The sequence below is a fragment of the Protopterus annectens genome, chromosome 11.part0 (genome assembly GCF_019279795.1).
Source record: "Protopterus annectens isolate FY-2018-M chromosome 11.part0, PAN1.0, whole genome shotgun sequence".
Taxonomy (NCBI): domain Eukaryota; kingdom Metazoa; phylum Chordata; order Ceratodontiformes; family Protopteridae; genus Protopterus; species Protopterus annectens.
The window spans coordinates 1,030,086,050-1,030,158,138 of record NC_056745.1 but is presented as its reverse complement, the minus strand read 5'-3'; positions in this window follow the sequence as shown (position 1 = coordinate 1,030,158,138).

Below are 72,089 nucleotides of genomic sequence, written 5' to 3'. Positions count from 1 at the left end.
TTATTTGAAAAAATTGCAGATAAAGATTTACTTAAATTCACTTATACGTCCAGTTGATTGCAGGTAGGTCTTAGCCATCCAAAGCTCAGAGTTTAAGCAGAAAATAATCCAAAATGTACCACTTATATAAGGCAGAAACCGAATATCAATGAAGTGAAACTACCCCCACTTATCACTGGCTATGCAGGAATTCTAACAAGCACTAAACTGTAACAAGCATTAACTGAAAAAATAGAGCCACAACTTCCAGCTAGATAGTATTCAATGCAACACAAATCAATTTAAATGCTGTATTAATTGAAAAAAGTGCAGATAAAGATTTACTTAAATTCACTGTGTTACTATAGTAACTTTTCTGTGTTACTATAGACAATGGCCTAAAGTTTGATACTCACATAGCATTAACAATCAAAAAGTTCATATAAAACTTGGTGCTCTTTATCAGGATGAACCATATCTCACCAATCATGCCAGACTTAGCACAGCTAGGACTCATCTCCTATCTACATTACTTTACTGTTCTCAAATATTCACTAACCTTTGTAAATCAGACTTAAACAACCTTGAATCTTGCTATAATAAAATTGCTAAATTTGCGGCAAACCTCCTACATAGATCACGTCATTGTGCTGCTCTACAACATCTTGGCTAGATTGAACTCCCTCACTTACTCACTCTTAATCAGTTAATAGTTGCTCACTCTATGATCTATAAACCTGATCACTATCCATCCCTATCTGACCTTGTTCAACCCTATACTAATCTGACCTCACTTCAGTCAGCTGATAAATTACTGCTAGACATTAGCAAATCTCATAACTTTCATGGTGATTCACTATATAACCACTCAGTATCTAAAGCCTGGAATTCACTTCCTCAGGGTTTTCTATCCTGTCCTGATACTCATAACTTTAAACAGCACTTGCTAGAATACTACTATAACCACTGGTTATATTCTTGCAGTTCCTCTGGCTAAGTTATCTCCTCTCTGCTCTTCTGTCATTCTGCTATGTCTGTTATTTTTCTTTGCTCTTATGCTCAGTCTGAGCAGGCTATGAATGACATCTGTCAAGTCCTACATTAAAAAAAAAGTCTTATTATTTCTACCATGTCATTTGAACTACAATGACATGTACATTTTTGACTTGATTCTTATCTTGTCATATCTGTAACATGTTTATTTTATTCAATATTTTATTTTATTTATTTTATTTATTTGCAGTTGGTTTACCAGGATAGTCCATTGGGCCTAGAAGAACCCATTTTCAATGGGGTCCTGGGGAGAAAAGCTCCAAAAACAAAACAATAATTACAAACAAAAACAGTAATTACAAACAAAATTACAATCAAAGCTCTTGTTACAGTATGTACAAAAGTATTAGTAGAAACATTGCATTTAAACATACAGTTTCTAAAGCAAAAATGACAATGAAAGTTTTGGTTATACTAATTATAGACAAAATATTTCATTTAACAGAGACAATTTCTGCGATAAACAGTGTGATCATTGTAAATCTAGAGTAGTTGTTTATGCATGGATTGATTCCTGCCAAAACCATGTATGGTTAGTATGTTGATGTTCATGGATGCACTGCAACAACTTTCATATGTCTGATAAATGAGTACACAGAGTAGGTAGAAGTAGGATGGGAGATGAGCAGTTGAGATTCAGATCAGGATGTATCACAACTTACCCAATGTTTGCAGTTAGACAGATAGTTAAGAGGAATCTAGAGATGAGAAGAGTCCAAGTGACTGTTCTTATATTTGAAGAAATCTTATGACAAGGTTCCAAGGACATGATTTGGGCAGTCCTGTGGTGGTTTGAAGTCCAAAAAACAGAAGATAAGATTAGTGCAAACTATATACAGGGGACCCAAATACTGAAGTATGAACAGTGTTCAGTCTAAGTAAGGGGTTCCCTGTGGGATTGGGTGTGCTTCGTACTAGTGATGGGCTACATTAGCAAACCGGTTGATGGGGATAGATCAACAAAGTTGTTGTATTTATTTATTGACAAAAAGGGGGAGAATGGAAGTTTTTATCAATATTTGTAACCTTATTTATTTGTACATTGTGTATATTTTCATCTTAATTCTTGTAACCATTGTTTGGAAGCTTTTCTCCCTGGGTCTCTGCTGTAAACGGGGTACTTGCCCAGTTGGACACTACCTGGTCAACAAATATAAATAAAATAAATAAGATCCCACTTCTGGCAACATGTCAGTTGTCCCCCTGATTATGTATTGTTATTCCCATTTATTTTCATTGGTCAAGTCAGAATTGTCAGGATAAACTGTAAGTATAATGATACAGGTAACTTATATTCCTAACAACATATCAGAACAAATGAAAGGACCTTAACATTGAAGCATGTCACAGCCAAATGCCCACAGCATATAATCACAATGGATTCTGGACTGTGCACATTCTTAAAAGAGCTATACTGTAAATTAGTCTTAAAAGGGCAATGACTATCTTATATATGCAGAGTATATTCAGACACATCAGCAGCTTTATTCCACTTATCAGTATATCCCAAGCTACAAGGGAAACAACAGCCAGGCAAGGAGATGGATTTATGCATGTATGTATTGTGAAGATTGGGGAAAGATGGGCGAAGGCTGCCAGCCTAGTCGAATATAATTTAATACATAATTATATCATTTGTATATATAAATGTAAAATACAGACTTGTGTTCTTAAATGAAAGAAAACATTGTAAAATGTGAACTTCAAGATTGTTGCAACATTGCCATCTGCTGTAAGGAAAACCAAGCCAAAAATTTCAAATGTTCTTTGAAGTTACAATTATCTAAATGGTGGTGCCAAACCAGCTGGCTGAACACATTCTTTCTATTGTTTTAACTTAAGGAATGATTGCTAGAGTGTACATTGTAAAATGTCTTATTGTAGTTTCCTGAGCAGGTGTTAGCTTGTTAAATAATGCCATTTGTTGGCCTGGGAACTTCAGGCTAAGTGTCAAAATGATGTAATGTGTATACTGGGAAAACCTAAGTGTCAAAATGATGTAATCTGGAAGGGCCTTAGTAGAGCTGTTTGTTAGTAAGTTTAAAAATTATTGTTGAGAGAGACTGTAAGCATTTTGTCTTGAACCATCAACCCCAGCACTGCTTATGCGCTTTATGTATGTAACTAGGATTGTAGCACTGTTTTCTCTTAAGAATAGCTAAAGATTAGAAAGTTAGTGTGTTTCTTTTACATCAGACCTGTCTGACTGTATTGTTTTATGTTTGTGGGTGATCTCTGAACTCTTAGATATCTCTATGGTGTTGTAGTATTGTCTTGTGTTTTTAATTATTTATTATTAAATATTTTAAAACCTTTACCTGTGGCTGGTTTATGTAGAGATAAGTAGGCTGTAGAGTACATTGCATATTTATAGAGTTTATTGTAATACGCCACTCTAAAGCCTTAGACTGAATAGTCACATTATCAATTGGATAATAATATTGCATAGTAATAATTGGACACCCTTTTAAGGGCCTTTGGGTAGCTGATAATTATGAGCTAGTGGTGGCAGTAATTACTACCATATAGTCTGTGTAAAGGGGCACAGCTAGATACTATGTCAGCCTTTCCCAGGAGTGTCTGTGAAGTTGTATAAATACTTATCTCAAAGTGTGGGTGTGTGTCAGCTACCTTGGCAGGGACACAAATCACTGGTGGGACAGAGAGGGTACTAGAGGTTAACTTGCCAGGTAGGCTGAGATCTGGACCTTATAGCTGTGCCAGTGGGGAGTCTTATTGGGGACCTGGAGAGCAAGGGAGCAACCATCCCTAGACTGACTGTGTTCTTTGTGTGCACTTAAAGGACAACCGCACCCTCAGACTCAAAAAACATATTTATTTCATCATGGTTTGGTGTTTCCTACATTTTAACAGCGGTCTGGAACTATTTAGAGCTTTTTAGATATTTTTATATGCAATTTCTGACTCTGACCACATGGGGGCTGGCATTTTGAAATAATTCATACTGTTTACTCTGCCTCTAAGTATCCCAGAATGCATTGTTTGTCTCCAAAAAATTGCATCAGATCTGCCACGTTTTCCCTTAAGCTGCTGTCACTTCATTGACTTAACAGGCATTCACTGCTGTCTTAAAGTCCCATATTTTGGTTAAAATGTTATCCTTTTTCAATGCCTTCTTCAAACACAAGCAGTGCTAATGCTACAGAACAGAACTGAAAAGTGCATTTTATTACTGTTGCTTAGAAATGCTTTTGTGAAGGCTGAAATCTAGTTCTTCACACCTACCTTCCCTAGCTGCCAAAGAGCTAAGGGTAACTTGACCCATTATCTGCATGTGATTGACACTCACAGCAGGTGACAGAGTAATGTACTGTTTTCTTGTCAGCCTTTCCCTCCTTACAGTGGGACACCTGTCAAATTTAAAACCAAGCTACATAGCATTGGGAATAATCACCATTTTGCAAAGCATCAAACTCCCACTTATTTTTCCTTCCCATTTGATTAAATAGCTAACAAATGACACACTATAAACATGAAATATTTCACAGACTTGCATGACAGCACCAACAAGCTTTTTAAGACATAATTTAAAAATTACGGTCTTGTAATCTGATGTAGTGTTGTGACAGACATGAGGGTCAATGGGTGAGAGAGCGGTTGAGTGTGGGTGAGTGGTTGAGTGTGAGTGGTTGAGTGGTGTGTGTGGTGGTGTGGTGGGTGAGTGGTTGAAAACATGCAATTAATGTATACGCACGGTTATTTCAAATTTATGCTCTTAGTTTCTGCAGCTGTTATTGTGCTTCTGCCTCTACTTTGTCACATATTGGTAGGGCAATGTAAAGCAATATAACAATACAAAAACAAAGTTTACAAAATTTAGAAATTACATCCAAAATGAGACTCACCCACACCCTCACCACACCACACTCACACACTCACCTCACCACACTCACACACTCACTTCACCACACTCACCCACACTCAACTCACTCACTCACCCACCACACTCACTCACCACACTCACACTCAGACACTTCACTCACCACACTCACTCACGTTCATCCACACTCAACTCACTCATCCACACTCACCACCACCCAACACACTTCACTCACTCATCCACATTAACTCACTCATCCACACTCACCACCCACACTCACCCTCACCCAACACACTTCACTCACTCACCCACATTCACTCACCCACACTCACTCCCCACCCACCACCCTCACCATACTCACTCACCCACCCACACTCACCCACCACACTCACCCACACCAACTCACTCACTCCACCCACACCCTCACCCACACACTCACTCTCTCACCTCACACACCACCACACCACCCACACTCCACACTCTAGACCCCCACCCACACACTACACTCACCTACCACTACACTCACTCACCACCCACACACACGCACCACCCAACCACCCACCCACCACCCACACCCACCCACCACCCACCCACTCCCACCACTCACCACCACACCACACCCACACCGCCTCACCACACTCCACTCACCCACACACCACCCACACACACGCACACCACACACACACTCCACACCACACACACACACACACTACACACACACTCACTCACCACACACACACACACACACCTCACCACCCACATTCACCCACACACCACACTCACCCACCCACACACACACCCACCTCACCCACCCACACCACACACTCACCCACCCACACCACCACCACACACACACACCACACCACCCACACCACACTCACACCACCACTCACCACACACAAGTTTGTTTACACCAAGAATGACCCCAGGCCTTCGTCTGAGGAATGCTTGGCTGTGCAGACATCATAAACAGAAACACATGCCTACACAGATCTTACACATCAAGCCATTCAAATTGTATATGAAATGCACCCATTGAACAGTTTTCCACCTACAACATTATTAAAGTACTTTAATCCAACACTAGTGAGCCCTACTTTACACAACCCAGTAAACCTGTCCACAGATTCAGCTTCTACAACACAGTCCAATAAACTGTCTACTGTACATTAGTGTTAACACAGGAATTTCCAGTTCTTATCAGCATAACCATATACACAATCTTCCACCTCAGACCTTTCATGAAGGATGTTTTATTTTTAAACTTTCATCTTTCCCAGTTAAGGGGTCTTACATAAATCCCAGCGACAAGGAGACCTATAAATTGCAATCACCCGGATCCAAATCCATCCAAACATGGCTGCAAAACTAAAGGTGTTACGGTTTTGAGGGGAGGGTTAAGCAACCATGCCCACACCACCTGGGAACAATCAAATTCTTCCTGTCTTTATAACTACACAGTTCCACAACCACAGGGAAAAAAAAATTACCCAGCAAAGGCACCCAGTACCTAATGGAATTAAGTGACAATTCAACACTAAATCATAAATCACAAAACAGACTTTATCAATTCAGTATATGAAGAACATACCAGTATAGTGTATTTAAAGTTACATCTAACTACCAGATTGTGCTGGCACAGCTTTAGAGATAAAAGTGGTTTTGTAAAATTCAGCAGATACTGGCAGAGTGCCCTTTATCACACAAACGCACACACACTTGCCCTTTATCACACAGATGCACTTGCTCCTTATCACACAGACACAAAGTTTGTTTGGCAACAGCTAAAATGACCCAAGGGCTTCTTCCTTCTGATAGCAGTCTGTTAACTATAGGTTCATAGGTTGGTACTAGGCTATTGCCCCTAGGGCTTATACAAGCCTAGCCATAACAATTCCCTGGCTATTACTTCCACACTATTTTCTACCCTGGACCCCTGTCTAGCAGGGTGAGAGATTTAATCCCCAGGGTTAATTTCTTTCTCCCATCCAATCGTCAATGTTCTGTTTGAAAAGGGCCAAAGAGGTGGTCTGCTTGACAAGTATGGGCAGTCTATTCCAGAGTCTGGGCAGTCTCTGAGTCAGGAACCTATCCCTCCAGCATTTGTTTATTGTGATGACAAGGTTTAGATCCCTGGAGCGTGTAGCTCTGAGGGATTGGGATTTCTTTAAGTGTAGCATGTCCCAGAATGGGTACATGTTTTTTCCCAAAGGGGATAACTATACATTTCTTGGCACTGAGCTTGAGTCCATGGCTCTGGCACCAAGCATTTGTTTCTGTAAGGCCCTTTTCTAGAGTATCCACAACATTTGGGGATTCAATAATGGCTCTCAGTTTGCAGTCATCTGTGAACTTTGTTAGCCAGAATCCCTTAGTGTTGGCCTGTACTTCAGAGAAGTAGATGCCAAACAAGAGCGGTCCCAGGACTGACCCCTGAGGTACTCTGATTTGTCAGAAGCTGGATTTGGAGTGGGCTACTTTTACAGCATGGGTTCTGTCAGTAAGCCAGTTGGCAACCCATCCAGTGATGTAGGGATTAATGCCCAGCTTAGTAAGCATTCACACAAACACACACACACACACTTGCCCCTTGCTTGCATTCACACACACACACTTGCCCTTTGCTTGTATTCACACACACACGCACACACACACACACACACACACACACACACACACACACACACACACACACACTTGCCTTGTATTCACACACACACACACACACACACACACTACCCCTTATTTGCATTCTCATACACACACATACACACACACACACACACACACACACACACACACACACACACACACACACACACACACACACACACACACACACTCACTTGCTTGCATTCTCACACACACATACACACACACACACACACACACTTACCCCTTGCTTGCATTCACACACATCACTAATCATACTGCCTATGTTGATAAAGCAATTTCAATGTCCATAACTGAAAAATCTGGCACAGTACAATTAACACCACTAAAGCTACTGATGTGTTACAGTAAGACAATCTAGCAAACCTGAGCGAACAGTCAGTTCATACAAGACCAGTGTTATTGCAAAACATCAATGCTAATAATACATATAAGTGGAAACAAATGGGTGCCGCTGATGAAATTATATAGTATTCTCCATTCATAACGAATGCTCCTGCTACGCTGACTCAGCAGAAAGTACAGTTGTGTACCTACCATAAATGTAGATGTTTGAGTGTATTCACTGTTGCAGTCATTACTCTTGGGTTATCCTGCTGGCAGGCTACCCACAGTCGGCCTGAATTCCAAAGTCTTGGCCCAGCATCAGTTGCTGTCACCTCTTCCCTGACGTCAGTGCACCAGGGGTATAAAAGATGCAGCCGACGCCATTTTCTTCAGTTTTTTCTTGCTCCAGATGTCAGGTGCCCCCAAAAGGGTAGGCTAAAAATTATGCCAATAAACATGCATGCACTAAGGTAATCCTTTCCTTCATCTACAAGCAAATACACCACATAGGTTGTATATAATAGAGAAGTACAGATAAGACCCAGCAAAAGAAAGGGGGATGGTGGGAGGGTAACCTGGACTGCAACAGTGAATACACTCGAACATCTACATTTATGGTAGGTACACAACAGTACTATGTTCATCGTGCTTCACTGTTGCAGTTTGAATCCCAAAGCTGAGGATGGGTGGCTGGGGCTAAATAGGATTAGGAGAGGCTATGAGGCCCTGCAGAACTGCAGTGGCAAAGCCTACTCTGGATTTAGAGTAGAGAGGTAAGTGGTAGTGCTTTGTAAAGGTGTGCACCGAACTCCAAGTTCCAGCTTCTAAGATGTCTTTGGTTGGTACTCCTCTGAGGAAGGCTGCTGCTCTGGTTGAATGTAGCCTAATGTCCTTGGGCACTGATTTGCCATGTTGTGAATAGCAGAAACGGATACAATGGCCTATCCATTTTGAAATAGTCTGTTTTAAAATAGCCTTTCCTTGTGATCCTGCAGCATATGCCACTAAAAGTTGCTCAGTCTTTCGGAAAGCTTTAGTTCTGTCCAGGTAGAAGCGTAGCTGTCTGTGTATGTCCAAAGAATGCAGAAGTCCCTCACCCTTGTTCTGTGGGTTTGGATAAAAGGTAGGCAAGTGAATGGTTTGGTTAAGGGCCACACTGGACACCACCTTAGGCATAAATGTCGGGTTTGTCCTCAGAGAAACCCTGTCTGGATGGAAAATGATCAAAGGTTCCACAGCCATGAGTACCTGTAACTCCGAGACTCATCTTGCAGGGGTTATTGCTAGGAGCAGAGCTGTTTTCCAGGATAAGAATTTTATATCAGCTGTTGAGGCTGGCTGAAAAGGAGGCAGTGTGAGTTTTTCCAAGACATAATTGAGGTCCCATGCAGGTATTGGTGCTCTCCTTGGAGGTCTTATGTTTTTGGCCCCTCTGAGGTACTGCCTTATTAAAGAATGAGAAAACATAGGTGGTTCCATATTGTAATGGGCTGAAATGGCAGAGGCATGGATCTTAATTGATGAAAAGGATAGGCCTCTGTCCAGCATCTCAGTTAAGTATTGTAAAATCTGAGGAATGTTTGCAACAAACATGTCAATTCCTTGTGCCTGGTTTCCAAGTACAGAATCTCTTCCATTTTTCAGAATAAGATTTTCTGGTACTGGGCCTCCTGGCCTCCAAAATAACATCCATCACAGCTTTGGAGAGAAGAGTGTTCTGAATGGCTACATTATCCACCATGCTGCCAGATTTAAAGGTCCTGAGTTGGCTGTGCAGGATCTGATTGTTTTGTTGGGTCAGTAGGAGAGGAATTTGAGGCAATGTCCAGGCTGGACCTTGAGACAAGTTCTTTAGGATTGGGTACCAGTGCTGGCGTGGCCAGTATCATTTTTGGCTTCTCTTGTCTGACCTTTAGGAGTACCTCAGGGAGGAGAGGCAGTGGAGGAAAGGCATATACTGTTAGTTTTTTACAGCTGAAGGATAAGGCATCCACTTTCCATGCTTGCTTGTGATAAGTCCTTGTGCAGAATCTCTGTAGTTGTCAGCTGTGAGGGGAGGCAAACAGATCTATGTCTGGGCATCCCCATTTCCTTGTTATCATGTTGAAGACTTGTGGATCCAGTTTCCACTCGAGGGGATCCATGAGGTTTCTGCTTAGTTCATCTGCCAGAGTATTTATCTTTCCTGGCAGGAATGGTGCTTGCAGGTGAACTTGATAAGTCAATGCTGTGTCCCACAAAGTCATGGCTTGTCTGCAGAGCGGGTAGGAATGTGTGCCTCCTTGCTTGTTTATGTACCACATGACTGTAGTATTGTCCGTCTTTATCAGTAGTTGTCCTGGATGAAGTAGATCCTTGAAAGCTGTCAGGGCATTTTGAACAGCTAGCATCTCTTTTTGATTGATATGAAGATGCATCTGTCTTGCGGGCCATGTGCCTTGAATACATTTTTCTGCCATGTGGGCCCCCCAGGCATAATCTGATGCATCCGTTGTTAGTGTCTGCCTGGCTGTGGGTAAAGTGAATGGCTGTCCCTTGTTGTGGTAACAGGCCTGTGGCCACCATCGAAACTCCTGTTGCAGGCAGGGAATGAGGGTAATTAATGTTTCCAGGCTGTGGCAATGTTGAGTCCAAACACTTATTAGATACCACTGTAATTTCCTCATATGCAGTCTGGCATATGGAATTAGCAGGATGCAGGATGCCATGAAGCCCAAAGCCTGCAGAATTTTTCTTGCAGATAACTGGGTCTTTGTTGCCAACATTTTGAAGTAAGAAGTCAGTTGCCTTTGTTTGTCTGGCGTGAGATAAGCCATCTGGTCAGTTGTATTTAAGCTTGCACCCAGGAATATTATCTCTTGAAAGGGTACTAGTTTTGATTTATTTTTGTTTACTGTGTACCCTAGGCAAATTAGTAATCTTTTTACAAACGTCAGATGCTTTAGTAGAATGTCCTTGTTCTCTGCTTGAGTAAGGCAGTCGTCCAAGTAAGGATATATTTGAATTCCTCTTTGTCTGCAAAATGCAATTACTGGTGCCAGGCATTTTGTGAAGACACTGGGTGCAGTAGATAAGCCAAAGGGCAGTGCAGAGAATTGGTAGTGCATTGCACCAGCTATGAATCTGAGGTATCTTCTGCAAGATTTTGTTTGATTGGGACATGCAGGTATGCCTCTTTTAGGTCCAAAGTTACAAGCCAAGCCTTCTTGCCCAGCATGGGCAGAAGCTGCTGCAAAGTCAACATTTTGAACTTTGGAACGTCCAGAAATGTGTTTAGAATAGACAGGTCCAATATTGGTCTCCAGGCTTTGTCCTTTCTGGGTACCAAGAAAAGTCTCGAGTAAAATCCTTGTCCCTGCTCTTGCTGTGGCACTCGCTGAATGGCCCTCATGTCCATGAGGGATGAAACTTGCTTTTATGCCTCTACCCATTGATTGTATGGCAGGTCTGGCATACCTTTTGCCCTTGGCAGGGTGTGAAAGTGCAACCTGTAGCCCTGAGACACTATATTCAAGACCCATTTGTCCTGGGTGATCATGTGCCAATTTTGTGAAAAAGTGCTAGTTTTAAAAGATAACTGGCAGAGGAAAGTCATTGGGATTGTTTCCTGTATAGCTGTTATTTGTCTTCACCGCTTTTGTAGGTAGAAGCACCCCATTGTTTAGGCCTGTATGAGCCTTGGGGCTGGGATCTGCCTCTGGGGCATCTGTATCTGCCTCTTTGTGGCCTGTCTGACACTGGAAAGGACCAATTCTTTGTGGGCCAGTTCCTGCTAAATCTGGGTGGCTGCACCTGTAAGAAATCCTTAACTGTCTGCATAGACTTTGCTTTGTCCGCCATTTTCTTCAACACCTCCTCTGCTTTAACACCAAAGTATCATGCTGTTAATAATTTTGCTTCAACATGATCAGGCAGATTCTGTTCCTTTAACCAAGCATGCCTCCTAATGACAGAACCCGTAACAGTGGCCCTGCAAGAGGCCTCCAGAGAATCAAAACCACATTGCAAAGTATGCCTTCCCTCTTGTTCAGTTGCATGCAATAAATCCTGCATTTTCTTGTTTTCTGCGCATTCAGAATTTGTTAATATTTTCTGTTTAAGCAGTGACATTAAGTATTGCTGATATTTAAGCATATGAAATTGACAATTTAAAACCCTCTCAGCCAAGGTAGCAGAAGTGTAAACCTTTTTCCCCCCATCTGTCCAGTACCCTTGAATCCCTATCAATGGGGATAGGGTTTGTTGCAGGACCCTGAGAAATAGTTTCTGGGTCAGCAGCAGGGTTTTTATAAAGAAATTTATGTGAATCTGGAACCCTGTAGTATCTGTCTGGCTTAACAGGTGCAGGGGGTAAAGAGTCAGGAGACAGGCCGGACTCTGAAAATACATAATCTACAATGTCTAAAACAGGGGGGATAGCAAGAGGCCTGTGCTGAGGTAGTAAAGGAAAGACTCTGAGCCTTTTCTTAGATTCTGAGTAGTCTTGGCTCTTCCAGTGGAAGTGCAATAATCTTCAGGAGGAGAGGCTGAAGGGATAGATTCTTCAGCAGCAGAATCCTCATAGGGAGGAAGAGAGTATTCCTGTTCAGAAGAGAGTAATAAACTATATCAGGCAGCACAAAATAGGGCTAGAAGTGCATTCAAACAGGGGCTGTGTGTAGAATTACATTTTTAATTCACTAGGAAGACTTATCTTACCAATGAAGCAAAAAATGCAGACGAAAATGCAGGCAATCCAAACTTTGTAGTAGTCCCTCAAACAAAGATGAAAGGAGTTCCACACACCACATGGGTTTTATTAGGTTGAGTGGGCTGGGTAAGGCAGGTCTGACAACACAATGTGGGAGGAACACTGGCTCTTCTATACAGCATGCAAATCGGGCGGGGATTACATAACTTTGGGGGAGGAAACATCCCGATAGCTAGAGCAAGAGCAGATGGCAGATGTGACATCATAATTTCAGAGCCAGCTACAGGTTTTTCAAGTTGGTTTACAAAGTGAAACAAAAACAGTATAGAAAGCTAAGAAGCAGAACAGGGAACACAGTTGAGTGGGTTATTTTTTAAAGCTGCAAGGGTGATATTTTTATCAAAGAACAGGGAATGGAAGAGTCAGCAGGTTGGGGAATCTGCTTTAATATCCTGTTGTTTTCCTTTAAGGGAAATTGTATTTTACTGTGTGTATTAGTTATCCTTTCCTTTTCTATGAGACAACCTCCCTGGTGCTAGTGGTAAGTATTGAGGCTTCTTGATTGCTGGGCAAGGGCACGGTCATCACATATCTGGTGGCAGTGGTTGGATAAGATATCCTCACTTATCCGGTGGCAGTGGTTGGGATAAGATATTCTCACATATGTGTTTGGCAGCGGTGGGATATCCACACCACATATTAATTTGTTGGCAAATACTAATTGGCTTGTAGTGGTGTGGGTAGAGTGAATCCTGTAGCTTATGTACAGTGATCTCTGGAGGTGTTTTGTACTCTAAATCAGCCACACAGTGTATACTCAGAGTTCAGATCACAATTGTTTTATTTTTTTTTTGTTAGCTTAGCTAGTCAGGATGAGCAGGCAGCATGTCAGCACAGAAGTATGGAAAGCTGACAAGGAGCCAGCTGGTTGAGATGTGCCATGCTAGGGGACTGGTGCATGGAAACCTGACTAAGGCAGACCTGAATGCAGCCTTGGTTACAGCTGCATCAGAAAACAGCATCCAGGAGGACAATCAGACTGGCAGTGGAGATACAATATTCTCAGAGAATGGACAGCTCAACCTTTCTGCGAAGGACAATCAGACTGGCAGTGGAGATACAATATCCTCGGGGAATGGACAGCTCAACCTTTCTGCAGTGGACTTAAAATTCAGCTGGAGCTAAAGAGACTTGAGTTGGAGGCCAGGCATTTGGAGATAGAAACTAAAGAAAAAAGAGCATCAGAGGAAGCATGAGAAGGAAATGCTGACTCTTTGCCAGAGTCATGGAGGTAATGGAGAAGGGAGTAACTGGACCCCAGAAGCACAACAGGTCAGTAAATTTCTTTCACAATTTAAAGAGCGGGATAATTTTGATAGTTTCATTCACATGTTTGAAAGGGTATGCAAACAGTATAGTGTTGACCAAAGTCTCTGACTATGGTTCCTGACCCCCCCTTACTCCATGGGAAAGTTTAACTTGTATATCACAAATGCCTGACTCTGTCTGTTTTGATTATACTGCTGTAAAGAAATGTCTGTTAAAATGTTTTAAGCTAACACCTGAAATGTATAAAAAAAAGTTTCATGAGCATAGATGCAAGGCAGATGAAAATGTATGCGAATATGTTGTTGAACTGAGCACTTATTTTCAAAGCTGGGTGAGTGGATATCAGGTCACCACTTTTGAAAGGCTAGTAGACCTTTTGGTGAGGGAACAAGCCCTTAGCACTTTGCCTGAGGACACGGGGATCTGGTTAGCTCATAGACAATGTGCTATTTCAGATGAGTTGGGGAAGAAGGGAGACCTATACCTGGCCAGCAGGGCAGCCCTGCACAGAAAGGGGACCCCCCAGTACTCCTCATGGGTCTAAAGGAACCCATAGTGTGCAGCACAGGCTTCCCCAACAGAATCTGCCAGTAGCAGGGGAAGCCACTAGTCTAGGTACACATTCAGGAGCTAGGGTTAAATGTTTTTAATGCAACCAGTGGGGCCATGTGGCATACAGGTGTCCACGAAGGCAAGGTGGGGAACCAAAGGTGAGGGAGCCAGTATGTGGGAAGGGCAAAATGCCAACAGTAGGTTGTCTTGAGACAACAGGGGTATGGAACTACCATTCTGCAGATGTCCTGAAAGGGAAGAATTTGGATGAAGCAGTACCATGTACTTATGCAGTTATACGCAGTGATGCTAGGAGACAAGCATGTGGGTCTGGTAGCCTGGGGCAGACCCAGACAGACTGCATAATTACAGCCAGGACTGGTGAGGTGGTCACTTCAGGGAGGGAGCTATGCTGTAGCAATGAGACTGAATGTGAGCCACAGCTGCTTGTGGGTACTGATGTTCCCTTGGACAGGGTAACTGCAAAGCTAGAGGTGAGTAGTAGTACCCAGGCTGACAGTGAGGCACCACTGTCAGAGGATGCCAGACTTCAAGTGGAAGGGGAGCTGGGAAGGGTTAAAAGGAGGGAGTTGAGACAGGCTCATCTCTCAGACCCTACATTGCAAGGCCTGAGGCAGGTAGCTAGGGAGGCACCTGATTCTCAAGGGAAGGGGGAATCTGTATACTGGGACAAAGGGTTACTGTACAGAGAGTGGACCCCTCAGGGAGGGCTAGAAGGTGAGAGAGTACAGCAGTTGGTAGTGTCTAGAACTTACCATCTGGCACTTCTAGCCATAGCCCATGATATTCCCTTTGCAGGTCATATGGGCATAAAATGTACAAAGAGGCGTATTATGTAAAACTTCTATTGGCCTGGAATTTCCAGAGATGTAACGGGGTACTACAGGACCTGTGAGCAGTGCCAAAAGGTAAGCAAGGCAGGAGACAAGGTGAGAGCTCCTTTGATACCCTTGCCTGTGATTAAGAAGCCATTTCAGAGGGTAATTATGGATATTGTGGGTCATCTGAGTACCCCAAGTTCCACAGGGAAAAAGTATGTCCTAGTGGTAGTGGATTATACTACACAATACCCTGAGGCAGTGGCTTTGTCCTCCATTGAGGCAGAGAAGGTAGCACATGCTTTGTTAGAGATTTTCAGCAGAGTAGGTTTCCCAAAAGAAATACTGACCAAGGTGACAATTTCATGTCAGACCTGCTGGCATGTCTGTGGAAGTCCTGTGAGGTGAAGCACATGAAGACCACACCCCTACCATCCCCAGACTAATGGTCTTGTTGAGAGGTTAAACTCTACAATCAAGTCCATGCTACTGGCATTTACAGATCAGTTTAAGAGGGAGTGGGACAAATATTTGCCCCATCTGTTGTTTGCTTAAAGAGAGGTTCCCCAGGAATCCACAGGTTTTTCACCCTTTGATTTGCTGTATGGGCATAGGGTGAGGGGACCTCTAGATTTAATTTGTGATGAGTGGGAAGGTGAGTGTGAGTCTCACAATGAGTTTGTTGTGGCATACATCCTAAACGTCAGGACAAGGCTCAGGGAACTCATGGGCTTGGCCCAGGAGAACCTGGCAGAAGCCCAACAACAGAAAAAGGTGTGGTATGACAGGAATGCTTGTGCTAGGAAATATGCTGTGGGGCAGCAGGTAATGGTTCTCATTCCAGTCAGACACAACATGCTGCAAGCAGCTTGGGAGGGACCCTACAAGGTGATAAGAAAGGCACGTGATGTTAACTACATGGTGGAAGTGCTAGGCAGATGGTAGGGGCAACAATTGTACCATGTTAACATGATGAAACCTTACCATGATAGGGAGGCCCTTGTGCTGAGCATATGCAGTGGATTGCAGGAGGAGTCTGAGGAAGATCTGGAGACTGATCTCCTCAGTGAGGTTCAGGCTGACACCTCGGTGGAAGGGGTAGCAATGTCCCAGCAGCTATCTCCTACCCAGTTTTGAGAAATCCAAGCAGTGTTGCAGGAATTTGGGGACATGTTCACTGGGAAACCAGGGTGCACCACCAGGTGGATGCAGGACCCCAAAGGCCTATTAGGCAGGTCCCTTATAGGTTGCCTGAGAGTATCAGACAAACTCTGAGGGAAGAGGTACAGGAGATGTTGGAACGAGGGGTGATTCAAGAGTCCAACAGTCCCTGGGCTTCACCAGTGGTACTGGTGACAAAGAAGGATGGCAGCACCAGGTTCTGTGTGGATTACAGGAAATTAAACAGTCACACAGAGTCGGATGCTTACCCCAGGCCTAAGACAGATAAAGTCTAGAGCAGCTGGGTGGGGCTAAGTATCTTACAACCAGTGATCTTACCAAGGGTTACTGGCAGGTGCCCTTGACTCCCAGTGCTAGAGAGAATTCAGCCTGTGTAACTCCTTTTGGCTTGTATGAGTTCACAAAGATGCCCTTTGGGATGAAGAATGCCCCAGTGACTTTCCAGATGCTGGTGGATAATATCCTAGCAGGAGCAGGAGGGTTTGCCCTTGCTTACTTAGATAATCACCATCTACAGCCATTCCTGGCCAGAACACCTTCAGCATGTCAGGGAGGTGCTGGGCAGACTACAGAGGGCAGGGTTGACCATTAAGCTGAGCAAATGTCAGGTGGATATAGCAGAGGTCTTCTACCTAGGACATAGAGTAGAGAGTGATAAGATAAGGCCAGAACCTGCCAAAGTGGAAGCTATTCAGGCATGGCCTGCACCTGTTACTAAAAAGCAGGTGAGGGCATTCTTAGGGTCAGCAGGTTGCTACAGAGAGTTCTTCCCTAGATATAGTACCATCGCTGTTTCCCTCACAGACCTGACAAGGAAGGACAGGCCAGGTAAGGTTGTGTGGACCCCAATATGTGAGCAGGCATTTCAGAAGCTTAAAGAAGCTTTGGGAGGACCCCCGTGTTAGCCAGTCCAGATTATAGCATCAAATTTGTTGTGCAAGTGGATGCTTCGAACCATGGGGTGGGGCTGTACTTAGCCATATTTCTTCAGAGGAGAAAGAGCACCCAGTGGTTTATCTCAGTCATAGGCTCCAACCCAGGGAGGAATGCTATGCAGCTATAGAAAAGGAATGTCTAGATATAGTGTGGGCATTGCAGAAACTTCAATCTTATCTGAATGGAAGAAAATTCACTGTAATGACAGATCACAACCCTCTAACATGGTTAAACAGAGACAGTCAGCAAAATGCCAAATTGCTAAGATGGAGCCTGGGGATGCAAGCATATGATATGTCAGTGCAGCACTACAGTGAGAGTAGCAATGCCAATGCAGATGGGCTCTCAAGACAGGGAATGGGGTGAGGTACCCTCAGATAGACCTAACCCTCTCAAGCGGTGTTTCTCAAGGGCCACTTGAAAAACTAGCTTGAGTTCTCCAGGAGGGGAAGAGATGTGAAAATTGGGGAAATATGGGTGAAGGCTGCCAGCCTAGTCAAATAGAATTTGATACATAATTCTATCATTTATATATATATATATATATATATATATATATATATATATATATATATATATATATATATAAATGTAAAATACAGGCTTGTGTTCTTAAATGAAAGAAAACACTGTAAAATGTGAACTTCAAGATTGTTGCAACATTGTCATCTGCTGTAAGGAAAACCAAGCCAAGCATTACAAATGTTCTTTGAAGTTACAATTATCTAAATTGTGGTGCCACACCAGCTGGTTGAACACATTCTTTCTATTGTCTTAACTTAATGTATGATTGCTAGAATGTACATGTGAAATGTCTTTTATTGTTGTAGTTTCCTGAGCAGGTGTTAGCTTGCTAAATAATGCAGTTTGTTGGTCTGGGAACTCCACACTAAGTGCCAAAATGATGTAATGTGTATACTGGGAAAACCTAAGTGTCAAAATAATGTAATCTGGGAGGGCCTTAGCAGAGCTGTTTGTTAGTGAATTTAAAAACTATTGTTGAGAGCATGAGAGACTGTAAGCATTTTGTCTTGAACCATCAACCCCAGCACTGCTTATACTCTTTATGTATGTAAGTAGGATTGTAGCACTGTGTTTTCTCTTAAGAATAACTAAAGATTAGAAAGTTAGATTAAGTGTTTTTCTTTGACATCAGACCTGTCCTACTGTACCGTTTTAAGTTTCTGTGTGATCTTTGAACTCTTGGATAGCTCTGTGGTGTAGTAGTATTGTCTTGTGTTTTAAATTATTATTAAATATTTTAAAACCTTTACCTGTGGCAGGTTTGTGTAAGTTACGTAAGCTCTAGAGTACATTGCATATTTATAGAGTTTATTGTAATAAGCCACTCTAAAGCCTTAGACTGAATATTCACATTACCAATTGGATAATAATATTGCATAGTAATAATTGGACACCCTTTTAAGGGCCTTTGGGTCGCTGATAAATATAAGGTGGTGGTGGCAGTAATTACTACTGTATAGTGTGGGTAAAATGGCACAGCTAGAGAATCTGCATCGGCCTTTCCCAGGAGTGTCTGTGAAGTTGTATAAATACTTATCTCAAAGTGTGGGTGTGTGTCAGCTAGCTGAGCAGGGACAAGAAGCACTAGAGGGACAGAGAGGGCACTGGAGGTTAGCTTGCCAGTTAGGCTGAAATCGGGACCCTATAGCTGTGCCAGTGGGGAGTCTTATTGGGGACCTGGAGAGCAAGGGAGCAACCAGCCCCAGACTGACTGTGATCTCTGTGTGCACTTAAGGGAAATTGTATTTTACTGTGTGTATTAGTTATCCTTTCCTCTTCTATGAGACAACCTCCCTGGTGTTAGTGGTGAGGATTGAGACTCCTTGATTGCTGGGCCAGGGCACGGTCGTCACACATGTGTAGGATTCACTTCATAACATTGAAATATCAAAATACTGAAACTCAAACACTGAAACCAAAGACTGAAAAAGCAAAAATACTGAAATACGAAAAATACTGAAACCAAAAATTAACACACACATATTATAGCTAGTAAACACAAAACATCATAAAGCATAGCAATACCTTTTCTATCATTAATATTATTCCCACACCACACCCTATATGATACACCCACCAAGACATATCTTAATTTATGCACATGTGTATGTATGTATGTGTGTGTGTATTTATATATATGAAGTTTTGTCATATATATATATATATATATATATATATATATATATATATATATATATATATATATATATATATATATATATATATATATATATGTATATATATATATATATATATATATATATATATATATATATATATATGTGTGTGTATGTGTGTGTAGGAGAGAGAAAGAATTTAATGTAGCTGCTTAGCCGACAGTTTTTTTTTTTTTTTTTTTTTTTTTTTACAAAACCTCTGTAGCCAGAGAAAACTAAGACATACATAGGTAGAACATGCACTGCCTCACAGATTGTGAACAGAGGTGGACTCTGGACCCTGGGAGTTATGAGGCAAAAAAGCTCTCATCACTGAACAACCTTGGTGACTTTTTGTAAACTAATTATTATAGAAAAATTCTCCTTCCTCATGTAAAAGAAATAATGAAAAATGCAGGGATAATTTCCAGGGAGAGTTATATTCACAATAAAGAACAGACAAGTTGTCATTATCAGGTAAATATACATGAAAGAGAAATAGGAAAGTCATTTCACCCTATGTACTATCAAGATGGAGGACTTGTCTGAACACTTCGTAAAAGACAGCATGCAACTTTTTCTTACATAATTGTATTGTTATATAAAAAATAAAGCATTTTATGCAATGAATCTTCCACAACCAGGTAGTAACATTTCATGTATTCTTTTTTAATGATATGGTTAGGATATTAACCAATCCTAAGAATAACTAATCCTAGAGTAACATATAACATTGCATTTTCAGCTCAAAGGAGTTTATGTTCTGATTAGTACTAATGGGACTGAGTTTACCCATAGTTTGGATATATTCTACTCTTCAATCTGCAGAGTAAATTATTAAGATGTTAATCCCCTAAGATTTTCACATTTGTCTTCTTTAAAACTACCTCCAGATTCAGTTTTCTTGGTTTCTAAACTACTGCTCTAGATATACTGTAGAGCAGAAAATATGTAATGAAGTTTGAGTGGTGGGAGTTGACATTCTGAGGGAAATGTGAGAAGTCTGTACATTTTTTTTGAGTTACCTGGGATAGTCTCCCTGCCCACTTAAACCGATTTTCTGTAATTTATTAATAACAGTGTAGCATCCCTTAGAAAATTTTGTATTTGATATTCCCGTCCCAGACAATACTGCTTTGTCTTTCTCTAGCTCTGACAAAGCAGCCATGCTTGCTCCATACTGCAAAACTATCAAAGCATCACTCAAAACAGTTTGCTCAGGGAAGAAAGAAAAAGCTTTAGGAAATGCTATCTCATTAAGAGATGCATGCAAAGTGATGAGCAGAGGTTTCCACAGCAGCTCACATTCTGCAGAGCTTTCTAACCAGCTTTCTGTCATACTTCATTCAAAATTGCTAGTGTCCAAAGAGTTTAAACATTTCGTTAAAACTTTCAGTACTGAGCTGAGTATTATTTATTAATTTGTTTTTTACTGGCAACTTTATGTGCTCTTTAGTACTAGGTGGGCTATCTGTGAAACACTGTAACAAAAGGCAGTGAAATAAATTTGTCAGGATCTATGATTTAAGAACCTTTCCATGTGGTGATATTGAGGGTGAATGACTTGGGTGATTTATACACAAAGGATTGCACTTGTAGTAAATCATCTTCATCCAGCCTAACTTCCTGTGCAGGTCCTGCTAATGCCCTATATTTCCCTTTAAGTTATATACAGCTTCACCTAGTGTGGTAGTAAGTTATTTCACATTAGCTTGTGTCACTGTAGATGAATGTCAGATGTGTTGTTTGCTGCCTTTTCAAGAAGGGCAGTGATGTTAACCAGGGAGCATCTGATGTCTTGTTCTTTCATTTTGGAAGAAGGACACTGGTATAGAAACAGCTCACTTTTGAGTCTTTAAGTCATTACCAGTGTGTTGCTTTAGCTGCATGTTATTCAAGTTGCAGAGACCTTCACTCTCAGTGTACATGCTGCTAGAACATTTAACGTGCTTGTCGAGTGGCGTTCGAAAGACATGCATGAATGGATGTGCCTTCATTGAAGGTTGGGCATCGGGCTGGCACTTTGGCACCATAAAAATCAGCTGCCAATCATTAGCGGACTGGAGTTCCACTGTGGCGACCCCTAAGCGGGAAAAGCTGAAAGAAAAACAACAACAACATTAGGTAGACAAATGCATAAGCAGATTTTCTAATGAAGAGTTACATCCATTATAAGGCAATCCATCTGAAGTTATTATTAGTTAAACACATATCGGTATACTGCCAAATATCTAACTGAATTTGGCATCTTTCAGAAAAACTTGATTTCAAATGTCTACCATCACTGCTGTTGACAAGTGCCCCTCCCCTTTCCTGGGTAGCATAGTGGTTAATGTAAGGTGGTTCATTTAATGCTCAGTGAAACAGATCTCTTCATGTTAACAAGAGGAAATACTGAAATTTATGGAGATATTTTAATTGATTATTTTAATTGATTATTGGCTATTTCATGGGTAAGCCACAGTGGTACAGTGGTAGTGTTGTTGCCTCACAGCAAGAGGTTCTCCTGTTCAATTTTCGGCTGGAGTGCCTTCTGTGTGGAGTCTGCATGTCCTCCCTGTGGTCCAGTGGCCTCCGAAAGATATGCGTGAATGGGCGTGCCTTCACTGAAGGTTGGGCATCGGGCTGGCAACTCGGCACCATAAATAAAAATCTAATGCCTATCATTAGCTGACGGGAGTGCTGCTGTGGCGACCCCTAACTGGGAAAAGCCAAAAAGACAAACAACAACATTGGCTATTTCGTGGAGGCCACATTTCTCATTCACAGACACTAATATGGACATCTACTTCATTGCTCTTGTAAGTCAAATGGTTTCTCTAAAACAACAAAAAGTAATGTTAATAATTATATATTATACAATATTCCTAATCTAAGATACAGCAACTAACAATTCATGAACATCTTCATGCCCACCAGTTTGTGTTCTTCTAGAGACATGTGCCCTGCTGATCTGTTGGTTCTATGTTTTTGTACTGTTTGTTTTCTTGTGGATGACCACTAGTGCTTGTTTTCTTTTCTTTTATTTTCTTGTTTCGTCTTTGCCAGACAGACTAGAGAGAGACAGACCTCTGTGGCAGTTTTGGACTGAAAGTGAACTGTACATAAAATTGGTGATTCTTTAAGGCTCCAAACATTGATGTTTCTGTGAAGCACCTTCATGGTGGAATGATACTCTTTCTGACTCTCTTTCAATCTGACATTTTTTTTTAATAAGTTTTTCCAGATATCGTGAATGTGGAAGTCTGTAATAGTCTTCACAGCACTGACAGTCTACTTCTGGAAGTTGCCAGATGCCAGAATGCACATCACTGTGCACATTGTTATCTCCAGTGGAATAATTCATATTTAACCTAATACTATCTGTGGTGTTTACATGTCACAGATTTCACTCTAAGTGTACCTCTCAACCTTTTATTCATCTGGGATTCTCTGTTCAACAAGATTTTGGATGACAGCTTGCAGCCATATATGGTTTGCTGCTTGCTGACCTTATAGATGTTAATATTAATGATATGTTCCCTAAAAGAATGAAGCATGTAGTATTGCTTGGAAGAAAGGGTCTTTGATATTTTTTGTAGGGTTTCACTCACCATAGTAATATTACCTTCTGTAGTACACTTATGAATTCATTGTGATTCACTTATGCTGACAACCTTCTATTGCAGATCAGTAGTGAGCTCTAATTTATAAACTGTGAATTTCTGCCTGGAAGACCCATTATAGTATCACAAAATGACATTTGCTTACATGGAGTAGTAAGGTGTTTTCAAAGTCCTTTTTTTCCTACAGCAGAAGGATATCTTAGTGCTTTGCAACATAACATATGAATTTACCAGAATAAATACCATAACAAGTTCCTTTAATTAATATATGTTCTCAAACAGTGAAAGTTGGACACTGGGAGCTTATTCATATCAATTGTACAAGAACAAAATAGTGATAAGGGACTGAAATAAGGATAAGCAATTTCACAAAAGGCAACATGTTCATTGTAGATAAATTCAGGATCTGTTTTTGCTATATTTGGCTAAAATTTTACTGAAAGCATTGGAGTTATCTTACAATGCAATGAATAGGTGATTAACTAAGTCTTTGCATGTTTCATTGTCTTTTTACTCCATTACTCTAAGATGTATAGAGACAGAAATTCAGTAATTGTGCAGTGCAGCTGCTAGGCCGACACCACTAATGAATAGCACACACACTCAGAGCATGCTATTATTTTTCCTAATGGTTTTGTCAAGTATCATTGAACTGCCCATTTATGGCTGCAGATTAGTCAAGGCACATGCACCGACAGGATCACATTCACATTGACGTACGTACTGTTACATCTTGGTAATATGCCTTAGATGATGCAATGGTCCAGTCCTCAAAAATAAGTTTCAAGACCAGCATTTATTTATAAAAGACATATTTTTATCTGTGAAACCAGAGACCATATAGGATGTTCAGTGTAAATGATGGCAGAATAAATTAACAGAATGGAATATGCAAGCAAAACAACCTAGCTAAAATGTTATGTTCTAGTTTTTGTGCTTGAAACTCTTAGAAGGAGCAACATAACATTCAAAGCTTCCAAACAAGTTTGATATTTCTAAGAAATATGAATTAAGTATGACAAGAAAGAAGACAGTAACTGATTTGTGGGATTTATTTTAATTCCTTTATTAGCTTGATTGTCATGTAGACATCTCCTTTTTCTTTATATACAAATGCAGAGTCACACATGCACAGATGTATATACCTGCAGAAACACACACATACATACAAACCCACAAACATACTCATGCACCCACACACACATGCCTACACAAAGTGAAGGTTCTGTGCAAGTTGATTATTTTAGGAGTATGGGTGCAAGAGATCACTTACACTGATTTCAACATTTTTCTTGGTGTAGTTTGTTTTATTATTTCTATGCAAACTGCAGTTACAAAGGCAGCACCAAGAGAATCTGTCTATACCAGTTTGTATGTATATGCATAGCTAAGTGTGTGAGTATAAATATGTGAGTGTACTGTTATATTCCATAAGCTTAGGAGGCAAGAACAAGAGCCCTGGTCAAAATTCAGAAGCACACCACTAAAGAAGCATGTGTTTCAAGCATCAAAACGATATCCTCTGAGCCACTATTCTCATTGGTCTTCAACTAGACAATTGATGCAGCTTAGAGCTGGTGAACATGTTTTGAAGCAAAATTTCTCCCTCATGCTTATGTGATATATATACATATATATATATATATATATATATATATATATATATATATACACACATATATACATATACAGAAAAATCAACAAGTACCAATGTATATGTGTGTTTGTGTACATGCTATTTTTTAATATCTGAGCTTGATAAGTGAGTTGTCTCCCCAAACCTTTTTTTGCACACAACTCAGGTTCAATAAGGAGCAAATGCAAAATTTAGTGGACGTGTAACTTCTTCCCCAGCACAATATGTCAAGAAATCCGACAAATAACAAAAAGCATCGATGTCCACCATTACCAAAGGAAAACGCATTTGATGTCCGCACACTTTTTAAATGCTTTCATCTGGTATATCAATTAAAACTTCACCAGAATAAAAGGTTTTCAGAAAAAGAAACAATAAAACCATAATGTACAAGTATAAAAAACAATGTTTTAACATAAAATCGCAATAACTTTCATCAACTTTGAAAACGCATTCAAAATATATTCATAAATTAGAAGCCCTCATATTCTTAACAATTTTAATAAAGACATTGTGGTTAAGACCCACAGTAGCACAATCATTTAATCTAAATTTCTACAATAATTCTTTTTAGGCCAATGTGTTTCTAAACCAGCCACCTCTAGACGATTTGATGACCTTTTCTAAAATAAAAAAAATTACAATAATTATTGTAGCTCATTAAATGCTTATATAAGCATTGTTAGTATCTTTCTTTAAAAATATTATAAGAATAAGTCTTTGATGAAAACTGACAATAAATTATTTCATGGCCAGATACAGTAATAGTTTGAAACTTTCTCAGAAATATTCTGCATTCCTTCTTGAAATACTTCAAATTACTTAAAAATATTTGCAAACAAAAGGTAAAATATTGCAAACATTAATATTTTACTAGAACTCAATCTAATCCTCTGCCAGAAAATATCATGTTGTCCTATTCTTGCCTCATAAGAAAAATATTTCTCCTTTGCCAGTCCCTGATTATTTTCAGGAAATACAATTTAAGAATAACACTTTGAATTTCAGACATCAGTCTTACTTTTGGGCTAATTAAATTTCAACAACCAATGCAACAAAGTATGAAGTTAGAATGATTCTAAATTAAAAGAATGCTTCCTCTTGTCCAGTAGCAGCTGACACATTAACAGCATGTATTAGGCTTGCTTCAGTTATTCTTGGTTGTCCTGCAGCAGATGTCATCAATAGAAACTTCAAGGAAGACATCAAACTGTGTATATTATCCTTCCACTCATGAATGGCAGCTCCAATGTGCATTTTTCTGTTTGCCAGTCTTACAGTTTCCCACTCTCATCCTGTAATATTACAGAAACACTGGTATATAAATAAATGCTTTACTTGCTCACTGGTGATCATTATGTCTTCAGAATTCATAGGATCATAGGAGGTTACTAGGCTAATTGCCCTGAGGCCCTTACAAGCCTAGCCAAGAGTTTATCCCCAAAAAAGAAACCTCAGTCAGCACCTATCACCCCTGTCAGTAAGGGACAAAGGTGGAACCCCTGGGACAAATTTGTGGTTTCCCATCCACTCATTAAGGTTGCGCTTGAAGAGGGTCAGCAAGGTACTCTGTTTGACATCTATGGGAAGTCTATTCTAGAGATGGGGCAGCCTCTGGGAGATAAACCTGTCTCTCCAGCAGGTTTTGTTGATGTCGCATATTAGATTTAGGACTATTGAGTGGGTAATGCTTGAGGACTTACGGATATGGAACATCTCTAGTAGGGCAGGGTCTGATATTGCCTTGTAGGTGAGACACAGATCACCTCTAAGCAATCTGTATGATACCAAGTACAGAGAAAGTGATTTAAGCCTGTCCACATAGGACAGGTGCTGGAGGCCATGTATTCTCTTTATGAAGTATTTCTGTGGCCTTTCCAGTTGGTGGAGGTGTTTGGAAAGATACATACCAAATGGGGCATTATACTCAATTCTAGGTCTAATAAGGGAGGAGTACAGAGAGGTAATAACCTCCTTTTTTCTGGATGCAATTCATTTACTTATGAGATGAACCAAGTAAAAGGCTTTGCTGACCACCGCTGCCACATGATGGTTGAATTTGAGATTGTTGTTAACCTGAGTACCCAGATTTCTCATCACAGACTGTGTGCTTAGGGGGGGTCACCATTGATGTGGTAATCAGTAGGGGCTGTGCTTTGGCTGAATGGTATGATTATACATTTATTTGCATTTAGCTTAAGGCCATGACTTTGGCACTAGTTATCTGTAGCTGTAAGACCCTCTTGCAGTATGTTAACATCATTTGGGGAGTCAATGACAGCACCCAACTTACAGTCATTCGCAAACTTGGTCAGCCAAAGGCCCTTTGTCTTTGCCTTCAACTCTGAGAAGTAGATGATAAACAGTAGGGGTCCTAGGACAGATCCCTGGGGGACACCATTAGTGGCAGGTCTGCTGTCAGAAGTGGCAGTACCTATTTTGACTTTGTGGGTCCTATCTGTGAGCCAGATGGCCACCCATCTGACTAGATAGGGATTTACACCAAGTTTCAGCTTTTTGAAGATGCCAAAGTGGGGGATTGTGTCAAAGGCCTTGACCAGGTCAAGGTAAGCTGTATGTATTGACTTTCCCTCATCCAGAGCCTTGATAACAGTCTCAAAGAAGTCATCTAGATTCAGTAGGCAAGATCTGCCCCTGCTGAATCTGAATTGGGTGGGGTCAAGTGCTTGGAGAATGCCTATGTCCTGGTTTATGGGATCCATAATAATATGCTCCATGGCTTTACAGGTCAGACTTGTCAAGTTAATGGGGTGATAGTTTCCCGGGTCAGTAGTGGCACCACCTTTATGCAAGGGGTTGAGAATGGCAGTTCTCCACTCTGGAATGAAGCCTGTAATTAGGCTGTGGTTTAATAGGGTGCTCAAAGGCAAAGCTAGATCTTGCTGGAGATTGTGCAGAATACAGCCTGGGATACTATCTGGTCCCATGGAGGCTGTATTCTTTGCCTTGGATAGGGTCTTTAACACTTGATCTATGGAGATGTGAGGTATGGAACAAGTATTGGAGATGTCGACTGGGCCTTTGGGGGGTTATAAGGGGGTGAGGTTTGCGCTGAATCTATCAGCTAGCAGGTTGTCTAAGTCAGCAAGATCAGTGTAAGTGGTACCATTAAGTACTAGTTCAGACAAACTTTGGCTTTGCCATGGAGGTTCCTAATGTAACTGAAGAAGGACTTATGGTTCCATTTTTCTTTTGGAGGCTAGTTTCAACTCTTAATTGACTTTGGAGGTTTTCACTAGTGATCTAATTTGCTTGTTGAGGCAGAGGAGGGAGATTTTCCGATTTGGAATTTCTTCTTTTTTACCCTTGGATAACAGTTTCTTCCTTTTGTTGCAAAGCCTGTTGACAGATGATGTCAACCAGACAGGTTTGTGTTTCCTTGAGGAGCTGGTTTTAGTTCTGTTGGGTATGGTTGAGTCCATGCAATTGTACAGGTGCTTGTATACTGCACTGGCGTACTGTTCAGCATAGCTGTCTGCATCATCTGAGGGGGGCGGTGGTGTGAAACTGCTGATGCCTCTCTTAGGAGGTTGTAGTCAGCTTTTGAGAAGTTTTTTAGCTTGGTTATGGCTGGGGAGGGGATTGGGTGTGGAATAGAAACTTCGAAAGAGACAGACCAATGATCTGATCTATCCAGGGAAGAACATACTATGGGAGTGGTGCAGCAGTCACCCATGTTGGTGACAACCAAGTCCAATATGTTATCTCCCCTTATGAGGGATGAGACCAGCTGATCTAGTGCATTAGAATTGATGTCAAGGAATCATTGGGTGAGTGCATTAGTGCAGGAATAGTTCACCCAGTCTATGGTGGGGTTGTTGAAGTCATCAAGGATCAGGTTGTTAGGGAGTAGCTTGATGGAGTCAAGTAGGTCCAGGTAGGAGGAGTGAGTGTCCTGAGACATGGAGAGGGGTCTATAGCTGGCTATAACTTGGATGGGTGTCTTTCCGACTGTCAGTTTCACCTGGAGTAATTCCAGTGCATCATGCTGGTAAACCAGTCTGGAGATGTGTCTGTCCTTAATGAAGATAGAGACTCCACCAGCCTTAGTCTTTCTGACCTCATTTTGGGGTCAGAAAATGTGGAATGAGGTATAGCCTAGTAAGGCAGGGGTGCTCTCCGCACCCCTGAACCAAGTTTCTGTGGATGTATTTTGACAGAATTGGTCTCAATGTCACAGTGAGTTTACAGTCTGATGTAGATAGAGTGAAAATGGGTAGAACCATGCTTTTGGTCTTTACAGCTGTATTTGTTACTATCAATCAATCTGGACTTCATTGACATTGATAGTTATTCAGCCTTAACCGGTTTACTAACAGCCTACACTGCCACCATCAAAAGACTAAACTAGAATGGTCTGTATTGTCAACCAATTCATTTGCCTAGTGGTGCCTCATAGTTTTACTGCCTAACCAACTATAACGACTCATTATAGGAACATAAAGTGTTCAATCTGCAGATGACTTTGCACTTCTCTGTCCTATTAATCTATCTCTGGGGCAGAGTCTTTCCTCCACTGAGAGTGGCATCAGTGAGCTGCTTTCACTGAAATTTTTTTTTTTAAATCACGGGTGTCAAAACTGCATGCATGTGTGAGGTGGTGATGCTGCTGCTGTGGGGTGCTTAAATATTCATCACTGGTATGTGACTGTCAGAGGCACAGCTGGATCATCTAGCACCCAGTGCTGGTCCCTGATATAGTACCCCAAGGGCAAAAAAAAATAACAAAGGGGCTACTGTATAACTATAGCAATATTGATTGGCACATTTGTACCAATTGGCTTCCTACAGTTAGACACATGCCCCCTCAGAAATGCTGCTACAGAAAAAAAGAACTGAGGAAATACACTTCTCAATCACATTTCCTAACACTTTTCACCCAGAGTGGCTTCTCTCTTTGACCTACCCTTGGTATGCTTCTGGTGACCATAAAGTTGATATATATATATATATATATATATATATATATATATATATATATATATATATATATATATATATATATATATAGATCTACTTTGTTTCGTTGAATCTCATTTCACTGAATTTCATTTCACCCTGACTACTTTGCTGAAAACTCAAATTACTAAAAACTAATTTCACTGAATCTCATATCACTACACTGCAGTTAGGTTAGTATATATGGCACTGTGTAGAGTACTGTAAGGCAAGTAAAAGGTATATGCCCTTTTCCCCACTGTAATGCGATCCTGGAGTTAGTAAATATAGTTAGGGGGTATGGGAGGCTGTGGGTGGAGTAGCCCCCCCACTTAGTTTGAGTACATATTGTCTTCTGGAGACAGTCATTGGTGTTGCAACTATGCATGTCTATTGTTTAAAATGTATTGTTTTGAAGTTTTTGGTAAAATACAATATAAAACAAACAAGGTGGGGGGCTGTGTCCCCCACACCCCCTAACATACCTCTCAACTGTCCCGAATTACTTGGTTTTTACCGAATTTTGGGGTCCAAATAATGGGGTGCCATGATTCCTGAGTGGCACCCCTTAATTTCCAATGTTTTTTTCTTTATTTTTTTACTTTGTTTTTTATTTTTCGTGGTTTCGGAGCTGAAGTCATCACTCGCGATGATGTCAGCTCCGTCAGGGCTACCAGCTTGTTGGAATTGAGCTCACACATGTATTTGGTTCAAATATTGTGCGAGTGGGAGGGGAGAACAGAGAAGATATATTTAGAAGGCTCGTTGGCTGTATTATCGCTCCTGGATTTAGAAGGCCTCACTCTGCAAGTGAAACGGTGACCAGAAAGGATGTATCTTCGGCTTCTTCGCTCTGCAAGTGGAACGGAAAGGATTTATTTTTGCTCCTGCTGCCTGATTTTATTTTTAGAAGGCTCTGTAAGTGAAACGTAAGGAACCTAGCTAATGGTCCTGACTCCTGCTGCCTGGATTTATTTGTGGAAAGCTCTGAAAGTGAATGGTTTATGCGGAAAGAGTGTGTGTGTGTGTGTGTGTGTGTGTGTGTGTGTGTGTGTGTGTGTGTGTGTGTGTGTGTGTGTGTGTGTGTGCGTGTGCATACACCGCTGACAAAGGGAAGCAGTAAAAAGCGATTATGCTGAGCAGGTTAGCCAGTGACCCTGAAATTTAATGTGCATCTTAACAAAAAGGTCTAATGTTTCTCATACATAGTATACTACAGAATTAATAGTCAGATTTCTTTCTTCTTTAGTGCCTGTAGTAACGTCATTAAATGTGGTTTTAAAAAGAAAGTTCTGATTGTATGGAAGATGTACTGAGCTAGGGCAAGTATACAGTGCAAGGATCAGGAGCGGTCATCTATTTCATGTGTTGCAGATTGTCTTGTTTGTTGGTTTTGAGAACGTGCATGATGTCACGCGACCTTTGGTTTATCTTTGAACATGCATGATGTCACGTGGCCTTTGGCTCACATCAGATTGAACACCAGAGCATTTTCTGGCTGCGTTGTAAGGGTTCAAAAAAAAAAAAGATGGTCTTCAGTGAATTTTATTGATGTTGTCCCCTTTCACTTTCCACTTTCATGTGTTGTTTCTGTTTCTTGACATTTTGAAAATGGTAAGGAAATGGAAGCTATTTCATCCTATTCCATAAGTACTACTCTATGTTTTAAGACTGTAGACAGGGTTTAAGTACATGCAGAAGACAATGGGTTGCATCATCGACACTGACTGTTTGTGGCTTAACTCTGTTGCATTTATTGGTAGTGTCCTTTTCAGAAACGTGGTGTCATACTTGAAGGAAGCAAATCATTCATTTCTGCTTTTGCAGCTTGTTTTCCATTGTTCATGGCTTGGACCTTAGGCTTGTTTTGTAAATGGTTAAATTTGTTTTGTTGGCTCAAAATATTTCTACTCAGAAGGTCTGCAGTAGTAAACTGAAGTGTTTATGTGTGATTTGGTAAGTTTTCATTCCTCTGCATAAGGTTTATCTTTCCTGTAGTTCAGTAAACTCATTTTTTGTGACATTTAGGTAATTAAATCCACTGTTTTAAATTTCACATGTTAACCTTTATATGTATTTATTTTTTGTTGCCTGTCAGTCATCTGGATTGACAAAATAAAACAGGCTCTAGAAATGCAGATGCAGCAATCTCTTCATTAGTTACATATCTCTTTAACATGAAGTTATTTAGATGACTTTTACTTCAGAGGTTGTCATTGTGCGGATATTTACTTGTGGATTGTAGAAGTTTGAGTAGACTTTTATGATGAAAATGTTCTGAATTGGGCAGTTTTGTCATTTTTGGTTTATGCATTTTGTTTCATTATCATTGCTTACTGGAAAAATGTTCAAAACAATACATTTTAAACATGCGCTAACAAGTGTGCTGTATTATACAAGGAATATAATTTAATGCAGTCAGGAAGGTGCATCAAAGAACGCATGTATGTTTTGTGTGCAAGGGGCCTATGATTTGAAAACAGCCCAGAGGTTATCTTTATCCACCACTGGACAGGTGCATTTTCTTTGAATGTGGGTTTAAATGCGGTTTCAATGAATGTGAGTTTCAAGGGCAGAGAAGATTTAATGCTAAGTATATTTTCATTGTGAGACTGTATTGCTTTGCTTAGCAGATATCTTAGTGTTTTTCCTATAAAATGTAAAATAAAAGTGTTAAATTATATCCAGTCCAAATAATCATTGTAGAAGTAAAGCAGTATGCACATTGCAGTGATTATGGTAAATGGGGAGAAAATAGCCAAGTTATGGGACATTGGAATGACTGTGGGAGACTCTGGAACCATATTTTGGTTGTCTGTTCTTCAGGTTGCGTTTGAAAGTTGGTATCCCACAAATCCATTGGAGTGGGCAGGGTTACACAATTATGTATGTAAATTTTATGTTAATCAGTGTACAGATTTGTACCTATTTTTCATGGGCCTTGTCCAGATTTTTGATGCTTCCAGGTTGAGAGGTATGCCCCCTAACTATATAACTAAATGAGTTTTCAGTAATTTGTGTTTTCAGTGATGTGGTCAGGGAAAAATGAAATTCAGTGAAATGAAATTCAACGAAACAAAGTAGACCCATATATATATATATATATATATATATATATATATATATATATATATATATATATATATATATATATATATGCATACACACACACACACACACACACACACACACACACATATATATATATATATATATATATATATATGAAGTGAGTTTGGAATATTTTTAGGCATATTTTGAGTCACACTTCTTGATATAGTAAAAAAAGAAGATGAGTAACTCAGTTTTGGATTAATCGACTAAATATAGAAAAATCCAAGGAATTCAAGGGCTACAACAAACATAAAAATTTATAAGGGACAACCAGCCTACAGTAGTCTATAAATCTTGTTAGTTGGCTGCTCTGCCTTCAAACTCAGGGAAAACAAAAGGTTTCAGATTATATCAGCAGCTAGATCTGTTGCTGAAAAACTGAGGCTGATAAAGTATTCAGATGTATTACATAAAACTAAATAAAAGTGAATAAAAATTTGAAGGTCATATATTATATCTTTCATGAAAATGTCAGTACCTCAAATTCCTCTGGAGTGTCAGTTACTATTTACTTGATTCAAGGATTAACATCTTTAATGCTGTGCTGCTGCCAAAACTGCTATTAGATACTACAGTATTTATTAAATTATCTTCTTAACCTGGCACACTTGAAGCCATTTACCACTACTTTGTTAAGAATGTTACTAAGTTCTTCTGAATGGAGCACCTTTTCCACACCCTCAGCAAAGTGTGCTGTTATAAACCGAAAAATGTCTGCTTGATCTTTGGCCTTAAATTGCTCACTACATAGAGAACGATACATTTTCTATAAATTATGTAGGTATTAATCCAGTAAAAAATATCAGTGTGTACTGATATTCTGATGATTAATTGAAGTAGAAATAAATAAGGTGGTAAGCTGAATGCATTTCAATTCATAGAAGTCTATAACTCTTTATTAAAGGCAACCTGGTTGGAATACAAATGATTAGCTTTATTTCACAAATAGAAAAATGGACTGGATTTCAGAAAAGAGATTCTGTGGCCAAGTAAGGTGACTAGTGCAGGTAGGTAAATTTACACGGCTGCAGTAAAATGCAATTCAGAGATTTGTTTAGCCACAAGGAAGAACTCATTATTGTACAATTTGCATATCTTTGAATTGCTGTTAATTGCCATCAGTGTTAAAAGCACATTACAGTAGTCATTATCACTGATGTCCAAAGCATTGCATTGGTACGAGCACTCCCCATATCCTCTACACACACACATACACATGCCTGCGCATTCAGACATTCATGCTCACATACACACATTCAAAGACATGTACACACAGACATCCAAACAACACCCCCACTCAAATGGATTTTCAGATATACTTATACAATCATCTCACACACACACACACACACTCAAATCCATACTCTCATACTCTCAATCCCCTACCTAACCTCCCCACTTATGGTAATTCAAACAACAGAGTAAAAAGTGGCTAAAAAAAACAAAACAAAAAAAAATAACCAATAGAACAGCCACTCATGCGACCAGCAAGCCACAAAATCCAAACTAGCAGTCACTGACCAACAAATATATATATAATTCCAACAACTTTGTTAAATATCCAACAGCTTTATTGAATCTTAAGTGCTTTTATCCCTAAAAACAGCAAACAGAACTTCTTTAGTATATCCATACAATTCAAAACTCATTCAATTTATAATAATAAAAATAATTATCTAATTAAACCACCGTATTCTTTAAGGGGCATTCAAATTCATTCCCATTCATCCCCATTCATCCCTAGGACCACAAAAACAAAAAAACAAACATCTTAATACAATAAAATACAATAAAAAATATGTTAGAATATGTAAATATATAAAAACAGTTAAACTCTCTTGTAAAATAGCAATAGGAGAATTCCATAAAAAATTCCATCAAAAATACAAATGCAATAAAAATAAAAATATATATCAAATTTCTATCATACTAATGTTGCCTACCCATAAAATTAACCCTTTAAAATCCTATGAGCAATCATACAACACAAAATAAGCATACAAAAATGTATAAATAGTCTTACAATTCCAGTGCTCTCCTTTTTAAAAACAGGGAGCATAGATACATTTTTGTTAATGCCTGGAGAATTAATTGCATTTAATTTAATCTGCCACTGTAACTCTTTTAATTCTAATTCTAATACCCACCAACCCCCTCTTGGGTTAAGGGGTACAACCTCAAGTATAGCAAACTTAAATCTTGTAAAACCTTGACATTCTAAGGTATGTCTAAACAGGATGTTGTTCATATTCCCTTTATGTATGCCATATAGATGGTCATATATTCTCTTCCTTAAATGTCTCTCGGTTTTACCCACATAGTAATGACAACAGCTGTCACACACCGCAATATAAACCATTACCCTAGTATTGCAATTCTCCCTATTTAGTTTTATCACAAAAGGTATTCCTTGAAGGATAAGATTTTGTTCGTGCAAAATATAGTGACATTGCTTGTAAGAGCCACAACTAGTTATGCCCAATATTCTCATGTTGCTATGAAACTATGCTCAAAGAGAAACTTATAATTTCTACCAGTTTTGTAAATAAATTCTGGTTCCATACCAATTATGCCCATAATTTCAGGGTTCCCCCTAAAAATAACCCAATTCTTGGTTATAATATTCTTAATTTCTTAGCACCAGATCCATATGGAATCATCACTCCTCTATTAAACATCTATCATTTATCCTACCATCACCATTATTTAAGCTACTATTATCACCCAAGAGGGGCTTATACTTAACACCCTAACGAGTCCTAACATCATCACATATATCCTGCTAATTGTTTTGGATAACTCCTTTCCAAAAATATCCTAGTTTTTTTACAAATTTAAACTTTAAATTTTTCCAAATCAGAACACATCCTAGCATCTCTCAAGAGCTTCTCTTTAAGAATATTCTTTTTTGTGTATCTAGTATGATTACTTTGAAAATCTAAATAATTATTTGAAAACATTTCATCCTAAACTCTTTAGTTGCAAATGTTCCATTTACTTCATCCGTAAACAATGTTATATCTAAATAATAAAAAACCTTCTCCATAAATTTAGAAGTAAACTTAAAATATAATGTAACATTATTCAAATCATTTAAAAACAAGTCTATTTGCTCTGATTTGTCTTTCCATAAAATTTGTCTTTCCATAAAATAAATATGTCATCCAAAAATGGAAATACATGACCCAGTGCTTGGAGAATTCAGAATTGAAAACAAACTTAGATTCCCAGGTATATAAAACCAAATTAGCAAAGATGGGTGTACAGCTTGCACCAGTCACCATCCCCTTCATTTAAAATAGACTCCCTCAAATGTAAAATAATTATTATCCAATATTAACTCCATAGCAATCATAATAAAATTAATCAATGTCTTATTTGGATTTGTCAAACCTCTTACAGCTTCATAAAATAAACATAACCCAGCCTGATGGGGAATTTATATAAATAAATCTATAACATCTACAGTTGAGAAACAGCATTTGTCATTATAATAGCTTCTATCGATTTTTAATAAAAAAGTCCCATGAATGTTTTAATAAATAATTTATAGGGTGCAACTGAATTTTTAAGTATCCTATCTATAAAAAACCCTAATGAGTAAGTGGGTCCATTCTGCACCGATATAATTACCCTTAAAGGCAGTTGAGAAACACTTTAATGAACTTTAAGGATTTCAAATGCAACTGGAATACGTGGATGGTCTAGTTTTAAAAATGCATACCCTTAAAGGCAATTGAGCAACACTTTAATGAACTTTAAGGATTTCAAATGCAACTGGAATAAGTGGATGGTCTAGTTTTAAAAATTCATAAACTTCCTCAGATATAACTTCCTGAAAAAGTGCATCCTATAATAAGAGTTGAATTTTCCTGTGGGCCAAAAGTATTTAATTCTTTGACACCTCCTGATACTTATCTGTATCATAAAATATCAAATAGCTGGTTTACATAATCCATTTTACCAAACAAAACACCCCCACCCTTGTCCGGTTTCATTACTCTAATCTCATCATTACTTCTTAATTCCTCCATAAGTTTAAACTCACCCTTTGATAAGTTAAAAATATCTGTTCATCCTATTCACATTTATATATGAATATATATCGGTAGAACAAGCCCTTCCAAATGCTGACAAAACAGGATGAAGTGGGGGGGGGGGGTTAAAGCAACTCCCTTGCCTAAATAGATCCCTTGAACCAATCACCACATTATTTGACTGGCCCTTAAAAAAATAATTGTAAATTCAACCTCCTAGTAAAAACCTTAAGATCTGTAAGCACATCCACAACTCCCACTCTAAAAGAAGGTACAAACTTAAAACCTTTAGTGAGAATGGAAAAATATGCTTTATCAACTTTTAAATCAGTATAATTAAAAATATTAAACCCTTTATCTTACTACATTCCCCTTACAAATTAACCCTAAGTCATCTGACACATTACTTCTCGGTTGACTCAACTATTGTATTCTCTCATCATTTCCCTCCCTCTACCTCTTCCCCTTCTTGGGTTATGGGATTGGGGTAAAAAAATTCCTATGCCTATTCCTATTTTCTATCCTTTCAGAACTCCTTAAGGGTGGATAGTTAACATCATAATCTGCTGAATCCCTACCATGTATATTCCCAGAATGGGAACCTTGCTCAACATTATAACTCCTTCCATTCTGTTCCCAATTAGGTCTTGTACAGACTCATTTAAATTATTGTAATAAGAGTTTGGTAATGGGTAAGCAACCTTCTTAATATAATCATTATCATTCCTGGCCATTGTTTTCTTTTTTTCATTTAAGATTCAGTTCAACATAATTTTCAAACTTTTTAAAAATATTATTGTACCTTGAAGCATTAGTCTCAAATAACAAATCTTCCAAAATTTTATAATTGAGAATAGCTAGCTCATCCAAAAGATTATTAATATTTGCATTATTCAACTTGATAATAAAAGACATTAATTCAAACTCAAATCTATCAAACATATTGAACAATCCATCAATTTCAACCCCTCCAGCTTTTATCTCATTCGGGAACTTAAACAGTCTTAGACTTTTAGGAACCCTTTTGTGTTAATGCTCTCATTCAAGTACAAGCTGTCACATTGTAACCCTTGTACCTTGAAGAGCTTCGTTTCAAGGTCATTCATTTTCTTCATAAATGCTCTTGGTGTTTATCGGTTGAAGTTGTTCAAACCATTAGCAGAAAAACTAATTTCCATTCTAATCCAGTCATATAAATTAAACTTCTCATTATTAACTCATTCCAAATTACTTGCATGCTGATTAAATTCATTACTGGATCCATTCTGCACTGTCTGTACTGGAGTAACATCAGAAAAGTCCCCCTGATTGTCCAGTCTCTCAGAAGCATACAAATGATCCCATCTAATCTCATCCCCAATGCCTTGTGGGAATTGTAGTTTGTCAATCTTTGACTCCATCTTGACTACTTGCTGGGATAACACAGCTATTAACTGTGTTAATTCACTAATGCTGGTCTAAGTAGAATGATTTGATGCATCCTGAGGATTTTGAGAGGCTGAAACAGCCAAGTGTAAAGTGTGTGCATCTCTAGTTCATTCCATTTAAATTTAACTGCAATATTGCCAACACTGGACTTGCAGCTATAAAGGTCAACACTCACACAAGCACCAAATAATCCAACAAAAGCATAAACAGTGGCTAAAAAAGTAACCAATAGCACAGCCAATTCTGTGATCAACAAGCCACAAAATCCAAAATGGTAGTCACTGGCCACCAAATATATGTATATGTGTGTATATATATATATGTATATATATATATATATATATATATATATATATATATATATATATATATATATATATATATATATATATATATATATATATATATATATATATATATATATATATGCGTCTAGGACTATTCACTGAAAGCACATTTCACAGAAACACATTTAACTGTGCACAATTCACTGAAAGCTCAATTCACTGAAAACACAATTCACTGAAAATTATTATTCGCCTTTTCCCCACTATAGTGCGACCCTGGAGTTAGTATATATAGTAAGGGGGGTGGGGGGCACTATATACATGGATACTTGCAATTCCAGTAAATTACTCTTTTCTGAACATAATATATATCCAAACTTTGTAGGGGGCTAAGCTCCCCACACTCCTCTTACTATATATACTAACTCCATGGTCGCACTTCAGTAGGGAAAAGGCCATATATAACTTTCAGTGAAATGTGTTTCAGTGAATTGTGTTTTCAGTGAATTGAGCTTTCAGTGATGTGTGCACATCATTTGACTTTCAGTGAAATGTACTTTCAGTGAATAGTCCTAGACCCATATATATAATATATATATATATATATATATATATATATATATATATATATATATATATATCAATATATAATTCCAACAATTTGTTAAATATCCAACAACTTTTTATTGAAATGTCAAGCACTTTTGTCCCTAAAAACAGCAAACAGGACTTCTTCAGAACATCCATACAATTCAAAACTTTTTCAATTTATAATAATAAATCAATTATCTAATTAAAACACCATATTCCTAAAGGGGCATTCAAATTCATCCCCATTCATCCCTATGAACACAACAACAAAAAATATCTTAATACAATAAACATCTTAATACAATAAAATACAATAAAAATATATGTTAGAAGATGTAAATATATATAAAAATAACAGTTAAACTCTCTTGTAAAACGGCAATGGGACAATTCCATAAAAAGTTTCAAAACTACAAATGCAATAAAAATAAAAATATATGTCAAAATACTATTGGACTAATGTTGCCTACCCATTTAATTAATCCTTTGAAATCCTATGAAAAGTCATACAACTAAAAATAAATGTACAACATACAAAAATATATAAGAAGTCTTACAATTCCAGTGCTCTCCTTTTTAAAACAGGACGTATAGATGCATTTTCCTTAATGCCTGGAGAATTAACTGCATTTAATTTAACCTGCCACTGTAACTCTTTTAATTCTATTTATAATTCCCACCAACCCCCTCTTGGGTTAAGAGGTACAACCTCAAGTATAGCAAACTTAAATCTTGTAAAACCTTGACATTCTAGGGTATGTCTAAACAGTGTGGTGTTCATATTCCCTATATTATGTATAGCATATATATGTTCATATATTCTCTTCCTTAAATGTCTCTCGGTTTTACCCACTTAGTTATGACCACAGCTGTCACACACCAGAATATAAACAATATCCCTAGAATTGCAATTCCCTTTTTTTAGTTTAATCACAAATGGTATTTCTTGAAGGATAAGATTTTGTTCATGCAAAATATAGGGACATTGCTTGCCGGCTCCATAACTTGTTCTATCCACCAATGTAATAGGGGTTCTTATGAAACTATGCACAAAGAGAAACATACAATTTTTACCAGTTTTGTAAATAAATTGTGGTTACATACCAATAAAGTTCACAATTTCAGGGTTCCACTCTGTTATGAGTTGTATGTTAGTTGAAGATACTACATATACTGAATTGAGTAGATTTACTGTAAGAAATGTTATACAAATGGTTAAGAATTTTTATTTTGTATTTATTTTATTTTACATTTGTTTACCAAGAAAGTCCGACTGGAACAAGGTCCATTTACAGCGCAGGCCCTGTGAGAAAAGCTCCATAACATAGTAGTACAAATACAACAAATGACAAAAAAATTTCTATACAGAGGCATATATACAATCAGAGCTCCATGTCTTTATGTGACAACACATAATCCACGAATGACAGACAATTTCTATACAGTGGCATATATACAATCAAGGAGATTTTTTGTACCTTAGTTTGATTTGAGCAAGCTTGGTATATAGATAGCATAACTTTGAATTCCCTATTGGTAGTACAAAGTATAAAAATGAAGGAATGGAATCTGGAAAATAATGCTATTCGGGAGATATGTCATAGCGTGAGAAATAGTTTGTAGGATAATAGTTCCTGATAGGGAGTATTTGAGTAGTACAGAATAGCTGAGGTAAGCAGTGAGGAGATGAGGTGTGGCAAGTTAGGAGGAGAGCAGAAAAGATTTTATGTGATACAGAGACAGAGCCATGATTGCAAGAGGTGTGATTTTAGTGATGTCTTGAAAAGTGAGATGGATGGTTCAGAGGAGATACTTTGGGGGAGGTTATTCCAGTCACGAGCAATGATGTGGGAGAACAGACTTTTCCCTGCAGTGTTATTGGCTTTGGTTATGCAGAACAGGGTTTTCTTGGATGAGGGGAGGGGGAGATTGTGGTCCCATTTTTGAGGTGATATTGAAGGTAGGAGGTGTGGATTTGGATTTATTGGGGGTAAAAAGGAGTAATTTGGTCTTGTTGGGGTTTAGAATGAGTTGGATATCAGTAATCCATTGAGTCACAGAGCTGAAGTATTCTTGGGTAAGCTTTTGAAGAGTGGTTATAGATGGGGCTGAGCAGATTAGGGTGGAGTCGTCTGTGTATTGTACAAGTGATGCATGCAGGGTGGAAGTATGTAGTTTGTTAGTGAAAATGGTGAATAGTAGAGGACCCAGTATTGATCCTTGTGGGATGCTTACAGTAGTTGGTAATGGAGGTAATAATGGACTTTGCCATTTAACTGATTGTTTTCTGTCAGAGAGATAGCTTCTAAACCATGAAGTAGTAGAGGGGGCGAAGGATAAGGTTGACAGAGTTTCTAAGAGTAGGTTATGGGAGATCATATCAAACACTTTGGATAGACCTGGGAATATGGCTGAGAAAAATATGTTGTTTCTTAGACAGTTAATTTGATTGGTAAAGGAGAGTAAAGCAGTGGTTGTGCTATGGTTTGGGTGGAGACCATGCTGTGTGGGGGAGAGGAGGTTATGTGAGGATAAGAAGTGCATTACCTGGGTGTGAATACATTTCTCCAGAAGCTTGGAAAGGGGGGACAAGATAGCAATTGGCCGATAGTTTGATAGTTCATAGGAGTTTCCGCTTTTGTGAAGGGGAATTATATGTGACACTTTCCATAGATGGGGTACGTAGGTTTCTTGTATAGAGCAATTTATAAGAATTGAGACAGGGTAGGCTAGTGATTCTGCATTTAATTTTTGAAAATTTGTGGGTAAACCATCTGCTGCGAGTGTGGCGGGTTTTAGTTTGGAGAGTAGCTTTTTAACTGTAGAGGTTGGTACGGTGAGAGTGTGAAGGTGGGTATGTTAGTTTGTTCTTCGGTTGGGGTGGTTTTAGTGTTCTTGTTGGATAGTTGGATATATAGTGCAAGGATAGATTCTGTGAAGTGATGGTTGAATTCTGAAGCTATGCTATCATTATCAGAATTGTTGTTGGGAGATGGGGTGGTGGTTTTGCCTGGTTTTAGAAAGGTACTGATGGCCTGCCAGAACTTTTGAGGGTTTCTAGAGTGCTTGTTTTGGATGTCTAAGAAGTAGTTCTTTTTATCTACTTTTGTTTGGGTTTTGGCCTTATTTCGTAGTTCATGATATTTCTGTCTGTCTTGGATAGTGTTATTCTTTTTCCAGGCATTGTCTCTGTTTTTTATTAAGGCTTTTATTGTCCTATTTGGCCATGGGGCATAGTTAACATTAGTCCTGAGTTTCCTGATGGGAGCTAGAATATTTAGTACATTCATAAAGGTAGTATTAAAAACATCAACTGCCTGGTCTAAAGGTAGAGTTTTAGTGGATTCCAGTCCTGTTGCTGGAGCATACTGTTAAGAGTTTGTGTATTGACTTTGTGCTCATCCCCAGTCTCCTTGAAAAGCATGGGTTTGGGTATTCTTGCCTGTTGACGAAGGAGGTATGTGTGGCAGTGGTCACTCAATGTATCAGGTAAGCAGTCCACATGATAATTTTCTGTGGGGATATAAACTAGTGTCCAATCTAGAATGGAGGCTCTATTGGATTTTTTTTGTCTACTCTGGTGGGTTCTTGGATTAGTCGTGAGAATCCAAATAAGTTAATATGGTTTGAGGGGTTGTTGGAGTTGCAGGCTAGCCAGTCAGGTCACCTAGCAGGATGGTTTCTTGGGGTAGGTTGGTTGCGGCCCATTGTAGTATCTCTTCTATTATAGTTGAGTTATTTCCTGGAGGAATATAACTACAGAGGATGTTGATAGCAGGATGGTTTCCTGGGGTAGGTTGATTGCAGCCCATTGTAGTATCTCTTCTATTATAGGTGAGTTATTTCCAGGAGGAGTATAACTACAGAGGATGTTGATATCAGGATGGTTTCTTGGGGTAGGTTGGTTGCGGCCCATTGTAGTATCTCTTCTATTATAGGTGAGTTATTTCCTGGAGGAGTATAACTACAGAGGATGTTGATAGCAGGATGGTTTCCTGGGGTAGGTTGATTGTGGCCCATTGTAGTATCTCTTCTATTATAGGTGAGTTATTTCCTGGAGGAGTATAACTACAGAGGATGCTGATAGCAGGATGGTTTCTTGGGGTAGGTTGATTGTGGCCCATTGTAGTATCTCTTCTATTATAGGTGAGTTATTTCCTGGAGGAATATAACTACAGAGGATGTTGATAGCAGGATGGTTTCTTGGGGTAGGTTGATTGTGGCCCATTGTAGTATCTCTTCTATTATAGATTAGTTATTTCCTGGAGTAATATAACTACAGAGGATGTTGATAGCAGGATGGTTTCTTGGGGTAGGATGATTGCGGCCTATTGTAGTATATCCCCTATTATAGGTGAGTTATTTCCTGGAGGAGTATAACTACAGAGGATGTTGATATCAGGATGGTTTCTTGGGGTAGGTTGATTGTGGCCCATTATAGTATCTCTTCTATTATAGGTGAGTTATTTCCTGGTGGAATATAACTACAGAGGAAGTTGATAGCAGGATGGTGTTTGGGGTAGGTTGATTGTGGCCCATTGTAGTATCTCTTCTATTATAGATTAGTTATTTCCTGGAGTAATATAACTACAGAGGATGTTGATAGCAGGATGGTTTCTTGGGGTAGGTTGATTGTGGCCCATTGTAGTATCCCTTCTATTATAGGTGAGTTATTTCCTTTTGGAATATAACTACAGAGGATGTTGATAGCAGGATGGTGTTTGGGGTAGGTTGATTGTGGCCCATTGTAGTATCTCTTCTATTATAGGTGAGTTATTTCCTGGAGGAATATAACTACAGAGGATGTCGATATCAGGATGGTTTCTCAGGGTAGGTTGATTGTGGCCCATTGTAGTATCCCTTCTATTATAGGTGAGTTATTTCCTGGAGGAATATAACTACAGAGGATGTTGATATCAGGATGGTTTCTTGGGGTAGGTTGATTGCGGCCCATTGCAGTATCTCTTCTATTATAGGTGAGTTATTTCCTGGATGAATATAACTACAGAGGATGTTGATATCAGGATGCTTTCTTGGGGTATGATGATTGCGGCCTATTGTAGTATATCCCCTATTATAGGTGAGTTATTTCCTGGAGGAGTATAACTACAGAGGATGTTGATAGCAGGATGGTTTCTTGGGTAGGTTGATTGCGGCCCATTGTAGTATCTCTTCTATTATAGGTGAGTTATTTCCTGGAGGAGTATAACTACAGAGGATGTTGATAGCAGGATGGTTTCTTGGGGTAGGTTGATTGTGGCCCATTGTAGTATCTCTCCTGTTATAGGTGAGTTATTTCCTGGGGGAATATAACTACAGAGGATGTTGACAGCAGGATGGTTTCTTGGGGTAGGTTGGTTGTGGCCTACTGTAGTATCTCTTCTATTATAGGTGAGTTATTTCCTGGAGGAGTATAACTACAGAGGATGTTGATAGCAGGATGGTTTTTTGGGGTAGGTTGATTGCCGCCCACTGTAGTATCTCTTCTATTATAGGTGAGTTATTTCCTGGAGGAATATAACTACAGAGGATGTTGATTCTCTTTTTGTTTTTAAGGGACATAACGGAGTCTAATGTCTCTGCATTCTGGAATTTGGGAAGCGGGGTTTTTAGTGGTTGGAGGTTGAGTGTATTTTTAAATAAGATTGCAACTCCACCTCCCTTTTTGGTATCTCTATCTTGCCTTAGGATGTTATAGCCTGGGGGAAGAATTTCTTTGTTTTGTGTGGCAGGTTATAGCCAGGTCTCTGTAACGGTTAGTATGTCTGAGGAGTAGTGGGATATGAATGTGTTAAAGTCATGTAGTTTGTTGGATATGCTATGTGTGTTTATATTGATAATACGTAGGTCTGACTTGTGTTTCTGGGATAGGATTGGGTTGCTTGGACCTGGGTTGGGGTGTATGTCCCCTGAGATTAGTCGCCTTTTTCTGAGGAATAGTTTAAATGTTATGGCATAGGCTATATCTATGTGTTTTCTGGGTACTGTTAGCATTTTCTGAGGCAGTGTAGTTGCTGTTATGTGTATATGTAGAGTAATGAGTTGTTGTTAAATAGTGTAGAGCATATTACTATATTTGTGTGTGTGTGTGTCTGTGTGTGTGTGTGTGTGTGTGTGTGTGTGTGTGTGTGTGTGTGTGTGTGTTATGTGGTAGGTGGTGTTTGTTGGTATGTTAGAGTGAATAGATGTGGTGTAAGCTAGAGTGGTGAGAGTTAGTAGTAGTAGTCCTAGTATGCCTTGCATGGTGAGGGTGGGGTGTACAGAGGAGGTTGTTGTGAGGTGGAGGGTGTGGTGTGGAAGTGGGAGTGGATCTGATGACTGAGGGATAGTAATAGGCTGTTGTGGAGGGGGTGGGGATATATGGGTTATAAGTGTAGAGCACTGGAGCGGTTGACATTGACTGAGCAAGAAAGTAGCTTAGCCTAAAGATAAGGCAAGGTATGATTCAATAATAATTAATCTGTGGTTAGATTCCCTAGGAGGGAGTAATGGGGAGTATGCTTTAACTAAAAGTTCCACCTAGCTACGGTAAGAAGGGTGGATTAGTAGAGTATCTTCCAACCAAGTGGCCAACTTCATTAAAGCTCTCCTAGTTAGAAGCTGAATGGAGCTCAATGCAGCTGTGCTCACCTCACAAAGATGGTCACAAAGTAAGAGAAAATTGTTAAAACCAAATTCAATGGCATTCACCTAATAATTAATTCTACTGGAAGGCTTGTGTTTACAAGTTGAGATTTCCCAGGGCTGGTTTGAGCTTTAGCTGAAAATTGTTTCAGAACTGAAGGCGGTGTGTGTGTGTGTGTGGGGGGGGGGGGCACAATCCTGAGGCTTGTGGATGGCCTGAGCAAACTACAAAAGAGAAAAAAAGAGAGTGTGAGCAGAAATTGAGTAGTAGAGTTCTAGGAGAAATGGAGACAATTAGGGGAGTAGAGAATATTAGTCAGAGAGTGATGGAAGGATTATCAGAAGACAAAGAGTTGGTACAAGAAATGGTACAATAGGTAGGTACATAGATACATGTCTGGGGAAGAGTAAAGAATCACAAAAAATAGGAAACGGTGTCTAGGCAGATCATTACAGACAAATTTATCAATGCACTAAGTCTAACAGGTTTAAGTAGCACCATAGTTAGGTAAGATACTGGCTAGAATGTGTAACAAATGCTGTGTTTCTGCTTTTAAAATACCAAATAAACAACTGTATGCTTCTGCTTACAAAACCAGTTAGAACTGTAGTTAGCTGAGATGCAGATTAGAGTTTGCAGCCAACACTGTTTCTGCTTTTCAGATACCAAATAAACTGTATGTTTCTCTTTACTATATGCTTCTGCTAATACAATGGAAACTGGAGTTAGGTAACAAATACTGTTTCAGATTTTCAAATACCAGATACCAAATAAACTGTATGTCTCTCCTTACTGATAGCAGATATGTTTCTGCTAACAGTACCAATTAAACTGTAGCTAGGTAAGATATTGGCTATAATTTGTAACAAATGCTGTGTTTCTGCTGTTTGTATACAAAATAAACAGCAACTGTATGTGTCTGCTTATTAATACTAAATGTGACTACAGTGAAACAGATATCAAAAGGAATTGTCTATGAAGCCAGTCTAGCTTCCTTGGTAAGTTTAGATATGTAAGCAAGCATATACACACTGGATTAATCACCAAGCTCTACATATACAATGAGCAGTAAAAAATAAAAAGTGTCACAGTTTTGTCAGACTATACACTCTAAAACCAATAATAAAGGTAGCACTAATATAAACCAGCATAAAAATCCCTGTAAATTATGCCAGCAAACGCACAATGCTTAAAAGGCATATGCATATATAAAAAAAAAAACTTACAGTGAGCACAAATAGCAGACTAAGGGAAACTCCTTCAGGTTGGGACTACACTACATTTTAAAGATGGCTCCCAAAGGAGTGGGTATTGATATAGCATCCTGTGAGAATGGCTCAGGGGAGGGGGTAGCAATTATCACTGAAATTGGGTGGTTAGAACTGGTTGCAGAGTAATCCCAACAGGAGGGATTCCAAATAGAAAAGAAAAATACAACCAGGAGCCAGGAAATGTAAGTAAGACAATACACCATGTTATAGCTTTTCAGCTTACAGAAACCAAATGTTGCTAGCTAGCTCTTTAAGGGTGAGTAGAGCTAAGGGAATTGGGACTGAATTAAAGGTTTGTTTTGTAATAGTTTTAACCTTAGACTCTGGAGCTCACATGTTTAAATACAGAGGGAATAAGGAACATGTGCAATAAGTAGAGTATGTTCCTACCGAGTGGCCAACTTCATTAAACCTCTCCAAGTTAGAAGCTGAATGGAGCTCAATGCAGCTGTGCTCACCTCACAAAGATGGTCACAAAGTATGAGAAAATTGTTAAAAACAAATTCAATGGCATTCACCTAATAATTAATTCTACTGGGAGGCTTGTGTTTACAAGTTGAGATTTCCCAGGGCTGATTTGAGCTTTAGCTGAAAATTGCTTCAGAACCTAAGGTGGTGGTGGTGGTGGGGTGGGGTGGGGTGCAATCCCAAAGCTTGTGGATGGCCGAGCAAAAGTGAGCACAGGCAGCAGACTAAGGGAAGCTCCTTCAAGTTGGGGATATACTACTTTTTACATACTACAAGTTAAAGAAGGATTGATATGATTTATATATGTCTAACTGCATATCAAAATAACTTTATGATTATTTTGCTATAGAGTACCCAAAAGTTCCAACTATATCAGGACTTCCAAAAATACATTAAATTTTAATAAGCCCCCCCATTGAGACCTATAGTGGCAGGGGTGGGTTGGATTATGGAACCCATTTCAATATGGGTGAAAAACCAGCTGAGAACAGTTGTTGATAACATTCCTACAGTTTTGAAAGACTGCACATTTTTGGAACAACTATATGAATACAGTTGTTGTGAGACTTTTTCAACTGACTTTTTATTAGTTACAATGGCTATAACCAATTTATTGTTTTTCTGAATGACTTTGGTTTAGAATATATAGGTTGTTACAATGATAGGATGTTATTATTGGAGAAAAAATGTTTGGATTTGTCATCTACTTAGGATTATATTGGAGCATAATATTTTTTTATTTTGATGGAATGTTCTATTTACAGAGCTGGGGTGTTGCTGTGGGAACACACTTAGCTAACAGTTACGCCAATTTGGTCCTAGCAGAATGGGAGGCTAGACATGTTTTCAGTAAGGAGAACCCTTGGAGACAAAATGTCCATTTTTATCAAAGGTTTGTTGATGATGTTTTTGTTTTATGGGCAGGTGACCAAGGGCAGTTGAGATATTTTGTAGATTATTTGGAGTCAACAACAGATTTTTTAAGATTTACGACACATGCGTCTAAAGATCAAATAGAATTTTTAGATGTGCTATTAGTGGATATTGATAGGAAACTTAGTACTTCCTTATATGGTAAGCCATGTTGGAGGAATGCTCTATTGGATAGGGGGATCATGCATTTGCTCCATATATTCCCTAACATTATTAAAAATCAGCTCCTGAGAACCTCTAAGCTTTGAAGTAAGGATGCTTTGTTTTTACAAGAGGTGAAAGAAGCCACAATTCATTTATGTGAACGTGGCTATAAGAACAAAGAGATTCTTAAGTTTACTGAACATCTTTACGATATCTGGAATTAAATGGTTAAACCATGGTTTTCTTATGACCAGGTTAACAAACTAAATAGTGTTTATGACCAGTCTCAACCTGTCAGTTTGCCCCAGACATTCAGTAGTGATTCTAAACATGTATGTGAGATTATACATGGTAATTGGAAGTTGTTAACCATGGATAATAAGATTAGAGATATTGTAGGGGATGCACCCCACTTTTACTATAGAAGAAATCATAATTTGGAAGATTTACTTTGCAGTAGACCAATAGAAACAGGATGTATGCATTTATATAGTACTAAAGTCGTCATGTACCCTTGTAGAAGATGTAAAGCTTGTTATTTTATTAATAGTTCTAACAATTTTAAACATCCTGTTACTAATAGATGTTGTTCTTATCAAGGTTATGCTCCATGCTATAGCAAGAATCTGATATATAGTGATACATGTAATCATTGTTCATCTTTTTATGTTGGAAAAAACAATCACATGCTTAATTAGCATATTCTACAACACATATGCACTATTCATAACGAATTACCAAGTAATGCTTTATTTTAACATGTTAAGTAGTTTAGAGGACATAAGTTCTCATTTATGGTGATTAACATGCTCCATATTACACCTAGAGGGGGTGATGTAATGAATGCAACAGCAGTTAAAGAAATACATTGGATCACCGATATATGAGCTGATGTCGTACCCAGCCCTCAATGGTTTTATTCCATTGGAGCCTATTTTGAAAGCACAGAGACTATGACTTTAAGCTGATACATTGTCGTTATTAGATACGCTTTGAAGTGTATACAAGGATTTGATTGGTCACAGCAGGCAGATTTTAATGAATGAATGTGGTTTTTGATTGGTTGGTAATGTTGTACCAGCCCACAATGGTTTTATTCCATTGAAGCCTATTTTGAAAGCACAGAGACTATGAATTTAAACTGATACATTGTCATTATTAGATACGCTCTGAAGTGTATACAAGGATTTGATTGGTCACAGCAGGCAGATTTTAATGAATGTGGTTTTTTATTGGTTGGTAATGTGTATTTTAACATCTTGTGTTAGAGAGTTTATGGATCTGATTAAGTTAATTATCCGAAAGCACTAATGCTGTTTTATTGTTTACCTGCATTTTATTAAAGTTTATGCTATTTGTCATGGTAGCCCTGCTGTTGTTTCTTTTAATTTGGATTACATACCCTGAATTTGGAATGGGGTCCATTTCCATAATGGTACTGGAAACTCAAAACATTTGGAGAAATTAGTTGCTCAGAATTGTTGTTTTCCATTTATGGCACATAGAGCTTCTTTATTCCATTCCTGAAATAAGAAAAATATCACCATGCTGTAGTGTGGTAGTGACATATAAACTGCCCTATAACAAGTTATGGTGATGTTTATTTGTAAGAACCTTGCAACAACAAAGCTGAGCAGTAGTCATATGCTTATTGCACAAAGAAATGACCAACGGGAGAAAATTCATTTCACTTCTGAAAGAAAAGAGCAATTAGCTTCATAAATCAACTGCAACGCTAAACAAACAATTAAAGGAATAAATACTTCACTAGGCATCCCTCTTACATTATTGCTTTTAACTTTGTCTGTCTAGCTGCAAAGCTTATTAAAATCTGTTAATAGTAATTGGTTAGTTGTGCCAGGGACTTACCGACTATTCAGTTTAAGCTTCAACAGACAATAAATGCAAGTAAGCTAGGTATAAGCAGACTTACACCAGCAAAAGGATTTTAACAATCTCCATCAAGTACAAACCTTTGAGAAAGGGTCACCAATCATGACTTCAGTTTGTTCTCTGCTCTCAAAATGAAGTACATTTTACAAACCTATGGCGTTTCTTCAATGAATTTGAAACTGACAGTCGCGCTAGTGCAGCAGTAGCATTGTCACTTCACAGCAAGAGGTTCTCCCATTCGATCTCGGCTGGAGAGCCTTCTGTGTGGAGTCTGCATCTCCTCCCCGTGGTCAAGTGGCATTCGAAAGACATGCGTGAATAGGCGTGCCTTCGTTGAAGGCTGGGTGTCAGGCTGGCATCCTGGTACCGTAAAAATCAACTGCCAATCATTAGCAGACCGGCGTTCTGCTGTGGCGACCCCTAACCAGGAAAAGCTGAAAGAAGAACAACTAGAATCATTCAAGCAAATTTGTTGAATACTGTGCTATTCAAAAAACAAAAACATGTTAAAAGGAAAAGCTCCTTGATTCCCCCACATGGGGATGCTACACTCCAAATCCCATATCTCTATATATACTGAATCTAAGATCATTGAAACCTGGAAGTGAAGGGAAAAGTTACTTAACATATCTGAGTGACTTGGCAGTTAACACTAAGAATATGTTTGATAAACTACAAGTTAGTGAAGTTAGACTTATGAGTCAGGACTCAATAAAATAATCCTGAATGTAAGGCAATGCTCCTGTATTTTATACTTTTCTGTGGCATGCCTGAAAACAGACATTTTTTATGCCTCTTGCACTCAGATACCAAAAAAGGTAAATAAAAATATACAACTACATAATTACATGCACACATGCATTCCAGATCTCTGTTTTCTGCTGTTCAGTTAAACTGCTGATTAAAATGCTGAGTTAACATGCCAACTGAGCTGACCCATTTCCAAAGATATAGTTTCAGACTAAAATGATCTCAACACCTGCCAGTCTGCCAATCTGATTCTTCTGCAAAGTAATAATGAAGCTGTGATGCATGAATTAATAACAAGCACTTGTAATAATAAGTATTGGTTGGTAGTCAAGTATTTGCTGTGATGCATTCGAGATTATCACTTTATACCCAGTTATAGATAGTCATTTACCACCTTCTGTGGAGTAATAAAAACCTTAATGCCACACTCTATAGTAAGAAATGCAAAAATATAAACATTCATTCCTTTTTTCTGATATTTTTTCTTTACTTGATTTGTTGACTACTGTAAACATAAAACTTTCCATCTAGGACCTTGGAAAAAATCAAGGAGAGGAAAAGGAAAAATGCAGTGCATTTAAGAAGTGGTTCAAATCATTATTAGCAAATGAGAGTAAATGCAATTGTTTTAAAGATAATGTTCAGTTTGTATAATTCCATAGAAGTTTGACATACTGTATCACTTCCTATGTACAAGTGTATTCCATTTACCTTTGGGCCTTTTACGAGCATTGTACTGCTTTAACTATTCTCAACCATCCAAAATACAAGTTATTTTATTTAGATTCATAGTTATATTCCTCACTGTAGATAGTATATGTATTGCAGTGCACTAGATTGCTTTAACCTTAATACTTTATTAGGTTATGCCTACTGTTTTGTACCTGTATTATACTGGGACATCCTCTGTCTTTACAAAATTATTTTGTGTTGTCAATTGTTTGTGTGTTCCATGTGGCTAATGTGACTATTATTTGTAATTATGTGTTGCTACTTGTTGGCGTTTGCCCTTATGGATCATGCCATGGCTGAGAAAGGGTTCTCGGACCACCCTACCTACCTGGTTAACAAACTTGATAAGTAAATGAAATACAGATATATAGTACAGATTTATAGTTCAAGAATGCTTCTGTACACATACAAGAGTTTATACATGCTAACACATTTCCATTGTGTACACATTTTCTGTTAGCAGACAAATAGCATTAAATATACTGATCCCAAGGATATTGCCAATATCCTGGCATATTGATTCAGTGCAAACTTCACCCCCTAAAAATCCCATCTCAATACCGAAAGATTGCCAAATTCTAGTAATAATGGCCACACAGGTAAAAAATACACTCTCCAAAGCTAAGAATACAGCATCCATGGGACCAGATGACATCCTAGGCTGTGTACTACATGAACTACAAAATGAACTGGCACCTCACCTAATTGTCATGTTTAATCATAGCCTCACCTCAGGCTTCATGCCCACTGAGTGGCACACAGCTACAGTTATCCCACTCCACAAGGGGGGATCATCCTTGGATCCCAGAAACTATCGCCACATCAGTCTGATGAGCCTGATCTGCAAGGCCATGGAACGTGTTATCATGGAACTTATAAGCAAAGACATTGGCGACCTTCAAACACTGGACCCCATGCAGTTTGGGTTCATGAAGGGCCGATCTTCATTTCTGAACCTGGTTGACTTCTTCAAATCAGTCTCCAGAGCCGTGGACAAGGGTAAGGTGGTCCACACAGCCTATCTGGATCTCACCAAGGCCTTCAAAACCATCCCCCACTCTGGAGTCATAGATAAACTTACTAAGCTGGGCATTAATCCCTATATCACTTGATGGGTTGTCAACTGGCTTACTGACAGAACCCATACTGTAAAAGTAGCCGACTACAAATCCAGCTCCAGACAAGTGACAAGTGGAGTACCTCAGGGTTCAGTCCTGGGACCGCTCTTGTTTGGCATCTACTTCTCTGAAGTACAGGCCAACACTAAGGGACTCTGGCTAACAAAGTTTGCAGATGACTGCAAACTGGGAGCCATTATTGAATCCCCAGATGATGTGGATATTGTACAAAAGGGCTTTACAGAAACAGATGCTTGGTGCCAGAGCCATGGGCTCAAGCTCAATGCCAAGAAATGTATAGTTATTCCGTTTGGGAAAAAACATGTACCTGTAAATTACCTCATAGGTGGCAGTACACTAAACACTGTTTCTGCTTTTCAGATACCAAATAAACTGTGATAAGAGACTTAGGGACACAGGTGGACAGTGGTCTCACCTTTGATAACCACATCGCCACAACAGTCAGGAAATCCTTCTATGTGGCACACCTCATCACTAAGGGCTTTTCATCCAGAACAAAGAAGTTCATTGTCCCACTGTACTCATCCCTCATTAGACACATTATAGAATACAATGCCCCATTTGGTATGTACCTCTCAAGACATCTGCAAAAACTGGAAAGGCCGCAGAAATGCCTCACTAAAAGAATCACAGGCCTAAAGCAGATGCCCTATACTGACCATCTAAAAAAACTCCACCTTTACTCTGTCACTAATCATCTACTCAGAGGTGATCTCTGCTTAACATACAATGCCATGTCAACCCCAGAGCTGTTGGACATGCTACACTTAAAGAAATCCCAATCCCTCAGATCACACGCTCCAGGGATCTAAACCATGTCATCACAATGAACAAAACATGCTGGAGGGATAGGTTCCTGACCTAGAGACTCCCCACACTCTGGAACAGACTGCCCATACATGTCAAGCAGAGTGCCTCTTTGGCCTACTTCAAAAGGAGCCTTGATAATTGGATGTGAGATAGGAAATTCACCCTGGGGATCACATCAGTTGACCTGCTAGACAGGGGTCCAGGGAAGTAAATACTGTGGGAAGAAATAGCCAGGGAATTGTTATGGCTAGGCTTGTATAGGCCCTAGGGCCGATAACCTACTACCAACCTATGAATAGTGAAGAATGACTGTACACTCTACAAATGTATGCAGTGCTTATAGGTTCATAGGTGTGTACTAGGCTAATGGCTCTGGAGCCTTTACAAGTCTAGGCCATAGCATTACCCTGGGATTGTGCCACCGGACCTTAGTTCCCAGACTCTCTGTCGAGTAGAGCCACTGGAGTGATCCCCAGGGTGAATTTTATATTTTGGTTGGTTATGAATTTTCTATTTCCCATCCACTGATCAAAATTTTGCTTGAAGAGGGACAGTGAGGTGCTCTGTTTGACATGTATGGGACGTCTGTTCTATAGCATGGGCAGTCTCAGGTTCATGAACCTGTCTCTCCATGTTCTGTTGATTGCGGTAATGAGGTTGAGGTCTCTGGAGCATGTGGAGTGGAGGGATTGGGATTTCTTTAGATGTAGCATTTCTAACGGAGCTGGGTCAGACATGGCTTTGTAAGTCAAGCAGAGATTGTCTCTAAGTAGGCGATATGACACAGGGAATAGTTGGAGTTTTTTTGAGTCTGTCCATATAGGACAATTGTTTAAGGCTAGAATCCTCCTTATGAGGTACTTTTGTGGCCTCTCCAGTTGTTGCAGGTGTCTAGTGAGGTACATGCCAAATGGGGCATTGTACTGATGATTGGCCTAATGAGGGAAGAGTAGAGGGAGACAATGACTTCTTCCTGGATGCAAAACCCTGAGTAATGAGATGTGCCACATAGAAGGACTTTCTGACCACAGTGGCAATGTGGTGGTCAAAAGAGAGGTTGCTGTCAAACCGTGTTCCCAGATCTCTTATAACACCTTTTGTGTTTAGTGGTCTACCATCAATGGGGTAATTCATGGGAACTGGGTTTTTCCAAAACGGGATGACGATACATTTTTTGGCATTGATCTTAAAGCCATTGTTCTGACACCAGTCATTGGTCTCAGTGAGGCCTTTCTGTATGATGTCAGCATCACTTGGGGAGTTAGTAATAGCTCCCAACTTACAATCATCTGTGAACTTTGTCAGCCAGAGTCCCTTTGTGTTGGCCTAGACTTCAAAGAAGTAGATACTAAACAGGAGAGGGCCCAAGAATGAACCCTGTGGTACTCCACTTGACTGGTCGGCAGTCTGACTTGGAGTCAGCTACTTTCACACTGTGGGTTCTATCTGTGAACCAGTTTGCAACCCACCTAGGAATATAGGGGTTGATGCCCACCTTACTGAGTTTTTCTGATTTCTGAGTGGGGAATGGTATCAAAGGCCTTGGCCAGATCATGGTAGGCAGTATGAAACACCTTTCCTTCATCCACAGCTCTGGTGACTGACTCAAAGAAGTTGACCAAGTTGAGCTGGCATGATCTACCCTTCACAAAACCAAACTGTGTAGGATTCAGAGTTTGGAGATTCTTTATATCCTTTTTTATTAGGCCCATGATGATGCCTTCCATAACTTTGCATATCAGACTCGTCAGGCTAATGGGACAATAGTTCCCATGGTCTGTAGTCACTCCTCCTTTGTGGAGAGGGATGACTGTAGCAGTGCACTGTTTGGTAGGGACAAAGCCTGAGGTGAAGCTGTGACTGAACTGGGCACACAGATGAGGTGCCAGATCACTCTGTAGTTCATGTATCACACAGCCAGGGATACTGTCAGGTCCCATAGAAGCTGTATTCTTGGCCTTGGACAGTGCTGTTTTAACCTGTGCAGCAGTAATAATGGGTGCCTGGCAATCTACTGGTATTGTGATTGGTCCTTTGGGAGGGGGGTAAAGCTGGCATTGAATCTGTCAGTCATTATATTGGCAATATCTGTTGGCTCGTCATAGGAGGTACCATTGTGCAGTAGCTCAGAGTAAATCTGGGTATTGCCGTGGATATTCTTTACATAACTATAGAAGGCCTTGTGGTTGTCTTATTATCTGGTGCAATTCTGTTTTCATAGCTAGCTTTAGAGGATTTGATGAGGGATCTCAACTTTTTGTTGAGGCTGATAAGAGAGTTTTTCCAGTCTTGGGACGTCACCTTTTCCGCATTAGTTTCCTCCTTCTGTTGTAGAGTTTGTATATGGCAAGGGACTACCAGATTGGCTTCCTTTTTTGGGAGGAGAACATCTTGGTTCTACTGGGTATGGTGAGATCCATGCATTTGTGTTTGTGTTCATGCAGTGCATTGGTGTATGATCTGGCAGTCATGCAACTATTCTCCATTTGCATGGGTGACATGAAGTCAGCCACCTCTGTTTTTAGGAGCCCAAAGTTAGCTTTGGAGAAGTTTTTCATGATAGTTACCTTTCCGTGGGGGGGGGGGTTAGATTTCCAAGGTGATTAATCTAACCAGGGAGGAGTTGACTATTGGTGTAGAGCAATGTTCGCCCATGTTAGTAATGACCAGGTCAAGGATGTTGCTACCTCTAGTGGGGGTACGAACGAGCTGGTCCAGGGGTCCAGGGCATTAGAATTAATAAATTCCAGGAAACATTGGGCAAGTGTACTGGTACATGAGTAGTTTTCCCAGTTAATGGAGGAGTAGTTGAAGTCGCCCAGTATGAGAGTGTTAGGTTGGACCATAATATTCTCCAGAGTGCTTAGGAACGTGGAGTGTGAGTCTTGGGACATGGTTGGGGACCTATAGCAGGCTACAACCTGAATCGCTGTCTTACCCAATGTTAGCTGCACCTGAAGTATCTCTAATGTGTTATGTTGGGCTACCAGTCTGGAGGTGTGTGCATCCTTTATGAATATGGAAACACCACCACCACCTTTGGAGCTTCGGTCCAAGTTCTGGGGCCAAAAGGTGTGGAATGAGTTATAGCCTGGTAGTGCAGGGGTGCTTTCTGATGCCTTGAACCAGGTCTCTGTTACAGCTCAAATGTCGATGTTCTCCATTTTAAGGAGTGCTTCAAGTGAGTGCATTTTGAGATTTAGACTTATAGTGTTGAGCAGCATGACCCTCAGATTGCATTTGTTTGTAGCTGTTACAGTGGTAATTTGATCTTTGGAATACTGCCTAAAAAAGGCACTATAGGGGTAGCAAGAGTTTTGGCCAGTATCCAGAAGCCCAGGGGTGATGGATGCAAGCCATCTCTGACAAAGCATCGAGGTCTGTGAATCATGTCATCCCAGATACTGGATCCCATTAGAATGACACCAGAAGCTTAGCCAGTTGTTGAAATCGATCATTTTCTGCTTGTATTGTGATATCACTCTGGGTGATGGTAGAATGCTGCTCAGGGCTAGGGTCATGCCCACTTGGGCTACATAATCCGAGAGCTCCTCCGTGTCTCTTTTCATGTAGTCCAGGGAGGTACGTCTCAGGTTATTCACACCCACATGCACAATGACAGAGTCATATTTGTACCTGTTGTTAAGGGTCCTGAATGCACATATATTAGTTTTCTCAAGTCACAGATTAATAAACTGTTGCACTTTGTCTAAATATGAATTAATGTCATATCTGTGTTATGTTAGGTATAGGATATGAAATGTTTCAGACAGACTTTACTATGAAGTTTTTGTTATCTTTTCAGTATGAGATGGTAGTTTGAAAATGTCACTAATGTCTAAAAGGCAGGTTTTTACACTGGGTGGGGGAGGACAGTGAAGAAAGATGTTTTAATGGCTGTAGCATATTAGCTAAGTCCAACTGCACCAAAGCCATAGCAGTCAATTAACAGACAAAACAGGGACAGATAACATGCATGAGACTAATTATTTAAAACAGACATTTTCAGTATAGAAATAGAATGTAATTGAAAAGCTTAAATATATCAAAACGTGTGTGTGAGAAAGTGTCTTCTCTTGGTGAACCGTTTATTAGCAGGCACATAATACATTTCTTTCCAGTTTGTAATACTCAAGACATATTTGCACAAACAATTAATAATGCCGTAGGTTTCTCTCTGTGTGCTGTCCTACGTGACCTTTTTGTAAAAAGTCAAAGCAAAGAATAAACTGATAGGCATAAAGATAATGCACACCATGTGCTACTTAGGCAACAGAAATCTATTAGCAATAACATTTATCACAAGGGTTACATGAAACAACTGTACTAAGCAGCAATATAAATCACTATAAATATTACAATTTATAGAAACAACCTTACAAACTATCACAGGAAAGGCAGTCAATGAAAAAGAATCAAGCAGTGGCGCTGTGGGGTGCATCTCTGGCTAAACTATTTAGTTTTGTCAGATTATTAAACACATGCAGCTTACCATCCAAGGAATATGTTTTCTGATCACACTTCTTGTTCTAGCAGTTACACCAGAATTTTTAAGCTGCATGCTATTGCTGTTAATGTAACTGCAGTGGGTCTAGTTTCCTTGTCATTAGTCAACACTAACGATATGCAGTAGCTAATAGCAAAAGCATTTCTCAAGTAGATAGTGCTTTTTTATGTCTATATAAACTTACAGTGGCTCATGAGAAGGACCATTTTTAATTATTTATGCTTTTCTGACTTAATAAGAACCACTAGGATTGTAGCCTCTTTTCAGGGGAGATCCACAGTGGCATTTATACTACTAGGGGAAATTTGGTCAGGGCTTCAGGGAACTTCCCCTATTCTTTTTAATAGGTACCATAGTATCATTTACATTCACCTGAATTACCACCAACTCAAGCAGCTGGGGCCTCAGTTTAACATCTCATCTGAAGGATGGCACATTCAGGAGGACAGCACCCCCCCATATGCTACTCTGCAGTGTCAGCAATTGATCTACCTAGTGTGGGAATAGAACCCACTGCCTTATTCACAAAGTCGAGTGTACTACCTGTTGTGTTACTGACAACCATTACTTACATCTTAATGTATACCTATGTGTAAAGTCAGTGGAGCAGCAAACCAGTTGCAATGCATAACGATATGCGGCTGATGCTTGAGCAAGTGTCCTTGACAAATGATATATATTCTACTGCATATGTCAGTGAGTCTGATATTTGTTGCAATGCAAAATTGTTGTTGTAATCCATTTACAATATACAGTGGTTTCAGTAATTAAGCTTCAGCACTTGTACAATTAGTACATGGATATGTTTAGCTGTTTTGACAATTGCATTAATGCTGCTCTGGGGGATGCCAGTAAAGGTCAAAAACCAGGCACATCCTCTAAAACCACAAATCAGGTAGCTGCAGAGAAGGGCAAACATCATTTTCTTTTTGTTTGAAGGGTTGGACGGAAGGCGGCAGGTGTTATTGTGGGAGGAAGTAGTGGGCTCTCTTATGGAAGTGCATATATGTGGTACTTTTAACACAATTAAGTTAGATATGCCAAGAAAAGAAAGCCCCAAAAAAGCAAACACCTTTCACCAAATTCCACTCAGTCTAGTACAAAGGGGTCAAAGGATGAATGCCATAATTTTGCTATATGGTAGTTTCAGAGCATTTCAGTCCTTTCAATCCTTCTTCTCCAGTTGCTTTTCATTTTAAGAGAAAAGGCCTCCCTCTTCTTCTGAGTCCCTTTCAGAATCAGAAAAAGACGGACTTTGTTATGTGTGTGTTTGTTATGTGTGTGTTAGCTCACCTTATCTGCCCAGTATGAATCATAATCAGAGGAAATATCTCTGCTTACTATCTAAAGAGTTTTTTCAGGCACTATATCTAAAATTAAAGACTTTTTCAATGGGAAGGAAAAGAGATTTCAGAAACTCAGAGGAAGTATTATGACCTCCTCCATGTAAATTCTCCAACACCACTTGCAGTTCCACCCATTATTGATGCCTTGGAGGATGCATTTAATTTTGTATGACATTCCCCTAAAGCTGCATTTTCAACACCCCAAAAACATTCTGGTCTTTAAAATGTACCTGAGTCACACAGGCTCCTTTTCTGAAACACCCTGGCAGACCTTACTATCACTTCTTTGAATGAGAGATGTTCTAAACGCATAGCCTCTTCCAACCTCTGACTCAGTGACAAAGGTGGAAATCTTTTGAAAGATATAGCAAGATCTATACCTCTTCCAGCCTGGTCCTCATAATTATTAAAAGTCAAGCCCCTTTGTCCAAATTTCTTCTTGCCCATTCTTAGCCATGTATCAGATCATTTCTAATTTTCCTGTTTCTGATACCAAATCCACTCTGACTAATATATTTTCATCTGTGTCTCGGGTCACAAAAATCCATTGAAGTATTCCTATGATGGTTCAGTGTCTAGTACTGCAGAGTAATCATTTAAAATTTTGGGACCTGCTAGTACATATCCCAAAACAGGTCTATATTACCATGTCGAAAGACATGTTTGCTGAACACATCTTAATCGACATGGAAATATCGACCTGTTAAAATCCTGAATGGCCTCTTTAGCAAATGTTTTCCCCAGTGGAAAAAAAAATCACTCAGCCATACACAAAAAAAAAAAACCAAACTTTCAAACCCTACATAGTGGGGGGCTTTGCCCCCAACACCCCCCAACTAAAAATACCAACTCCAAGATCACACTACAGTGGGGAAAAGGGCAAATTCCCATTCCCATGGGAAAAAATTAGCTGAAGCAGCCATTGGGATTTTAACAGGCCACTATTTCCTTGTTGTTTAAGAAGTGTTCGGTGAATATGGCATTCGACATGGTAACATAGACCCCCCAAAACACGGAGACTGAATGGCCCAAAAAAATGGACTTACATATAGTAAGTCCAAGATGGCTGTTTCTCAGAATACCCCTTTTTCTGAAGTATGGCGATCTTGGAATTTGTATGCATATATTCAGGGTGTGGGAGGATTGCCCCCTACAAAAAAGAAGTTTAAAGCAGAAGAGCAATATGCGAGATTTGCTCTTCTCTTGTACTTTCAGTCTTTTCTTTTTTTCAGTTTGTTGGCACTTGGCATTTTGAGTGCTGACATTTCAATAGAGACCCAAGATGCAGCCCTAGGAACCATAATGCAAAAATATGCCTGGCTCAGATTACAGAGTCTCCCTGGGGATGATAAATCTCATATCCCCAGCATCCCATTAAATAAAGTGATGCTTTTAGCAGCTGTTTTGTTGATGAAATGAGCAAACTAATTTGGGGAGTAAAACAATTTTTTCAGTCACCATTTCCAAAGTATAGCAGGACTATATAGTTATGTAGGGACTTACGAAAACAGCACATGTTCAACTGAGCACTGTTGCGATATTACTAATAGATGATCCTGATAGATGATATATATCCTGCCAAGGATAGCTGTATGTCCAGCTAGCATACCAAAGTCTGGGCACTTTCCTGTTATGTATTATGTGTAACATATATGGCCTTGTCTTGAATGAGTCAGGAGGTACACAAGGGTTGTATGATTGCAAATTGCCTCAGGACAAGAAATGAAGCAGAAGGAGAGGAAACTCTATACATATGAACGATTCAAAAAGGAGAGGAGGAAAAGTATGAATCCACCTCAGACCAAAACTGAAAAACACAAAAGGGGGAAAGGAGGGTCTAATGTAATACTGCAACAGTGATCAGTTGGACATCTGCTGTTATGGTAAATTCTTACACAGATGTACTATATCCTTCCTTGGATCCTTCGGGAGTTCCAAATTTAAGAAAAAGGGGAAGAGGAAGTTTGAGTTATGGTCTAAAAGTCCATGGAGGATAGTAGCAAACTCTGCTCTAGTCCTGGTGAAAACAATTTTGTAATGTTTACTGAAAGTGTGACTAGAAGACCAAGTTGCTGTTTTAATGATATATCTAAAATCCATACCCTTGAAGAAAACCCCTGAAGAGACTGTAACCCTATTGGAATGGACTTTAACTGGGGCCTTGAGTTGCTTGATACAGAAAGAATAACAAAAGGAAATAGCCTTAGAAATTAATTTTTAGTCTGCTTGAAACCTGGAGAATCTTAGCTATTGTTGTGAAAAGATATGAAAAGCTGTTCAGATTTCCTGATACTTTTTGGTTTTATCAAAATAAAATCTGAGATGTCTGTGTATGACCAACAAAAACAGTATTCCCTATTCTTTGTTCTAAGGAGAAGCGGAGCAGGTAAAAAAGTTAGTGGTATGATTTAAAGAAATCTCAAAGACCACCTTATAGGTTCATAGGTTGGTACTAGGCTATCAGCCCTAAAGCCTATACAAGCCTAGCCATAGCAATTCCCTGGCTATTTCTTCTCACACTATTTACTTCCCTGGACCTCTGTCTAGCAGGGCTACTGACGTGATCCCCAGGATGAATTTCCTTTCTCCCATCCAATCATCAAGGTTCCTTTTGAAGAGAACCAAAGAGGCACTCTGCTTGACATGTATGGGCAATCTATTCCAGAGTCTGGGGAGTCTCTGGGTCAGGAACCTATCCCTCCAGCATGTTTTGTTTATTGTGATGACAAGGTTTGGCTCCCTGGAGCGTGTGGCTCTGAGGGATTGGGATTTCTTTAAGTGTAGCATGTCCAACAGCTCTGGGTTTGACATGGCCTTGTATGTTAAGCAAAGATTGCCTCTGAGTAGATGATATGCGACAGAGTATAGCTGGAGTTTTTTAAGGCGGTCAGCATAGGGCATCTGCTTTAGGCCTCTGATTCTTTTAGTGAGGTATTTCTGTGGCCTTTCCAGTTGTTGCAGATGTCTTGAGAGGTACATACCAAACGGTGCATTGTATTCTATAATGGGTCTAATGAGGGATGAGTACAGTGGGACAATGACCTCCTTTTTTCTGGATGAAAAGCCCTTAGTGATGAGGTGTGCCACATAGAAAGATTTCCTGACTGTTGTGGCGATGTGGTTATCGAAGGTGAGACCGCTATCCACCTGTGTCCCTAAGTCTCTAATCACACTTTCGGTGTTTAGTGTACTGCCACCTATATGGTAATTCACAGATACATGTTTTTTCCCAAAGGGGATAACTATACATTTCTTGGCATTGAGCTTGAGCCCATGGCTCTGGCACCAAGCATCTGTTTCTGTAAGGCCCTTTTGTAGAGTATCCACATCATTTGGGGATTCAGTAATGGTTCCCAGTTTGCAGTCATCTGCGAACTTTGTTATCCAGAGTCCCTTAGTGTTGGCCTGTACTTCAAAGAAGTAGATGCCAAACAAGAGTGGTCCCAGGACTGAACCCTGAGGTACTCCACTTGTCACTTGTCTGGAGCTGGATTTGGAGTCGACTACTTTTACAGTGTGGGTTCTATCAGTAAGCCAGTTAGCAACCCATTGGGTGACGTAGGGATTAACACCCAGCTTAGTAAGTTTATCTATGATTCCAGAGTGGGGGATGGTGTCAAAGGCCTTGGCAAGGTCTAGATAGGCTGTGTGGATCACCTTACCCTTGTCCATGGCTCTGGAGACTGATTTGAAGAAGTCAATCAAGTTCAGGAGACAAGATCGGCCCTTCACAAACCCAAACTGGGTGGGGTCCAGTGTTTGAAGGTTGCCAATATCTTTGTTTATAAGTTCCATGATGATACGCTCCATGGCCTTGTAGATAAGGCTTGTCAGACTGATGGGACGGTAGTTTCCGGGATCCAAGGTTGATCCCCCCTTGTGGAGTGGGATAACTGTAGCTGTGCGCCACTCAGTGGGCATGAAACCCGAGGTGAGGCTATGATTAAACATGACACTTAGGTGAGGTGCCAGTTCATATTGTAGTTCATGTAGTACACAGCCCGGGATGTCATCTGGTCCCATGGATGCTGTATTCTTAGCTTTGGAGAGTGCATTTTTTACCTGTGTGTCTGTTATTACCAGAATTTGGCAATCTTCCAGTATTGAGACGGGCCATTTAGGGGGTAAGAGGGGAGTGAAGTTGGCACTGAATCGATCTGCAAGGATATTGGCAATATCCTTGGGATCAGTATATTTAATGCCATTCTGTTTTAGCTCAGAGCAGACCTGAGCATTGCCATTTAGATTCTTGACATAGTTATAGAATGCCTTGTGGATGTCTTTGGAATCTTTGGCAATTTTATTTTCGTAACTAGCTTTGGAGGATTTTATGAGGGATCGCAGTTTCTTACTGAGGCTGGTAAGGAAGTTTTTTGCATCCTGGGATTTTCCTCTTTTCTGCAACAGTTTCTTCCTTTTGTTGTAAAGTTTGTTTATGGCAGGGGACCACCAGATTGGCTTCTTTTTTTTGGATGAGAGCATCTTGGTTCTATTTGGGATAGCACGATTTATGCATGAGTGGATGTGTTCGTACAGTGCCTTAGTGTAGGATTCAGCAGTTGAACTTTCAGCTCCCGTCTGCATGGGTATCATGAAGTTTGTCACTTCTGACTTGAGTAGCATGAAGTTGGCTTTGGAGAAGTTTTTTATGGAGGTTTCCTTACTGGGGGTGGGGGTGGGATGTGGATGTTAAGGGTGATTAGCTTATGGTCAGATGTGACTAATGAGGGGGTGACCATAGGTGTGGAGCATCGATTTCCCATGTTGGTAATGACCAGGTCTAGGATATTGAAGCCCCTGGTGGGACTATGGATTAGTTGATCCAGGGTATTGGAATTTATGAATTCCAAGAACCATTGGGCAAACGTGTTGGTACATGAGTAGCTTTCACAGTTAATGGCAGGGTAGTTAAAATCACCCAGTATTAGGGTGTTTGGTTCTATCTTAATATTTTCCAGAATGTTTAGAAAGGTGCAGTGAGAATCTTGGGTTATGGTGGGGGATCTGTAGCAAGCTACAATTTGGATTGCATTCTTACCTAGTGTTAGTTACACCTGGAGAATTTCAGATGCATTGTGCTGGGCAACTAGCCTGGTGGTGTGAATATCCTTGGTGAATATTGACACTCCTCCACCTTTAGTGTTTTGGTCCTACTTTGGTGTCCGAAAAGTGTGGTAAGAGTTGTACCCTGGTATTGCAGGGGTGCTCTCTGGAGCCTTGATCCAGGTCTCAGTTACTGCACAGATATCGATGTTCTCCATTTTTAGGAGTGCCTCGAGAGAGTGCATTTTGAGGTTTAGACTTCTAGCATTGAGTAGCATTACCTTCAGATTTTGCATGCTTGTACCTGTTATGGTGGTGGTTTTGTCCATTGAACTTTGCCTAAAAATGGCACTATAGGGGTGGCAAGAGCCTTAGCCAGTAACCTGAATCCCAGGGGCGACAGGTGCACACCATCTCTGGCAAAGCATCGTGGTCTGTCAAACATGTCATCTGAGGCAGACAGATACTGGATCCCCTTTGAATGACACCAGAAGCTTAGCCAATTGTTGAAATCAGTCAGTTTGTCCTTATTGTGGTATAATTCTGGGTGAAGGCAGGATGCTACTCAGGGCTAGGGTCATACCTGCCTGAGCCACATGATCCAAGAGCTCTTTCATGTCTCTTTTCATGTAGTCCAGGGAGGTACATCTCAAGTCATTCACTCCAACATAGACAATGACAGAGTCATATTTGTACTTGTTGTGGAGTGACTTGAGTGCATGCATTATGTGGCAGATCCTGGCACCCGACAGGCAGCTGACTAATTTTCTCCTTGTTCATCCTGGTGAGAGGGACATCAGTGTGTCGGACTATAGAGTCACCTATGACTAAAGTGTTAGGTACATTGTCTTGCCTTAGGGGTTGTTGCTGGGTGGCACACAGGTGTTGTGAACTATGTGACACTTTGGTTGTGATTGGTGTTTGTTTGCGTTTCAGCCTCAGAGGTCCTTGTTGCTTGGGCAGGTTACAGTTAAGGGCCTCTGCATATGTGGATTTAGTGTTGCTATATGTGGGTGCTGGTGGTGTGGGTTTAGAAGGGCTATGTGTTGCTTGAGGTGTAGTGTGGGTGTTAACCTTCTCCTCTTGACTGTCTAGCACAATCTTGGATGGAGAGAGCTTTGCTTCCATTTTGGCTATGTAAGTGCATCTCTCTTACGCCTTACGGTAGGGTTAGTTCAAAGAGTAACCCTATCTTTATGTAAAATGAGAAACTCTGAAATGGCCATCAAAGCTTGTATTCTGACACTCTCTCAGAAGAAGTCAAAGCCACCAACAAAACAGTTTTCCAAGCATTACATTTTAGAAACAAATATGTAGCAGACTCAAATTGAAGTAGAATAAGCTCCAGGATATAATTCAGATCCCAAAAAGAGGGACTGGCTCTTCTTGGTGGTTTGATGTGTAGAAGACCTTTCAAAAACTGTGTGACCACAACACGAGAAGGAAGTTGTGGATCTAGGGGCAAGCAGGGAGGCAGAGATGGGAGACAGATTTCCTTTGATAGAAGTAAATGCCAGTCTGCAGCTGAGCTACTCACACAAATAAGAAAGAATATCAGGAATACCCAGATGATAAGGGTCCTGCTTTTATTTGTGGTGGCACCATAATAGGTTCATAGGTGGTTACGGGGCTATTGACCTGAAACTCTTTATAAGCCTAGCCATGTGTGTCCAGTATAATACTAGATAAACCCAATATAAAGGATCTTGCCTAAACTCAAGATTTTAGTTAGCAACAACTGCCCATATCTAGGAGCGTCATAGTTGAAATCTCTGGCAGGAATTTACGGTTTCCCATCCAGTCATCCAGGCTACATTTAAACATGGTCATACAGGGGCTTTGTTTGATGTGAACTGGTAGGCTATGACAGAGGACTGGCAACCTCTGAGAGACATATCTGTCTCTCCAGCAGGTCCTATTTATGTCATAGGCCAGGTTAAGGGTCCTAGAGTGGGTGACCCTTGTCCCATTTGACACACAGATGTGCAGCATTTCCATTAGGTTTGGATCCGAGATTGCTCTGTAAGCCAGGCATAAGTCTCCTCTAAGTAGTCTGTATGCTACTGAGTACAGTGCAATGACAGTAACAGTGACTTCAGTCTGTTAGTGTATGATGTGATATGAACTTGAGGTCTCTCAAGTTGCTGCAGGTGCCTGGTAAGGTACATACCAAAGGAAGCATTGTATGCAATTACTGGTCTGATGAGGGTCAGGTACAGAGGTGTTATGACCTCTATCACCCTCGAGGTAATGCCTTTGCTAATGAGGTGTGTGACGCAGAATGCCTTCCTTCCCACAGTAGACACATGGTGGTGAAAGTTTAGGCTACAGTCAACTTCCATTCCCAAGTCTCTCACTACTGAATTGTTACTTAGGGTATTATTATTTATATGATAGTCTGCAGGGATATTGTTGTTACCGAAGGAGATGATAACTCATTTTTTTGCATTGAGTTTGAGTCCATGGCTTTGGCACCAGTCACTGGTTTGTGTAAGTCCCTCTTGAAGTATATTGACATTGTTTGGGGGTTCAGTGTTTGCACCTAATTTGAAGTCATCAACAGACTTAGTCAGCCACAGCCCATCTGTTTTTGCCTGAACTTCTGAGAAGTATATTCCAAACAATAGAGTGCCCAGCACTGACCCCTGTGGAACCTCATTGGTGACAGGTCTGCTGGTTGAGGTAAAGTCCCCAGCTTTGACTGAGTGTGATCTGTCAGCGAGCCAGTTAGCAACCCTAAGAGTTGATATTCATCTGGGACAGTTTAGCAATGATGCCCGAATGTGGGACTGTGTTGAAGGCCTTGGCTAAGTCAAAGTAGGCTGTATGCACAAGTTTGCCTTTGTCTACGCCTCTGGTGACATTTTTGGAGAAGTAAACCAGGTTTAACAGGCATGAACTGCCTTGACAAAATCAAACTGCTTTGGAGATCACCTACATCCTTATTTATAATGCCAATGATGATTTGTTCTATGTCCTTACAGATAAGACTGGTTAAGCTTATGGGTCTGTAGTTCTCAGGGTCTGTTTCTGTATCCCCTTTATGAAGGGGGGATGATAGTTGCTGTTTTGTATTCAGCAGGGACAAAATCCAGTACTCAAGCTGTGGTTGAACAGATTACCTAATGGAGTTGCTCATGTTTTAGACCATTTAAAATGCAACCTGGGATGCCATCTGGTCCCATAGAGGCTGTGTTTTTGGCCTTGGAGACAGCATTAATGACTTGCTCTTTGGAGATGCAAACTAGGGGGGGAGATGTAGTGGGAATGCTTTGTGGAATGTTTGAAGGGGAATGGGGGAGGGTGAAATTTTCCCCAAACCTGTCAGCTAATAGGATAACTATTTTCACAGGATCAGTGTGTGTGATGCCATCTACAGCTAGTTCAGCACACATCTGGGTCCTACCTTTTAGGTTACAGATATAGCTGAAGAATGCCTTATGGTTATCCTTAGCTATGTTTGGTAAATTTTATTTAAAGTTGCCCTTAGAGGATTTTGCAAGTTGTCTTATTTGTTTGTTCAAGCAGAGGAGGGTGTTCTTCTGATACTGGGACCTCTCTTTTTTTTTCCTCAAACAGCAAATTCTTCCTCTTGTTGTATAACTTATTAATGCTTGATGTCCACCGGGCAGGGTTGTTTTTTCTTGAGTATCTTGTTTTTATCCTATTAGATACAGCTGTGTCAATACATTTGTATATGTGTTTGTACAGGGCATTTGTGTGTACCTTAGTATAGTTGTCAAAGCCATCTGTGGGAAAAGGAACATGGAAATTATTTATGCCATCCCTTAGGAGGATATAATTAGCTTTAGTGAAATGTTTTAGTTTGATTTCACTTAAGAGAGGTCCAGGTGTTATAGCTACTACAAATGTGACTGTTTTTTGATTAGATTTAACCAGTTAGAGTGCAATGGTCTCCCATGGTGGTGAGGTCCGGGTTGAGAATATTTGAGCCCCTTGTGGAGTTGCATACTATTTGTTCCATGGCATTTGTGTTAACAAAGTCCAGGAACCTTTGTGTGAGCATGTTGGTACTTGTATACGTTTTTCAGTCAATGGAGGGATAGTTAAAATTGCCCATGACTAGAGTTTTAGGTTGCAATTTGATTGACTCAAGTAGGTCCAAATAAAAAGTGTGGGTATCTTGGTTCATTGAAAGGAGCATATGGCTAATGATGACTTGAGGGGGAGGGTCTTACCCACAGTTAGTTGAATGTGGAGTAACTCCATGGAGTTTTCCTGTCTAACTGGTTTAGCAGTGTATTTATCTTTGATGAAGATAGATACTTCTCCTCCTTTGGTTCTCACATGTTCATTTTCTGGTCTGAAAGTGTGGAAGGCATTGTAGCCTTGCAAGACTGGGCTACTCTCTGTGACCCTGAACCAAGTTTCTGTGACTGCACAGATCTCAACATCCTCCAGGAGGGGAGTGCTTCCATAGAGTGTGGTTTCTGATTTAAACTTGTAGCATTCAGCAGCATAACCTTTTAACTTATTTGTGAGTGATATTTTCATCTAGGAAATTGTGTTCTTGAGACATTGCCTAAAAAGGGACTATGGGGGAGGCAAGTGTCTTAGCCAATAACCGAAAGCCTAGAGGTGACAGGTGAAGACCAACTCTGGTAAAGCAGCATCAGAAACTAAGCCAATTGTTGACGTCAATCATTTTTTGTTTATATTCTGCCTAAATAGGTAACATCTTTTCCATATACAAGTACAAGATTTTCTTGTAGTCATTTCTCTACACACCTGTATAACCTTAAGCATGTACTCAGTAAAGTGATGCCTAAATGAAATGAAACTTCTATCACCTAAATATTTAGATTCAGGGTCTGCAGATTTGAATGAATTAGAGAGACCGTGTTCTGGGGGAGCAAGTCCATCCTGTGATATAACTTGTGGTTATTGCCTTTGACCAAGTGAAAAAGAAGGGGGGACCTGTGTTGCCTATTTCAAAAAGAAGTTACCAGCAAGATTTTTTTTCTTTTTTCTTGATTTTCAGAAGGATTTTGAGAATTAGAGGAAGTGGAGGGTATGCATAAAGGAACATCTGCCAAGAAAAAGACATGGCATCCATCATCCAAGCCAGAAGGCATAGTGCTCTGGAACAGAGTAGTCTGAGATGCCTCTTGTGTGGAGGCAAACAAAGATCTAACTGGGGAGGACCTTACTGATGGATAAGTCATCTCTGTTCAGCATCCATTCTTAAGGAAATATCTTCCACATCGTTTTTTTTTTCTGATGGGATATACACAGCTTGAAGGAAATTGTTGTGTTGGATTGTGCGATTTATGCAGTCAAGGCTGGTCTGCAATAGCAGTTAGACTTGGTGCTGCCTTGCTTCTTTATGTATCATATTATTCTGGTGTTTTTTGTCTAGATATGAAGAGAACCTGGAGGTCTAGAGGAGATATTAGGATTGAAGAGCTAGTATAAGGGCTTTCATTTCCTTTATATTTGTGTGGTCCTTTCACTGTCTCTCTACCTCTTTCTCTCTGGATGACCACCTACCCTGAGCTCTCAATATCTCTCTTGCTGAGATCACATTGAAGAGAAGAAGGGTTCAGAAGTGATATGAGAGGGATTGTATTTTGTCTGTATGAAGGATTGAAGGTTACCATTGACAAAGTATTGAGTTGGCATTGTAGTTAAATCAGATCCTAAGATCGGCTTAAGCAAGACTTTTTGATGTTCAGAGTGAGCCCCAGATTGTTCAAAAGATTCATAATAAAATTCAAGTACTTTAATAGAATCTCTTGGGAAGGAGCCTGAATCAGGAGATCATCTAGATAAGGAAATTTTGAATTCCTCAGTCTGCTAAATGCAATGACAATGTGAGGCAATTTCTGACTACCCTTGGGGTAGTTGAAAGATGAAAGGGCAAAGCAGAAAACTGAAAGTGACATGAAGTGATGCAGAGCCTTAAGCATTTCCTACATGTTGGATGAATAGGAATGAGAAGATAAGCATCCGTTAAATTCAGTGTTGCCCAAAATACATAGACAAGAATTATTGAAAGCAAGGATTAAATTGACATCATCCAGAAACTTGGAATTTTGAGAGATGTGTTGAGAGAAGAAAGGTCCAGAATAGGTCTCCAATTGACCTCCTGTCTAGGAACCAGAAAAAAATCTTGAATAAAATACTCTTAAGAGACGAGGTGGCACAAACTCTATCACCCCTGTCTAAAGAGGTGTTGAAGAAGAGGGAGAGGGAGAATTAGGTAAACCTGGTTTTGAGGAGGCTCTGGGAAACCTGAGATACATGGAGAAGGAATCCAAGACAGTTTGAAACCATTTTGGATGATGGACAGAATGTATTATTCTGATGTTATAGAATGCTGGCTTGGGAAAGACACAGATAGCTTTTGAGAAAGAGGAACCTGGTGGTTGCCAAAGTTGGCGGTAAAGGATGATGGTAATGAAGAATCTGGTTTGTCAGCAAAAAGAGAGTATAGAAACTTAGAAACTTGCTAACATTTTGTCCTGAAATCTCTTTTTGATGGATTTTCTTACTCTACTGAAATGTATTTTGGTCCTTGTATACAAAGGGGCCAACCTTAGCAGGTAGCTTCTCTGAAACTTTGGTACAGGAGAAAGGAAAGATTGCTTAAAACCTTGCAAGGCCTTACCTTTATCATGTAATGTACTGAAACATTCTGTATCAGTAGAGTGAAATATATCTTGTTTATCCAGAAGGGAGTTCAGACGCTTAGCTTTGACATCCTCAGGTTAGAAGTCTAAGTCATGAGAATCTACAAAGAACAGACCCAGTAACAGTTGCTCATTTGCTTAAAAGCTTACATAGCCTTACCTTTCTCATGTAGGTATATATCAAAAAATCTTTTCATTCACAGTGACTTGACTCTCCTTTCTATATGTGATTTGTGAAAAATACATCCTAACACCTGTACAAGCTATGTACGGATGAGCTCATTTGTACCAACATGAATAAAAACAGATTCGCACTTCCTTACATTAAGATGTTCTAAGGATTGCCTCCATCCCCTATTTTGGCAATCATAACACTATTCAGTGTTGATTATCTTCTCTGCAAATGTTAAGTATCAGTATCAGTTAAATATCAGTTCCTGTAACAACTGAATCTCCAATTACAAGAATATATTTTCTGATTAGATCTGAAGAACCTTCAACTTTTAATTCACTAATATCTGTTCTAGCAATTGTTAC